Raw genomic sequence first — 72,089 nt, forward strand, 5'->3', positions numbered from 1 at the left:
CGTTTTCAAACCCATTTGAGCTTCATACATATGGCTCTATAGGTTTCTACATGCTAGAAAGTGCTAAATCTTTGAAAATTCATATCTCCATTTCCCTACATTGGATTTTTATCATTTTGGTGTCATTTAAAGATACAAATATTTCCTATTTTATAACTTGCTGTTGGATTTTTGTTCTGTATTGTGTTTTAATTATCTACTGAAATTGTGTTTTAAATGCTTTACCTACCTGTCTTTGAAGTTAAGCCTTGTTGCTCGCAGCCAAGCTACCAAGGGTTGAGCATAGGAATAATTTTCTAAGACCTATTCTGAGCCCCATGCTGTGTTAGTGACCTTATTGCCAGTGGCAGACCTACATTGGCCCCTACAAATAATCAACTTTCCAACAGTGACAAAGAGACAATGTGATGGGATCTGGTAGAAGTTGAGAAGTGCAGAACATGGAACCTGCTAGCAGCATGTGTGAGAGAGAGCTACGCTGAAAGGGTCTATAACAAAACCAGGAAGGGATAATGATGGGCTGTGGGAAGAAAGTCTGCAATAGTGGGAGTGCTCCTACGGTGCTAGGGGCTTTCTGATAATTTATTTCTCCACAACTCAGTGAAAGTTGCTGTTTTCCTTATCCGAAAAACATTTCTGCCTAGATGTCATGTGGGTTGACTACCAATTTTAATTTCTTTCCAGATCTCGGTCTCTGATTTGTAAATATTGAACAAGAACAGAATGAAAACCACTGCCAAAATGCAAGGTGCTGCAGAAAGGAGGAAGAAAATGGTCATGTCTCCATACATATTGCTAGTTGAAGAAGGTGAAGGCCAAATGTATAGCTCTGTAGGATTTGAAGAAAGCGATGACTCAGCATTCTTGGCTCCATGGTATAGGGGAAGAAGGGCTTTGTCTCTTCCCCTCAACTCGTGATTAAATAGTACAGAGTAACAGTGCAACAATGTCCAATCTCCCTAAGCTGATGGGAGTATGTAATGGGTCTAGCCCAAAACACATAGTATTAAGAAAGAGATTACGGGTCAGAAGGCTCTATCCACAAACACATGAATGGATAGATGAATGAAAGTATGTGTTACTATGATCATCAAATACATGGTTTATATGGCAGGGAAAGAAAATTAAATGTCTGTCTCCAAACCCAAACTTGCATAGGATGGTAGCAGAAGAGAAAGGCCATGTTCCAAATGCAATCTGCATAGGAGAAGCAACCCCAGTCACCAAACACAGGGACCAGATTCTAGTGAAATCATTTTATGCTCTTGCCCAGCAACTATATCTTCTCAACATAGTAATAAAAGTTCAAGTTGTGTCCCTAACCAATTTATCTACAAGATGAAATACCTCATAGTCACCACCCTGTATGATGACAAAAACAAGCTGTAGCGCTATTCCTCTAGATCCCCAATGGTTCTTAACCCTGTATCCACACCAATCCTAACAGTGATTCCAGAATCTTGAATTCATGCTGACAAAGCAATGCATCTAAATCTCCTTCTCCTTCACATGTTCAGTGAGACCAGAAATTCAGGGGAACTGGTCCTGGATTTGCGTCATTCAGTCATAGCTTTGATCTACAAAAAGGGGAAACCTAAAAAAGATTGTGCTTCATACAGGCCAGTTTTTCTGCTGAACACCGAGGTCAAATTTCTGGGCCAAAACACTGGCACAGAGGATGATCAAGGTCATTGCTCAGGTGGTTCACAATGACCAGATGGACTTCCTTCCCAGTAGTTTGGTCGGTCTAAATATCAGAAGACTGAACATATCCTTAGACAGGATTAGAGGCATCAGATACCCACTCGAGTAGTCGCACTAGACAGAGGAAAACTGTTTGATTCACTTGATTGGCTTATCTATCCCAAGACCGTCAATGGTTCAGACTTGGCCAGGGGTTCTGTAAATGGGTCCAACAGCTGCAGTGAAAGTCAAAATATTTCCACTGGAGAGGGGCAGTCATCAGGGCTGCCCCCTCTCTCTTCTACTTGCTGACCTGTGTATGAAGCCACTAACATGTTGGGTTAGAATGTGGTTTTGCTAGAACCCAAGCATAATCTTTATATGCAGGTGACATCTTGCTCTACTTTTCAGACCCTGCATCCTTGATTACCAGGTACTCTCCATTTTTCCTAAATTTGAGAAGTACTTGGGGTACACAATAAATTGGATAAGTCAGTTCTGTACCAGTTAGGAGACTGGGCCATATTAGGAGACATTGCCTATACAGACAAATTTCAGATACTTGGACAGTGAGATCACGCAGGACAAGGCGAACTTAATGGAGAGGAATTTAGAGAAGGTCCTTAGAGACTTACAAATTAATACGGAGATATCGAGGAAGCTTGTCTTTTCTTTGATGGTATTGGGTTTCAATATTTAAAATGATGACACTAACCCAATCCCTCTATGCCCATCAGAACACCCCTTAGGCTGTCCCAGCAACATTTTTAAACAGACTAGACTAATTACTCCAAACGTTGCTCTGGGATGGTGGAGTGCCCACAGTGGCTTTACACGTTTGCAAAGGTTGGTATATAATTAGGGATTATCACTCGCAGATATCCGAGCCTATTATTGAGCGACACAGATTCAGTTCATTAAAAAATGGGGGTTCACTAGGAGCGAGGATCTGCCGACTATGGTGGAGAAGACCATTATTGGAAAACAGAGGCATGTTCACTGTATCTGGTGGGGGGGCATCCAGTAGAAGAGGACTACTCTCCCACTCATGGCACACTGTCAGCTTGGAAGGAGGGGCTGAGATATGTGGAATGGAAGGGTAGGCTGTCTGAGGCATCCAATCTCTGGAAAGCGAGCCAACTGAGGTCAGTAAAAGAAGCTGGAGGGTTTCCGGTGATGAAAATTCAGAAGGACCTTCATGCTAGGAGATGTGAGACAAGAGAGAGACATTAAATTGCTTCAAAACTTACAAACAGAATACAATTTGGCACCCACCTAAAATTACAAATTTATCCAACTGAAAAATGCGTTTTGAGGCAGACCAGATAGACTGGAAGGACTTGTCTGACAATAGCCCATTGGAGGGCAGAGTCTTACCTTGAATAACAACAGGTGGGATAATTTTCAGAAATTTAGAGAGTGATGGGAGGTGGAGCTGGGTAAATTGGCCTATGTTGGCTGGAAAGCGGCACTGATGCACCCTTGGGAGTTGGCCATAAGAGCCAAATTAATCACCGCAAGCTAAAGATACTCTACAGTCTTATAATTATAGTGGGCTATATGAAAATGGGTAGGGCCCAATCAGTGAAGTATTGGAAACACAACAGAGGGAACTTTCTTTCAAACTATTTGGGAATGCCCAATTATAAAAGGGTACTGGTAGGCGATAGCCATGGAACTAGCACCAGCCCTCGGCATGGGTGATGGAGGCATTCAGGATGGGGGTGAGCTCCTTGCTGATGGAGCTGGTTCCTTTGTTAAACATGTGGTGAGGACAGGGGTCTCTTGGATTTCTAGAGTGGATGGAGCTCATGAGGGTGGCGGGTGGCGGAGTTATGAGGGGTTCTCGAGATTGAGATGGTGGCTGTGGTACTGTCTTTGTCGATGTATAGAGTGCTGAAGGGGTGAAGAGAGGGTTGGGGGTCGAAGTGTTCAATATTGTTGCAATTTTGGTGTGGAAGATATCTGAAAGGGAGTCACAGAGGTCTTGGGAGGGGGTGATGGCATTTTCTGTTGCTGTTGGAATGGTGAACTCCCTGACGATGCCAAAGAGTTCCCTGCTGTGATTGGAGATGGCTTGTAGGATGTTATTGGGGGCCCTTTTCTTGGTGCTCTTTAGTTGGGAGAGGTATTTGTTGAGTGCTCTTTTGAGATTGCGGGGAATGAGATTTTGATACCTTTTCTGATTACTTAGATACCTATCTCATTCATCCAATTTTGGATCGATTATTGACTGTCATTGAGTAAAAGGCAAACCCACATAGGTTAGATAAACCCCATAAACTGACGCAACTCTGAAGAACCACTTACGACTGATAAAGTTTAAAAAGTTTAATATAAAATTAATGTCAATTGCATATACAATCCTCTCAGGATAAGATTCAACAAGTATACAGGAACTAAAAGGAACATAAATTCCCTAAAGAATCTTAGTCTACAAAAGAAAACGATTAAAACCAATTCCAGAATCAACAAATTGAATAGCATAGACACAAAGTGGATCTGTTGCGTCATCTAAAAGAAGAAAAAAAAAAGTTAAATCTGTCCCTACTCTATGCTAAGTGACATCCCTACTTCGCAAGTTCTTTACCTAAAAAGGTGTCAGCAGTTTGACTTCCAAAGAAGTTCAAACTCTCTTAGTCTCTGATGGAATTCTATGTCGAGAAACAGTACCCTTTCTGCCTACCCATCCGCTCTCTAAGGGTCCTCGGCCTACTGCTCTCTTGCGCTCTGCTCTTTCTCTCTGACTCCTCAGGCCATCTGCGCTAACTTCTCCCCGGGGTGCTGTCCCTAAATACAAAATCACAGTATGGGTGAAACGCCCCTTTGACGCCCACCACGTACACATTTCACGTGATCTCATTCTGGGTTTTTCCATAGCTTCATCTCTTCGCGTCGTCCGTTAAGTTGACCTTGCTTCTTAGGCGCCATCTTCGTCATCTTGCTGGCAACCTCATGACATTCCAGTTGACACTTTCAGAGCAAAGTCTATCACCTCAACAGAGTTCCATTCATTACCGTTGTGATTGTAACCTCGTTTGGTCCTGTGAACAGTCACTTCGTAACAGGACCCCAAATTCCAAGCGTCACTTATCTCACTTAAGCCATAAACTTCGTCCAGCATTGTCACTTTAAATTTAACAAGACCTTTGACTCTCGTCTCGCACGTACAGATCAAAGCTATCCCCCTCTTCCTGTGAGACCACTAAATTATATGTAGTGGACTACACTCTTGCGAACCCTGGGTCCGTTAGGTTAAAATCACATATGACCACACTATTCTAAAATTCCTACAAACTCTTTTACACAGTATGACTTTTAACACTCTTATATATATATAATCGAATTAGCAAATCATTCATTATAAGCAAATCCTTGTTACATAAAATACAACGTTATACTCTCGTTTCTTACACAGTGCTATATAGTCTGCACATTTCTTCACTTTACATTTCACCGCTTTCTCCGTCTAATAATTAGATACGTATATTCAGTTTAGCACGTTTAAGCATTTTCACATTTCTATTTTAGCCCAACCTATGTGTACTGGCCTTTCTAATTCTAATGCACATTCTAGAATACATACGAATACATTTCTTATTACGTAAGTTACATCGGCTAACTTTACGCTACAAGTGCTACTTCACGTTACAACTTCTAACTTTATGCGATATGCTTGTAAATATGGTACGGACATATGTTTCATTCAATTGCGCTCTCTCAAGATTCTCCCTGTTGGAGGGGATCTTGTTGGTGCACCAGGTACTTTCCAGTTTCTTGAAGTTTTTTTGCAGTGTTGACAATTTCATCTGTGTACCAATTGGCTCGGTGGGGGGATTTGCGGGGTCCGGTGAGTTTAAGCGGGATGACTTTTTAGGAGCAGTGGGTGTTCTAGGTAATTACTTTTTTGACGGCTTCATCAGGGTTGTGGGAGGGGGATAAAGTGATGCAGGGTGTGTGTCCGGAGGTCCCCTGATACTTTGCCCCAGCTCCTCTGGAGAAGTGCTGGAGAGGTTGGTCAGGGGCTTGGTGGTGGAGTAGATGAGGAAGTGTACTATAGAGTGGTCGGACCAGGTGTTTTCGCTTGTGTGGCTGGAGGTGATTTTGTTGCTGATGGAGAAAATGGGGTCCAGTGTGTGTCTGGGGGTATGTGTGGTTTTGGTTACTAGCTGGGAGAGTCTGAGGTGGTGTTGGGATCGGAGGGATCTTCCAGGTGGAAGTTATGGCCTTTGGGAAGAGGAAGTCTTTGGAGTGGATAGCTAGTGGGGAGATAAAATATGTGATGTCCTTCTAGAAGGTGGTGTTAGGTCTGGGAGTTGGTAAGCGAGAATGCCTCTTAGTGTAGTTTTGCTGTTAGCGTTGATCTGAAAATTGAGGTGTTCCATGATGGGAGTGGGGGGTATCCGTGGTGGATGTGTAGTTGATGTCCTCTATTTGGATGATGGTTATTCCGCTACTATGTTTTTTGGTGCAGCCATGGGGTATTATTCTTCATCCGCTGGGAAAAGCTGCAACAATGACGGGTGCTGATGCCAGGTTTAGCCATGTCTTGGTGAGAAATACTAGGACTGGCATGAGAGAGGTTTTGGTGTTCCAGATTTCGCTGGTGTGTTTGTCGAGAGATTGAGTGTTGATGAGTAGGCGGTGGAGTTGTTCTACGTTGGCGGTGGTGGGGGAAGTTTTGGTGCTGCAGATTTGATGTTGCTGTGCAGAGGGCAGTGCCGGCAGGTGAAGGGTACAGCCATATGGTATGGGGATGCACGTTAGCAATTGATGTTGCAAGGCCATGGATTGAGGGCTTGGAGTATATTTCCTAAGTATCTGTGGTGGGGTGAAGGGCGCTGTCCAGATGCGGGAGGGCTCACTGGTGGCGGGGTGCAGGGTGTGAGTGGTGTGAGGGCGGTTGGAGAGGAAAGAACATCTGAACGGGTGAGCATGGATGAGCATGGATGCCTGGGGGAGCTAGTGGCTTAAAAAACAAGAGGGAATTTATTGAAAGAAGAAAGAAACAAAGTTAGGGAATCTGAAAGAGAACGACAAATTTAGGGAATCTAAAAAAAAACAACAACGTTTAGGGAATCTGTTTGGGGAAAAACAAGTTTATGGAAGGGCGGAGGACAGAAAGACTGCTGGGAATGAGGGAAAAGAAGTGAGAAAGAGGCAAACTGACGCGCGGTTAGACAGGAGAGAATTGTGAGAAAGAAGCAGAGAGACAGAGATGGCAAACTGTGGAGAACAAGCTGAGGGACAGAAAGTGCAGAGGAGTGCAGCTGTTAAGTTGAGTGAGAAAGAGCCTGTTGGTGCGAGCGGCAGTGGAGAGCTAACCCAGGGACCTGGCCACTATCAAGGATGCCTTTTTGGCCCATAAATAATAACGTCTGACTTTCATGGAACAAAGTTTAAACTCTGATACCACAACAGCCTCACCAGAAAGGCCTGCGCTTGTCACAAAAAGTGACTTCCATGATTTTATGCAAGCATTGGGTAAAGGAATGTCCTCTCTGTGCCAATCACTGACCTGATGTTCCATCTCCTGGTATTGGAAGGATGCATGGAACACCTCAAGGTCCTGGCAAATGAAAGTGAACATGAGCAGGATACCCTTTTTGAAAGAGTCATACATTTGGACCGATTTCAACAATCCCTGATCAGGTAAATCGCTGATGAGGAAAATGAAAGCTGCCACAATAATCCATGCAGAAGAGGAATAAATACAACCATCCCGGACTCAGTTTCCTGCCTACGTGCATCAGCTATTTTGGGATTTATTACAATCCTCTGATGATACAGACATGATCCTGGACCATAAACATAGGGAGAACTAAGAATTCCTAAGAAGAAAACCCTTACCCTGATGAGAGTCCACTTCTACCAACAGAAAGAAGAAATCTTTCAAGCCTCATGTTTCCTGGGGTAAATCCAGCTTGATGGAGATGAACTGTTAATCTTCCAAGATATCTCAGCATACACATTAACCAAATGTAACAAGTTTTAAACTGTGACTGATTATATGAGAGGGGTGAATATTAGCCATATCAAGGGGGATTTTTCCAATTTAAACTATTCTGTTGAGGGTGTTGGACACTAAAGGGGTTAAATTTACTATTCCATCTCCAATCTAAACCATTTTGTGGAAGGTGCTAGACACTAAAGGGATCAAATATGCTAATCCCACTCCATTGTAAACCAGTTTGGGTAAGATGTTAGACACTAAACGGGGTACACTTGCAATTCCCCTTTCAATCTAAACTGTTTTGTTAAAGGTGTTGGCACTAAAAGTATCAAATATACTATTTTCGTTTCATTCTAAACCATTTTGGGGAAGATGTTGGACACTAAATGGGTTAAATTTACTATTTTCACTACAATTCATACAATTTCAGGGAAGGTTTTGGACACTAAAGTGACATATTATGCTATATCCCACTCCAATGTTACCCATTTTGGGGAAAGTGTTAGACACCAAAAGGGTTACATTTGCAATTCCCATTCCAATCCAACCCATTGCGTGGAATGTGTCAGACACTAAAGAGATGAACTATACCATTCGGACTACAATGTAAACCATTTCGGGGAAGGTTCTGGACACTAAAGGTGTTTGATTTATTATTCCCACTTCAATCTAAACCATTTATGCAAGGAGTTGGACATAAAGTGATCAGATATAGTATTCCTGCTCCAATTAAAACCATTTTGAAGAAGGTGTTGGGCACTAAACGGGTAAACCACCATGAGGTGGGCGTTTACAATACTGGCTACTGACAACATTTGACCTCTGATCTTCTCTTTTCTTGATACAATGCCTTGATGTAAAACAATAAATAGAGTTATTCCATAAAGGGGTTAGATTTACTATTCTCTCTCCAAACTAATTTTTTGTGTAGAAGCTGTTGATACTAAAGGGGTTAGGTTTACGATTCCCACTCCAATTTAAACCATCTTGGGAAAAGTGTTGGATTGCTAAGGGCCTGATTATGAGTTCAGAGGTCCAGGAACCATCATGCCTGTGGTTGCTGTCTGACCGCCGCCAGCTTGGGGGTCCGACCATCGTATTACGAGATTGTCGGATTGCTTTTGCATAGACTACCGGCGAACCACAAACACTGCCAGCCATCCACAGACCACCACAGCTGCGGTTGGGTAAATCATATGACATAGGGCAGCACTAAGAAATTGCACTGCCGTCCGTATTATGAGTTTGCTATCTGAGAGCCAACCATGGCGGTGTTATTAACTAAACAAAGCTAAATATATTTTAAGATTTTTTATTACAAACTATTTTATATTAATGTATATTTTAAAATAAAACGTTACCTAATAATAAAATAATACATTAAAAAATATGGTTTTGAAATGTTCCTTTTAATTTCACAAACATATATATACATAAAATAACATAACATAAACCAATTAAATAAATAATATTTACATTTATACATTTTTAGAAATAAGAACATTTACAACATAAATATATAACTTGCACTAAATACATGTTTTAAATTAAAACATTACTTTAAAAAATGTATCTTTATATACATACTAGCAGCCCGTCCCGACCTTGTCCGGGAGCAATCAGGCTTCCCCGACCCCCGCCCGCCCGACATTGTCCAGAAGCCCGGGACCCCGCCCGGCTCATCCCCCGCCTGCCCCGACCCCCGCCTGCCCCGACATTGTCCGTGGGTCCCCTTACCTCAGCCACTGCTCCTCCCCCGCCCTCCTCAGCTTCTCGCTCCTCACCGCCGCTGGTCACCGCTCCTCCCGCCTGTCCGCTGCTCGTCACCTCACCACTCCTCTTGCCTGTCCGCTGCTTGTCACCTCACCGCTGTTCACCGCTCCTCCGGCCTGTCCGCTGCTCCTCACGTCACCGCTCCTTCCCCACGCCATGTCCGCCGATCCTCTTTCGCGCTCCTGGACGCCACTCCTCCCCGCGTTCCTGACGTGAGCACGCACGTCGCGGCCGGCGCTACTTCGGAGGGACTACTTTTTTTTTAATGTACATTTTTTAAATACCATTTTTGTTTTAAAATTTATATAGCCTATAACCATCTGCACACCCTGATGATTACAACGGTGTATCGGGTGTGTGGATTGGTGCTGTGGTTCCCGAGTTTACCCGCCTCAAAGCCTCAAAGTTCTTCCTTTATTATAGTAGTATAGATTTACATTGTAAAATTTCCAAGAACTTGTTCAGGTATTCTGTATTTGTCTTGAAACATTTTATGCTGCAGTGATGACTAATGATGCAGAGCAAGATGCATGCCTGCGGTAGGTAAAGTTACTAGGTATCCCTGCAACCCTCAGGGACCCATTAACAGAGCTAATAACCCAGCTAAAAAATGAGGGAGGTGATTCGGGTCGGATTCCGACTTTGGCTGTGTGGGAGCGGGTCCGCCCTGCCGCCAACCCATTCCCACCCCACCAAAGCTGTGTGAGCACCGCCTGCCAGATTATGAGTTTTCTTGTGTCTTGCAGACGTTTCTTTAGCGGCCCCACATTGGTGCCTCCGAAAATGATCACCGCAATGGGAGCGCAAAAGGCAGTTCCTGTACGCATGGACTCTGCAGTCCATGCTGTGCAGGAACTGGGGTGAATGCACACATGGGGACACAGCATGTGCTCCCCTGCATGCACCCCATGGCCCTGAAGTCACAGGGTCCCCTTTGTTTCCTCTCTGCCATAGTTTTCATGCTGGGCTCACTGCCATGAAAACCATGGTGGAGAGGAAACTCGTAATATGCTTGGTGTTGCCACAGCGGCACCAACAAGCATATTACGGCCTCAAGACTGCCGCAACAACGCCAGGGATCTCTAATCCCAGGCAGTTGGGTCAGTCCTATGACAGCCCAACTTTTAATAGGGCAAGCAGGCCGCGGTGCCCGCACCGCCACCATGGCCATTTAGATTGACAGTTTCATGCTATAAAGAATTCAGGAAAATACTGCTCGCACCCTTGTCTCAAACATTTTAATCCATTTCTCGAATTGGTAGTAATAACTGAAACCATGAAGGACTCAGAAACAATTTTAATGTACAAACCAAAAAACATTTTAGAATTATGAGAGGAATATAGGAGGATAGCCTTACGCTATACTGATTTGTAGAGTTTTACGAAAATTCTGTATAAATGCTTGAAAAAAATGTGACCCTTAATTATCCAGTCCATACAATCAAGTTTTATTCATGGAAGGCAGATTAGGGATAATATATGCCTGGAAGTTGATATCTGTCAGATAGCCAGGCTTAGTGTTAAATGTTTGATGTTTTGGATAAAACAGCCATGGCCCCCAGATTTAAAAATCTCATCAGAACCAACTGGGTTTCCCCATCAACACAATTCAAAATCAATAGTTACCGGCAGTAATAAGATCAGTTTAAGAAGATGCACGTGCCAAGGATGCGCCTCTCCAATAGAATGGTTTTGCTGTGGCTGATACCCCGAGCTTAACCTTCCCACCTTAAATGCAAATTTAAAAATAGGACAACTTACCTACACAAGATGGTATTGTTCGCTGATATATATTATGCTTTATCTTCAAACCAGAGTGCTTGATCCACAGCGCTATCAATGAACTCAATAACTTCTCCAGAATATATGGTTTTAAAATAAATAATTATTCGAAACCATTAGCAATGAATCCCTGCACAGATCTGTATCAGGGACACTAGTCAGGACAAAATGTGCATGTTCTATGACTATTTAGAATACCTGGGAGGTCTTTTTCAGCATGTAAGGAGGACTTATATTCAGACAATGTCCCTCTACCGGACACCCCCTTCAAAGACCTTACAGGTAGGGGAGGATAGACATTTCATGTTTAGCTAGATAGCCTATATAAAGATACGCTTTCTCCCCAGACTGCTGTACATGATATAAACTTTACAGTTGTGTTGCAATCCCAGACCCTGTGTATGTGCTGGGGTGAAGTGTTGCTACTCCAATGATCACTTGGGCCCCAAAACCCCTATGGACAGTAGGGGTAGTTCTTGCACTGTAAACACAATCACAGGAACACAAGACCCACACACTGGGAATTATTCTCAGCAGAAGTCCCATGAAACTTCACGCCCCTTTATTTTTGATTCTTGCCCACGCCTGGTCAAGAGGTGCGTGCTTACGTACCACCCTGCCAGTAGAGGCCGGGTGGTTTTCTACATTCCTTCCCACGTTAATGGGCAGGCATGACTACCAATAGTAGTAATCATAACCATAAATCAAACTCACAAGGGAGGGTCACTCCATGTTAGGGTATTTGTGGAACAAAATCATGGAGGTGGGTGTTTGGCCGTGGATGTCACAGGTTGTAGCGGTGAGTGGTTGAACAGCTGCCCAAGTTCTTTATCGCAATCCCATGCACAGGCAATGGAGCAGTGAGATGGATGGTCTGACGGGCAATACCTAGTGAGAGGGTGTCTCTTTCACACTGGGAGGACGCTGCTGCAGTTGCTGGTGGCTTGGGTGAGCTGCCCTCTGCCATTCAGTCACTTGTGTCCCCTACTTCCTCAGTCATCTCATAAGGGGTTGGCAGCTCATTATAAGTGGGTATCACCTTAAATCAAGAGGCATTGCGGGTGACCACCTCTTGCGGCAGTGATCATGGTGCCCTTCTGCACTGTGACCTGCCACTGACCCTTCTCAAAGGGAGTCCGGTACTTCCATCTGGGGCACCAGTCTTGTATCAATAAACTCTCGCCCACTTGCAGCTTGGGACTTGAGGCCTTTCTAGCCCTCATTACTCTGTCATTGGTGGCTTTCCTTTTAGCTTGCACTGCGGGTTCATCCAGAGGTACAGGCCTCCATTTTGGCCTGAACAAAATACTGTCCCTCCCTGGTCTCCCAACCAGAAGGGCCATAGGCGAGCAGGACATCGTGCTGTGAGGTATGTTGTGGCAGGTGCACAAAAACTGATGCAGACACCACTCAAGATCATCATTCTGGGACACCCCGATTAGTAAGGTCTTGTTCAGAGTTTGCATAAATCGCCCAGCCTCCTTATTTGCTTGAGGCCACTGGAGCATTAATCTCCGGTGAGTCACCCCAAGGGACTGAAGGTATTCCTTGAGCTCCTGACTTATAAATGGGTGTCTATAATCACTACCATCTGATGCCCATCTGGGGAGCTACCCAAGACAATGCTGAACATGCTCCACAGCTCCATGCTGTCTGATTCTGTCTGTATCATACCTGGAGCCGATAGGGTGCCACTGATTAGCATGGGTGACACGCCCTGATCCTTTCATCTTCCATTGTGTCCATACCGGGAAACCACACCTTCTCACTAAACCTCGCTTTTTTTTCACACCCTCTAACATGGTGCTGAGAGCAATGAGGTCGTCCTCTAGAGCTGAGTCATAATAAACATACATCCTTTAGGGTCCAATATCTTGATCCTTCAAGCAATATTTTCCATTGATGGTTTTGCAGAGCCACCTTCTGTAGATAGCTGTCTTCTGCTGTGGCTTCCTTGATCTCCTCAACAGAGAGAGTCTTGGGTCTGGCCGCTCATGAAGCTATGTTCACAAAACCCTCAGCAGCTTTGACTTCCTGACTCCCGTCCACTTGGTCGGGTTGAGGGTGCCTGGAGAGATAGTTCACTGGGTTTCCAGCTTCAGGTCTGTAGACTACAGTGAAGTTGTGGAGCTGTAGCTGTACCACCCAGTGCTCAATGTGGGGCAAGGGTTTCTGGACATGCCTGAAAACAGGGTCACTGGTGGCTTGTGATCGGTCACCACCATGAATTCCTGCCCACACAGATATGAGTGAAAGTGCTTGAATTCCCACAGGATGTCCAGTCAATATGAAGAAATATCGCACTCCTGGTACAAATAATGTAGATAGGGTATTAAAGGTGAGTAGGTGCAATTTGGTTATCCCTCCTGAGTGCGAGGAAATCAAATGCAGTAGAAAGCGCTATCCCAAAACAGTGGAAAACATCACCAAATGCACTCAAAAATTAAAAAAATTATGTTAGTCAAACGTTTCTTTATATTTTCATATGAGATTTATTCAAATGTCTTTCTTTTCCAAATATTTTTCATTCTTTTCAAACAAAAATCATGTTCATCAATTGTTTTGAAACAGACGCCCAATGCATTTCGGGCCTAGCCCTTCTTCAGGGGAATATTTTTCTGTGAACAATAAAATACACAGCATTATAGAAAAATAAATCCAGAACATATAATCCGTTGTCAAATGGTACTTATGCAAAAGTATTTCAGTGGTGATGAACTTTATATCCCAAGGTGCACATCTCATTTGAAAGTGAACGACTGTGTCTCTCAATAAAGTTATCATTGAAAAACGAAACATTTTATCATAATGGAATGTTCAATGTTCAAAGTGGACCGTTAGTCAACCATGTCAATTAACTCACTTGCTCTTGTGCAGGCCAGTCTGTGGACTGTTGGTCGGATCCAACTGTGATGCTCCGCCGAGGTCATGCAGTGGATAGGAATGTAATTGCTTATGTTGAGGACGCCCTCAAGTTCAGTCAGTGCATTGCAGATAGCATTCTGGAACACCTCCGCTGATGAGATGGCAACACTGAGGTGGCGATACCTCCACAGTCGAAAATGTTGCAATGCATCTGGTCTTCAGGTCCAACTCCAGCTAGTGGTACCCTGCATTCAAATCCAACCTAGAGAGTCAATGGGAGCTGTTAAGGACAGCATTATTGACTTCCATAGTGGGTGTTATATGACACTCCAGCTGGATCGCCTTGTTGTGCAAACTCATGTCCATTCACAGTCTGATGGCCTAGGTTGTTTTGACTCGGGAGCAACCTCCAATGTCGAGACCCACAGCATTGGCCCTGAGACTTTCTCAATGACTTCAAGTTGTTCCAGCTTGGTTAGCTCCTCTTCCACCAATGGAAGGCGACCTCCATTTGGAAGAATGGCACCCTCCTATGGCGTAGGGCTGTTAGCTGTATGGCCTGATCAATGTGGAGTGTCACCTTGGTGCCCCTGTGATACCCTAGTCCTTGAAACAGCTATGAAATGTCTTTCAGGATTTCAAGGGCATGCATTTCATTGATGCCTCTGGCAAAGAATACCAACTCCAGTTCTTCCTCTCTCTGGAATCCTAGCAGGGTGCCAGTACCCTCTAACATAATGAGGAACTTGGTTAGCCTTCAGACTTTACCACCAGCCAGCATTAAAGTTCTCTGCCCTCTGCAGGCATAGATCTTCACTGTTCTGGGCAATAGCTGTGGTGTTGGGATCAACAAGATATATTGATGCTAGCCCATTACATTTACAGATGCCCCAGTATTGACGAGATCATTGACTGTGCACTCCGCAGTGAGGACTTCACTCATCTATGGGGGGCGTGCAGACTTCTGTGCCGCTCCGGAGTATGAAATCCTGAATCCCTCTTCGTCTTTACTAGCAAAGTCATCCTCCGGAGAAGGTGCCATTGACTGACGGGGATCACAAGTTTCTCCTTCAGCAACAAGTGTCTCAGGACAGACATGGCCTTTGATCATGTGGTGTTCCTCCTCTCTTTATCACAACTGTGGCAGACCCTCAAACAGTAATTAGGCTTTCCACATCTGGAGCACGTACGGTCTTGCACTGGGCATATATTGGTCATGGCCACAGTTGTTGCACTTGGACAGCAGCATCACAAATCCCTTCTGAACCAGGCGCCACAGTTGTCTTTGAGAGATCGCATACACGCTCTCCTCCTTGACCTTCATGGCTTTATGTGGTTGCTGGTGGTCGGGATTGTAATGCAGTGCTCGGGACATTGACTCCACCCAACTGTTCAACAACTCATGTGAGCATGAGAGGATCTTTTTGTCCTCCAACTTGATCCCCAGACGGCGGACGATGAGGTGGTGTTGGACATCGGAAAGGCAGCCTTGGACAAGCTGTGCTCTGACCTCCTTGGTCATCATCTATGCAGGTACTTGCCAAGGCCCTGAGACATGTGAAAAGCATCAATAGTTTCACCCTGCCACTGGCGACCTGTTACAGTTTAAAGCATTCATAGTCTGTAATAAGATGGGGTCATAGTGAACATTCAAGGCCAGCATTTGCACCTCACAGTCCTAATTGTCTTCCGTGTTGGGAAGATTCTGAAACAGTAAGTACATTTCCTCACCCCTGAAGGGGGGCAATAGGGACCTCTTCACTGCGCCATCCGTCTAGCGTGTGTTGAGAAAATAGTTGTTGAGCATGCCAATCGACAACTTCCAGCATGGATGCGCCGTAGCCCATTCCATCAGGTTACTGAAGGACTGCGGGAATGGCAACCCAGCTTGGACTGGAGGGTCAGGAGGTGGTGGGCTTTGGGGCACGGGAGACAGCTGCTGCCCATCAACCATGTTGGTGCCCCTGCTGTTACACTTCTTGGAAGTGAGCGAAGACCTGTGCAGGTCAGGTGTGCACGGATGATGGCAGGTGCCCATGAAGGAGTTGAATAAAAGGAGTTCTTACTCTGTCCTCTGCTTCTCTGGACTGAAGATGCATTGCGCATGTTAGGGCACTTTTCACCTGTTGCCTCTTCCCTGGTGCTAAGCACACAGAAGGGGATGATGTACGGAGCTCTGAAACTTTTCAGACACTCACCCCCAGTCACAGATAAGGGTTGAATCCACTTCCTGGAAGTGAGCTAGGGCCCTTGCAGGTCAGGTGTGCATGGATGATGACAGGTACCCGCGAATGAGTGAAATGAATGGCGTTCTTACTCTGTCCTTGTCGCTGCTGCTCTGGACTGAAGATGCAGAGCACGGGGTAAGGCACTACCACGCTTGCTACATCCTTACTGGTGCTGGAACTCTGGCTGGTGAAGAGGAGTCTGACTAACTGGCCCAGCGCCTCAGGTTCCCAAACTAGCGGCCTGGCCAGGCAAAACTGCTGAAAACTGCAGGAATGGGAGTCACCCAGCAGGTGGTGCCAATCTTGACATGCAAATGGTGGTGGCCGCTGGCACTGCACGTCATACATCACACCCACGGACACAACTGGGTGACTGGAAGGCCCCCTCAGGCGCAGTCGATTGAGGGCATCGCCTCCCTCACAGCACTGGGGTGCTGCAGGCCAGGCACACGGCGTGAGGTGAGGCACACATCAGGTACTCAGATCAGCAAGGCGGATGGGCTCCCCCTCGTCACCAGTTGTTGCGACCCCTGACCCTGTGTATGTAATGAGGGGATGAGGTGAAGTGTCACTATTCCAATAACCACTTGGGCTCAAGACCTCTATGGACAGGAGGGGTAGGCCACAAACTGAGAATTATTTTCGTCAGAAGTCCTGTGGACTTCACACCCCTTTATTCTCTTAGCGCTGCGTGGGCGACAGGTACGTGCTTATGTAACCACCCTACCAGTAGAAGGCGGGTAGTCTTAGACAGTGAGGATGAGGGATCAAAATTCCCTATGGGAATCCATTCAAATTACTCTAGTCCACTGGAAGGCTAGTGTTAGACGACTGCAGGTGACATCATTTCCTTCCACAATGTCTCCCATAGGTAATAATCCAAACTTTCTATCAGACTTTGGGGATAGAGACTTTTGCAAATGATTCCACTCTGACACAAATGACCTGTTTCAGAAAGGCAAGCCCCTTACATGGACAGAGATTACTCAGCATTGGATTTTGGAAGACAGCCATTCCTTTCGCTTGATGCAACTCTTGCACGTACTCATTTTAGAACCCCAAAGGACACTTTCACAAGAGATCTTACTCCAACAGAAGTGGTTATGAAAGACCATGAGACAAGAAAATACACCACCCAGTATATCAATTACTAGATAAATGCTGCTGTACTCCAAACAAATGCTGTCATATTCTGCAATGCCAGCAGTAAGGGAGATTAGCACTCGATCAGAGTGCTTCACGAAAACGGACCAACTTGTCAGCTGTGTCGCGCTTCTTGTTTGTACATGCTAAATTGCACTCAATTTGGAAAAGCAAAACCTTTGGCAGGCACAATTGCTAGTTGATCTGAATATGTATTGAATAGTGCTTAAACTCTGATGGAGACACGTCATCGACAGGTCTGATGTGCGAGCTGCCCACAGTCTAGGATGCAGATTTCTGTCACCAGTTGTGCTAGGTACACTGTGACTCTGAACAGGATTTCCTGCTCGCCCAGCACGTCGAGATTGAATCAACCACAAAGAGCTTATGATGAGAAATTCCCAAAATGCAAGTCGTGGCACATTTGAAACATTGTCCTTTCGTCATGCCTGTTGGATGTGAAGGGTGCAGGGGGCATTACAACCAAAAGCAGACATTTTCTTTTTCAGTAAGAAATACTCCGAGCTGAAATTAAAACTTTCTCATAGAGAGTGAAGTTTGCTTTGTGGGAAAAGAGGTTGTGTTCAGAAGTACAGCAATAATTCTCTGTGAGTGAACCAGCAAATTGGGTTGCTTCATTTGTGTGTCAAGTGTGTTTCCTAAAGCAAATGTTTTGTTATTTGTTGGGTGATTGATCGAAAGGTCTAAGGCTCTAGTTAAAGAGAAATTAACTACTTTACCTCAATAATGATCAAACCCTACAACAGAGCACTTTGTGAATTGTTTTTCTCCGACCACGGAATAGTTCTCTAAGACCACGAGTTGGCAGCCTGTACCTTAAAGCTCTTGAACTCACAAGGCCTCCTGATCTAGGAAAGAACCTAGAATTTTAAACCAAAGTCCTTTGGATTTCCTAAACTAGTATTTTATTGGCCTAAATTCTGTTCTTCGTTTTTGTGAACGTTTTCAATACAAGAAGCTTCCTTGATATTTTGGCCAAGCTGGTGCATCTCTTTGGTCTCCAAAATTCCCCTGTGACTTGCACAGAGATGGTGAAAACAGAGTGCTGTAGTCCAACAGTATTATTTTTGGCACCCACTCTTTTTCTTCTGAGAAGGCAGACTCTGCAGCCTAAGGGGCAACCCTGTGATAGGACAATTACTCCGATTTAATCTGCTTTTCTCACTTTTTGCTGGTTTTGTGAGTAGACTTAGCTACTGTGAAGATGGTTGGCCTATTTAGTGAGGAGTAAACAGATTGTTCTCAGGCTAGATTAGAAGCAAATTTGCAATGAGTGGCTCAGGTGAATGTATGTTTTGCATCTCAGTATCATTCTGTACATCTGCGCATCAATTGAATCTCAGTCAAATTAAATGTGTGTCTCTGGCCGGGTCCCTTAGCATTGCCAGTAGTCCCGCCACCATAGCCCCGCCCTAAACCTCACCCCCTAGTCCACATCTCAATTTGGTGATTACCTGCACGTGCAGTGTCTACAGCCCCCCCCCCCCCCCCTGCTCCGGTATGGCATGGACATAATCGCCCGTAGGATTTACATCTCTCCACAGGCATTGCCAGGCTGCGAATTAGCTCTTCGTCCCATACACATACCAGCACACTTGTTAGTCGAACCACTGCAGTACAATGAAACAAGCAGGTAAGAGCAAAATACATAAGGAAGTCCAGTCTCATCAATTTCTAGGGCATTCACTGTTAATAAAGTTGTTTATATTTTGTAGTATTTGAATCGAGTAATAGAAGTTCAGCATTTTCATATTATGTTTTCAAATACTTGCATGGACCTCACGGATATATAACTTTGATATTCAGTACCCTATACCATGTCATATCTTACTGCATGTATATCCTTAAACTGCTGTTAACCAGATGTGTTGACTTGAAAACCAATAAATATTATTTACAAAAAAACCTTGTTATACCTTGACTACTGTGGATCAGGTATCCACAGCAGTGAGACAATTATTAATTATTACAGAAACTGTCAGTGTAGGTGGCCCAGTGCTTAATTAGATCCTGTGGTTTCCGGGCTTGGTATCGCACTTAATTGTCAACATCAGTGCTTGTGACAGTCTGCCACAATGTGGCTTACCTTGGAGATGACGTCAACAACAGTTGATCAAAAATTCAATATACATTAAAAATGACTATTTCTTGCTACTCAAGCGGCGGCCAGTCTTATAACTTTCAGTGCCTGGAATAGTCTGAATTCTCAAACTTGTAGGAGTGTGATGGTTAGTAGTTGAGTTCTTACCATCATTGGATGTATGGCAAGGGCAATGTGGGGTGCAAACTGTAGGCGCCTCCTAGTGAGACCCCTGGCATTTTTTATTTTTTATTTTTTTTACAAATGAAGCAAATATGTGTTTCATTTTTTTCACGGATTGCAAATGCTCCTTTCATAAACTGACCCAGTTCAGGATGTGGGAGGGGCTGGAGGGCCAGGCTCCCCCAAGAGAGCCTCCTAGTGCACTCAATGTCCTTTCAGTAGTGGAATTGCATCTGTTTGTTTGTTTCTAAATCCTTCAAATGGGCCTGCAGCCCCTCTCTTCACTTAACTTTCATGATAACAAGAAGGCTTTGTGTGACTTTGAGATCCTGAGGACAGCTTTGAACTCAGCAGGAATGGAAGGCGATGTTAGCAGATTGCTGCTCAGTGCACGAATGAACAGCAGGGAACCCTCAGCCTGCCTGTTCCCTTCACAATGAACTTGTGTGAAAAGACAGAAAGAATCTGAAAAGGGTGATGATTCCTTACCAAGGAAAGTACATGAAAATGTTTGTGGATTTATTTCTAACTTGTGGTGGTATATGAAAAATAAAAGTGAAAAAATCAAATATTGCATTCAGCTGTCAGGTTAACTAAAAAACTTTCTATTTTTGAAGCCAGGAATGAGGCAAAAGAAGTGTGAATGATTCTATTTATCACAAAATAGCCCTCTGTTCTTGTCTGATAATCAGTGAAGGATCGTTAGCATGTGAATTTTAGGGATGGCACTAGTCAGTAGTCGGGCCCTGGAATTTTGCACAAGCTCAATCCTTCTAAAAAGCTTCTCCTAGTCCTAGAAAGATGGCATTTCCATAGCCCAGCCGTGATTGGACTAAGGCTGTAACTACAGGGGTGTGGTATTGTGGAGCTGTTTAGAAGAGGAGTATGCACAGGAGTTGGCCATCTGGATATCTGAATTTCTAGGAAATGCCTGAATTTAAGTGAATGCCCATTATTCCAAATCGCTTTAGCTGCGTGCCAGCATGGCGAGATCCATTGGTCGAGGGTATTTTTGTGATCAGAAGATCTGTTTTTAATGGATTTAATTTGAGAACTTTAGAGTCTATCCATTGGCAAACACTGATTATTACATCATTTAACCCCTTCTGGATAAGTATCAACAATAGTTAATTATCCTCAGCATATAAATAAAACTGTACTGTCTCAGCGCATAGCAGTATAGCAAGAATTCTAAGAGTAAAATGAAAATATTAGAAAGCTCGTGGAAAATTACAAAACCCTGAGGCACTCTGCAGTTACCCTGATTTAGCACTGACTTGAAAGGTGGTTGAAAAACTGTCTTGGAGCAATCTGTCAAAAACAAGTTGGGACATTTTAGTGCAAGATTATCTCTAGGCCAATATTCTTCAATATGAAAAGCAACTGTCATTGGTAAATGGTATACTAGGCTGCAGAAAGGTTCAAAGTACCACAGCCTATGAAACAACCATGGTCCACTAGTCTCCAGAGATAATCCTGGGCAGGAGTCAATCCCATCTCTGTACTTTGACCAGATATGAAGCCTGCTTGATGGAGATGTCAAATATTTTTGGTCTCAATAAAGGTGTGTACCTGCGTGAATGCCATCTTTCCAAAAAAAGTTATCCAAGAGATAATAGTGATAATAGACAGATGTGCTCTACTGAAGAGAGACCTTTTAATCGAGGGTTGACCATTGCTGCCTTCCACTCTAACTGAATTATACCTTGATTTACGGAAAGATTAAACAGACTGATTAAACTTGAGTGGAGCTGTGAAACCAGTTAATCCACTATGGAATCTGGGCAGACATCAGCTGGGGAGCTGGAGGGACTTGTACTAAAGAGAATCTTAACTACATGCACGGCTGAAGTCTCAACTCTAACACAAAACAAAGTGAAGGAGTGATATTAAGGGAGGCTTCCTGCTGAGTCTAGGTTAGGATGTCATTGATCTTGGTGGCATAGAACTGTGCTCGTTTGTTATACTGTATTTTATCAACAACACTACCTCTGACACCATAGATGACACTCTTTCTTTTCGCCACAATAGTCCCTTTTATTGACTTTGGGCTTTTAAACAAATAATTTTTCCATTATTCTATCTTTTTTTGCATTGGTATACACCTTCATTTCAAAAACATTTCTGTTCAGCTCTCCTTGATTTGTATCATACATCACATTTAAGGCATATCAATTTACATACGACATCTATATACACAAAACAATGACTTAACCTCATAGATGCTATTAAACATTCCTCCCCAGTGCTGCGCTGTCCATTGGAACTAGTGCTGAATGGACATCCAATGGTCGTGCGCAGCACTGGGGAGGTAGTGCTGCCGTCGGCCAATGCACCGAGGCAGCACTTAAGGGGTTAAAATCATCATACACATAATCAATACTTGTTCTTAATAGAAAAGGTAATTTTTCCTCTCTGTCCTACTTTGAATGTCCAGACTGTCTGACTGGGGTCAAATCCTTCTTTTTCACTCAATCACATCTATTTTTAAAGTCCTATATAGGGTCTTGAGTCTATTTTTACAGTTATGCTCCGCGGGGGAAGTTAATCTTTTCCACTGTGCGTTCCCATGAGAGGGAATCTGAATTGCATAAAGTCCTCCGAACCGGTGTCAGATGTAGTGTTGTTGATAAAATATTGTGTTACAGATTCCAGCTTCCGATTCCCTTAACTGGATCATTCCCCTTTGTTATATGCCCTAAGTTTGTTATACTGAGCTTGGATTAGATGTGCAGATCACTTTGAGATGGTGAGGAAGAGGACGGCAGCCCGGTGACGCCGCAGTGAAGGTAAATTTTCTTTAATCTTTAATGTATTTTTAATTAATTCTAAATAGGGGAGGTGGAGGCGTGGGCTGGTCAACTCCGCTCCACGGCGGAGTGTGCAGAGATTTGCCTACTCCGCGTTTTCCGCGGTACGCGGAGTAGACAAGTCTCTGCACACTTCGCCCACGATTATATAAGACAGACCGCCTTCTCCTTTAATTAGTTTGATGTTAGATCTAGCCTTCTGGTCGGCGATCTGAATAGTCAACAAGCGACCTACCCTCTCTCATTATTCATACTGCAGGGTTTTATGCTTGTGATATTTGGTGGCAGCTTTTTTATAGCCCTCTATTAAGCTTAGATCGGACTTCTAGGAGCCGGAGGTATATTGACATCTCCGCTGGATCCCTTGCCACAATTGCCTTTGCATGCTGGAGTTCCAGATCTAAGTAGTCAAGGTGATCCTGTTCTGCCTCCTTAGTTACCAGCCGATACTGTGCTAGAATGAACTGGAGAGTAACCCCTCTGAAAAAGGCTTTCATACAATTCCATACCGTTGAGATAGGAGCAGTGCCCATATTGTTTCTTAAGTACTCCCTCAATGCTCTTCTAATGTGTGACTGATATTCTGGATTGCTAAGTAAATGTCTAGGAAATTAAAAGACCCGAAGAGCCTCTCTGGTCTCCAACTGTTTCTTAAAGGTTAGCATCACTGGATTATGGTCAGATGTGATTTTAGGGCAGACGTCTATACGTGTGTTTTTCAATAGTGACCTCTTAATAAGAATCATGTCAATACAAGAGTACTGTTTATGTGGATGTGAGTAAAATGTATACCATGGCAATGTTGGAAACAGTGTCCTCCAAGCATCGTCTAGCTGATGTATACACAATAGATCAAACAGCTGCCCTGGTCCTAAACATTCTGGCCTGTATTTTACTATTAGTCGTATCTATTTTGTTATCCATTATGCAGTTAAGTCCCCCGTGATTATCAAATCCCCAGCCCACCCCAACGGTTCATAGCTTAAGTGGTAGAAGACATCAGGACAATCCGTGTTAGGGCCATACACTACACAAATTGTAGCCTTACACCCTGTTATCAGAAGCTGGACTAGCACCCATCTTCCCTTAGGATTGGCTAGTGTGCGCAATACTGTAACTACTAAATTCCTAGATTTTAATATAGCAACCCCACAAATAGAGACAGCCTGAGAGGTACATATTAGTGTGCCAAACCCAAGTTGTCTCAGCAGAGATCTATCCTTATAGGCAAGGTGAGTCTCGGTTAGGCCGAGTAAGTGTGGCTTGAATACACAAAGTTTCTCCCCAATAAATTGTCACTTTCTAGCTTGATCCAACCCCGCCACGTTCAAACACATTAGTTTTAGATCAGATATTGCATAGTTTTAATTCAGCCACCTCCCACCTGATTCCGTCCTCTTGCACCTTTTGTTCTTCAATAACATTTCTAGTTGTTGATTGGTTAATTAACAACCTCCCCTCCCAACCTCCCACCCCAACCCTCTGACAGCATGATAAAAAGCCGCTATCCAGTGATACCACCCCCCAACCTACCCCTTCTAGACTACTGGACCCACCCCTGGTACCTGCAGAAAGGAATCATCCTCTTCCCTGCTGTCTCTGACTGAAAGCTTGAAGCGAGCATCCTCCCCGCCTACCCGGGACTCAAAGCCCCCACCTTACCCACGCACCTCCCACCAGTGTGCAAAAAGAAAAAAGAGAGTGTCTCAAGTAAAATAAAAAATATTTGAGAGAGTGGGTTCTAAAAAAAAAAAAAGAGAACAACTCCGTGCCCTCTTTACATGCCTGCCCTTCTCTTTAGCATTAATCCAGCAGATTCAGACTGCCATTTTGAAAGCGCTTGTTCAGTGTGAAAGAAGTGCGAGTGTCCATTTTTAATGATCTTTAGTCGCGCTGGTTCCTGCAAGAAGTCTTGTGAGCAGACTGGCTGGAAGGGATCCATTAGCTGACAAAGCTTCCACTGCTTGTCCATTGTAGATTTGCACAGATATGCCCTATTTATAAAAAAGGAAATTGGCCCCAACTCAAAAATTACCGACTAATAACTCTTCAAGATATAGATGCCACGTTGTTTGCGAGGATTTTACTTTCAAATCTTTCTGAATTGGCAACAGATTATAAGATACTTCCACCTTACCAAACAGGATTTTTTTAAAGGACTTGGAACCACTACAAATAAATTAGCCTTGTCGGTATTAATGGACAGAACTATTTTAATGAAACAACCCTTGTATTTGTGCTTTTTTGATTTTAGATAGGCTTTCGATTGCGTGCATAGACAACTTCTGTGGAGAAAACTGCAGGAGAAAGATATCCCAGTACAACTGTTAAAACAAATTCAACTTTTGCATACTGACAAGTAGGTTAGAGTGCAGATGGGGATGGCCAGACATTAACAAAGAAAATATTAACAACAGCAGGACTAAAGCAAGGGTGCGCATTGGCGCCTTTACTTTTTCTAAATATCTAATCTGCTATACTCAGATGATGTCATCCTCCAAAGCCAAATAAAAATGGGGTTGCAACGCCTAATAGATCGAATATCTTTGTATTCAAAAGAAAATGGGATGGTGATAAGCTAAACAAAGACTAAAGTTATGGTGATTACTAAAAACTCAAGAATAAAAAATAAATCCAAATGGTTTCTGGAGAAACCCAATTAGAACAAGTAGAATCATACAGATACTTGGGAGTTCTATTTGACGATAATGGAAACTATCGCCCGCAAAAATTGGATATTCAAAGGAAAGCAAATGCCCTGACAGCAGCATTTAGGATCCTAAAGAAATCATTAGGTAATCTAACTAATCGTCCTTTTTTAAAATGTTATATCAGCAAAACTACTGCCTACCCTAACTCATGGTAGTGACGCTCTAACTGGAAAAGACGCTGTGATTATAAATAAAGCGGTCTCCAAAACTTTGAGAACCCTTTTCCACCTACCGAATAATGCATCACTAGCACAAATAAGGCTGGAGTTTGGTCTAAATACCCAGTTGTACACCAGAAAAGGTCAATTTATTAAAATATGCAATAGAATAAAAAACGACCATGAAAATCAGCTGTCCCAGTTATTATGACATTGTTCTACATTCTGTCCATCAACTGTGTTTTTTGCAATTTTCACCCCGAGTGTGCTGGGTATACTCAGACGTGAGTCCCAGGCTCTCCACACCACTGGAGTCAAGCTATCCAGGCTGATGAAGGCTGATAGCCAGAAACCGGTCCTTGGATGCTTGATTCCGGTCTGGGAAAGATATGGCTTGGTAGCTCAGACTGGACTGTTCCCATGAGACACAGGGTCAGAGCTGATTTGCATATAGCCAGTGTCTAACCCAGGGTGGTGTGGAGTGCAAGCAAACTATGAATTTAGGCCCAGATCCTTGTACTGGGGTGAATGTATGACATTGTTTTACATTCTGTCCATCAACTGTGTTTTTTGTTTTTTACCAGTTATTATGGCAGGAAATAAATGAAAACAGAAAATTACAGGCTTGGAAATACTTAAATACAGAGCTTGAACATTTTTTATGTAATTCCAATATGGAGAACTACAATAACCCTGGAATCATTTAAGAAAGCAATCAATAAAATAACAAATCACCTATCGATTGTAAGAGATAAAGATATACTAGCTTCTCCCTTTCGAAGCCCGCAGAATGATGGTTCAAGCCATCATTCTGTCCCGCCTAGACTACGGGAATTCCCTATACTTAGGTGCTCCTGCTTTTACAATCAAAAAGCTACAGGTAACCCAAAACGCTGCAGCCCGTCTTCTGTTAGACCTCAATAAACGAGACTCAGCCAGCACTGCCCTTAGGAAACTGCACTGGCTTCCGGTCAGGGCCAGAGTGTTGTTTAAGTCTCTCTGCTTTATGCACAAAGCTATGTGGAAAAATGCCCCTACTATGATCTGCTCCCTGGCAAAACCCTACCTTCCTCACAGGTCCTTAAGATCTAGCACTGCCTTCCTGGCTACTGTCAATAAAATCAGACGGACCAGATGGGGCGGGCGCTCCTTCTCCTGGAACGCTGCAAAAGAATGGAATTCTTTGCCCACCTCCCTTCGCAGTGAACCTAGCCTCCTAAAATTCCGGAAGGATTTAAAAACCTACCTGTTCATCTGATCCCTTCTTTTCTTTTAGTATGACGGTACTTAGCGCTACGAGGCCTTCGGGTTGTTTGCGCTCTACAAAACCCGATTAATAATAATAATAATAATAGCAAAAAGAAAACATGCAGGGCCAAGAATGAGTGGGTTTTCAAAAAAGAAGATACAAGCATGCTTAGAAACACTATGGTCATTGAAAAATAAACAAATCTTTATAAAAGCACAATTTTGTATATTACCGGGACTATGCCCTCTGCCACCATGGATAAAGTCCGAAGAGGACACATTATGTAGATTATGTAAAACAGGAGATGAGAACATTATTCCCCAACTATGTCTCTGCCCTGAACTGAAAATTGAAAGATAAACCATACTCAAGACTCTTCTCAATGTTCGAGGAGTAAGGACATGTAGGCAAGCTTTGATAACATGTCTGCAATCCGATGATATATTTATGAATTCTGCTTTTGTAAACTTTTTAGTAAGAATAGGAGCCAAATTAGAAGAACACAATCAAAAACCTATCAGTACTGTTTGAAATATTTTTATTATGAAATAGATTTTATCAAATGCAACTGGGTTAAAAACAATTATATATCACACATTTATTCTTATTTTAATTGTTTTATACTGGATTATTACATGTATATTATCTCATTGTAAGATTTCAATTAATCAAACAATAAAGAATAAAATAAACAGATATAAGAGCACAAACATAGAGATTGTATCCAGTTTGACAGGAGTGGAAGACGGTATTTAACATAAATTGCCTGGTGGAGTAAAAAATTGCCTAGAAATATCAGTATTGGCGTGGTAAGATGACTTGGCTTGATTCCCTTGTGGGATAGTAAGAGGTAGTCGATGCACCCTCTGGACTTGTGAGTCCATATCCCAGTCCACCAGGTCTGGGAACGCTTGCTGGAATAGACTAGCATTGTAACCCCGAGGGTTAGAGCGTTCCCTCCCTTCCGGTATGCCGAAGACCCTTAGATTATGCCGATGTTGGCAATTTTCAAGAATCTCGACTTTTGGCTGTAGAAATGCCAACTCAGTCTCACAGGGTTTAGCCACTCTTGAGATGACGGTGTTGACTTCTTCAATTGCTGTGACCCGCTCTTGCAGATCTATAACTTCCGAGGACAGTGAGGCGACCTTAGTAGTGTCATCAGTCAGTGCCTGTTTAAGCTCCCTGCTATCGGCTTTTGCATGAAAGTAGTATTCTTGAGCCTCAGCTATCTGGATAGATTGTGCCTGCAAGATTGTAGACAAGGAGGGCTCATCACGATAGAAAGATTGTAGAACAGCAGAAGATGGCCCTTCTGCAGGATCGGCATGCTCTGAACTGAGGTGGTGAAGTGAGCTAAAGAATGATGATGGATTCAACCCAGATCTGTGACTGGGGGTGAGTGTCTGAAAAGTTTCAGCATTCCATCCATCATCCACATGTGTTTGCTTTTTTCACCCCGCTGATGTGAGAGGCGCGGATGCAGAGCCAAGAGCTTCAGGAGCTCTGCCCTAGTTCTCTTCAGAACTGCCCAGTTGAGCCGATAGCAAAGCTGCAGCGTTAGGGCAAGAGTGAGAGAATGATAATAGGTCTCCCCCCTCAGCAGTCACAGAAGCGGCAGCCTCCATACTGCCAGGGCTAGACAGTCGAGAGATAATAGCTTTGACCTCTCCCTTTGAAGCCACCCATTTATGTACAGGACTAAAGCCTGGATCAGCCTTTGTCCCACACAGGGCAGAGTCCTTGAGTTGCCCCACTGTGGCAGTAGGTGGAGGTTTAGTGCTGCAGCGGCCTTTGCCTCCTTTAGCCTCTCTGGAACTTTTGGGACTTTCCGCCTTTACGCATTTCTCCCCCACTGGGGCACATACTTTTAAAGTATTAGATTCTCAGACCTCGTCAGTCTCATCAGCCTTGTCAGTTGCGTCCATCTGCTGAGCAAGGTGCTCTAGCTAGGTGCAGGCTCAAGTGTATAAAAGAGGATTAGCAAGATGGATATACTCAATTCCTGCAGATGCCTCAGGCCCAAGATTGCTGGCTACTATACTTTTTTGTAGATGGCACTCCGAACCAGAAATGATGTCAGTTTGAGGGCTAGAGTCCGCAGTGTCGGGCATTGGCGAGATTAGGTGCCTGGAAACCTCTTGGGGTAGCTGTGCGGCTTATAAATTCAGTTTAATAATATTAATAAGACTGCTTGTACAAAGCTGTGATTGAGACTGCGATTGTGTAGGCAGACCAGATTGAATAGTGGATGGTAAAGAAGAGCTATGACAGACTGATTCTGAGCCAACAGATTGTATTTGTTCTGAGTAGTTCTCTCTTTCTCCTTCAATAAACATATTTTTATCCATAGTGTTCAAGTATGCTGAGAGGACACCATTTACCCTGCCAGTCCTCTGCTGTCCGAGAGCTAAAGATGCTGTGCCTACAGCAGAACAAGACAGGGGGTTACCCTTATACCCCCAACGTTCCTGCAATGCCGAGATCAAGACATCCGCCATCTTGTTTCCCGGAGGTCTCTGAGCCGCAGGACGGGAGCAAGCCGCCGGCCCAGCCTGAACGCAGCAGACAAAGAATCAGCTTTCTGCACTGGGAGCAGGAAGGCGCATCTAAAGCTACAGCTGTAAATGTAAATTGATACTTGTATAGCGCATTACTCACCCGCAAGTGTCTCAAGGCGCTTGTACGAATACCGCTGTGGAACCCATCCTGGCTTTCCCTGTGAGGCGTCCACTTCTGGGCACCCCCAAGGTGGAGGCCAGGCATCCTTAGCGTTGTGGGGGCCATTGTGGAGATTAAGCAAGCCAGAGTTGCAGAGTGGGACTCCATGATTGGAATAGGCACTGAGGCGAGAATTATCAGGTCCGTGAAATTTTGAGCCCAAGACCCTCTGAGGCAGGGAATTGAACCCTGGTCCCGGGCTAGACCTCTGCATCAGGGTCTGCCGCTCCAATCATTGAGCCACACTTCTCCACAGTCCTTAGATGTCCTGAGTCCTTTAATGTTTCACTGCTGATTTCAACACATCCTTTGCCCAGAGCAGTAGCTGAGGTCTGCCTAGAGTTGGGGACCCGGTAAGTGGACCTCGAAGCAAGAGAAGAAAAAGAGCCCGTCTGAATCAACCGCGCTGATCTGTTCAAAAAGATAAAGTTGCGGATGACTATTGGGTCAAGTAGGCACATCAAGATTCAACACACCAGCAGTAGCTGCCATTAAATATCGCTCCGTGGTTTATCCGTACACTGGGGCCACATTTATTAACGAGGTTCACCTCCCCCTTGCTATATGCAGTAGTTTCATGTTCTAATTTGTCGTGGGGGAAGGGGGAGCCCCAGGGGCAGCGAAGTCAACAGGAGAGGTCAGCAGGAGGCACTCTCTCGATCAGACTCAATCCGCCATCTTCCTTTCCTGGATTAATTCATATTTTCACAAAGGTAAATTGTAAGAATGAATGGCAAAAACTAGAAGTAACGTAACCGTAAATCACTTTTGTGGACTTGCCACCCACCTAATTAGCTTGATCCTATACCAATCTGATTTCAAAACATCCAGGTGTCTAAACAGACTGTGGCACTGCGGTTGTGGCTCAGTAGTCGACACTGGCTTGACACATTGCGGGCTAGAGTGTGACACAAAGATGCGGAAGCAATGCATACCACTATATGGCCAGCACAGAGAGAACAGGAAGATTCAGCTTGGCTCGGAGAAATGAACGCCCAATTGACCAGTATTATAGATGAGAGGGGTTTGCATTGATCGAGATGTTTACAAAAATAAACTGTACGAACAAATGGGAAAAAATTATGAATTAGCCGCAAGTCCCTTTTAGACCCACAAGCCCGGTTACTCTTTAGCCACCAAATTCAATCCAACATTTGCCGAGCTGATTTCACAACAGTGCTATCTGCTGCACCACAGTGTTGACTAAACAGTTGCTTCTGGTTCAACACATTGAAGACTAGAGCGTAATACAATGAATGAATGTGCAATCATGCACCCAATATGGTAGATCAGAGGGAACTGGAAGATGCTGTGCGCCTCAAGGAAATGAACAGGAAACATAAAAATAGGGTGCCTTTCGCCGACTGCTCCGTGCTTCTTCATGGCGTTCTTAGACCTGAATCTTAGAGGTAGGCCTGTTCATAAGGGAAGGCATAACGGAAGCAATGATGAACAAAATATTGTGAAATACAACTTGTTTCAAGATGTAGCCAAACTCCTCCACCTTACTCCATTTTTTGGTGGAAGGAGATGGAAAGATCGAGGATGTATTAAAGCTGAAGATTAATTAAGTACTGGCAGAGAAGAGAAAAGAAACCTGTGTGTTGTTGACGAGTAGAGAAAGGGGCACCGACTAGAGAAAGCAAGGGTGTAGCTCTCAATAGAACAGCAGATGCAGTGGCGCTGGAGACAAGAGTTTGAAGAGCCCTCAGCATGCCATAAATAGCAGCTTTTCACTTCAATAACAGTGGAAGGGGCTCCTTTTTAGGTCGAGCCTGGGCAGCGCATGTGCTGCTCTACAATGCTTGCTGAATTAAAGTATGGGCTTGAAGCCCGCCCACTCTCTGCCTGAATTTGTCATTGGCTTGCATCATTGTCCTTCGTAAATGCTGGCTTCTGATTCGTTTATAGGCTAGTTAGTCCCTTTTTAGTGCCGCCTTGTCTTCATTTACAACCTGCAATGTAAGTGTCTAGCCTGCACTCCTGTTTATTTTTTCAAATGTTTAATCTTTTTGTTGGAAAATAAACTTTATGTTTTGGGAGCTACCCAGTGGGTCAGTTGAGCCCACAACTGAAGTTAAACTGCTTTGAGAAGGCCTAGTGCAAACCAGGTCTGAACCGGGAGCTCTCGCTAGCTTGTCCCTAAGGTTTCAGTGTATATAAGTCATTTAATGAGGTTTAAATCAATATTTGTTCAATAATTCATACAACATGTTTTCATGAAGTTCAAAAGCTTATTTAGTAAGCATTATTTCAATGCATATGCTACAAAAAATACTTGCAAACAATAATTACAAAAATGATAACATAGAATCAGATCAGTAATCAAGCCTGTTGTTCACCAAATAATACAATATACAAAATTAAACGTTTCCCAATGCATTTCGGGTCTTACTCGACCCTTCTTCAGGGAAATTTTCAAATGTAGCAATTATTATTTTGTTCACAGTGTCAAGCACCTCAGTCCGTTTTCAGGCACTGCAAAGTTAATAAAAAACATATGTTTTTCATTTCTAATAAGAGACCATAATTTACAAGATAAAAACTAGAATTAACACTACTTGTGATGTGCATACTGACATGCATGTGTGAAAGCACGCTGTGACTATGTAAAACCGTAAATCAAGCCAAAAAGAAAGGGGTGATTAGTTGATGTACAAAATGCCCATCTGTATTGCTATTGTAAGTGGTATGTTTATTGCAGACACCCTTGTGACCTGAGTGATTGGTGTTCTCGGAAAAAGTGAGGTAAAAGAAGAATCTTAATGCTCATTAGGTGAAAAGAAAAAGCTACCTGTGTTATACTCCTACTCAGTTCCTGAATCTGATGAACTGATACTACAGGGTCCAGTTCTAAATCTGCGGGGCTAACATTCAAAAATGCATAACAGGAGGGTTAAGCTATCCACGAGGATGATAAGTGCTGGGAAGGGATCAAAAAGTCTTACCTAGAACCTCGCTCGTTATGCTGAGGATTGTATTTTTACGCATTCAGTTTCTTGTTCTAGGCTCCAAGTTTCTAAAAGAAATGTAATTACGCTCATTATGTCTACCCTGACTCAGTTATTAGCTGCTGTAACGCCGTTCACAATAAATTCTTACCGAAATCGCGTGTTCATGGGCTTTTCTCTCCCCGTGGTTCAACCCGTCTCTCTAGGCAACCTAATGTGAGGTAAATGAAGGAAAACATCATTCCTTCGCTAATTCCTTCTTTATCTATTCTCACCTAGCGAGCGCCATCGCGGCGCGATGCTCTTACCTTCTACCGCTAGCGTCCTCTGACCTCTGACTCCTCTAGCACTTCCGGCATAAACATCCGGTTAACGGATGTTTCCTTAAATACTGATGCATTAACCTAAGGCATGTGAACGAAAACAGACGATAGTTCTGTTTCTTAAACTGGATTAAGGGTCCTGCTTCTTGGAATATAAAATGAAGAATAAAAAACTGAAATAATAAGAAAATAAAAAAATAATAAAGAAAATACGAGTGTTACAGAACATGTGCCGGAAAATTATTAGGAAACCGGGGCATGTGAAAAATACAGCGCCTTCCATAATGGTGAAGAGAATGATTTAAGATGGAGAATAAAAGGCATGCGAGAAGAAAAGTGTGATGGTTCCACTGTAAGTGTTTACACAAAAAGATGTAGATGGAGCGTTGCTTGTGTGGAACACAATCGGTCATAGTGTCAATTCTGTACAAAAAAGTTAATCACAATATGAGATGCTAATGACTCTCGTATTTGCTAGTAACAGTACATGATATTATGTGTTACTGTACATGTGATTTATAGGAAGCATACCATTTCGCATTGATCATTGAGCCCACCTGGTGTCATTGTACCGAGCATTTTTATCCAAAATGTCTCTCTACGTGCCAAGGCTACATTATAGTCTACTCCCTTGTGTTTTTCTACCACTTCTTAGATGGTGAATCGCAATTGAGGTATAGAATGACTGGACGTAGTCCAGTGCGTTGCAAGGCTAGATGTTGTGGACTTGTTCCGTATGGTGCTTTTATGCTCGATGATTCGAGTTTTGATTTTTCTAGAAGTTCTTCCCACGTAGGTTAATCCACAAGGGCATCTTATCGCGTAGATTACCCCCACTGTGTTACAATCTCCACTATGTTTCAGTCGTATGGCTTTGCCACTGTGGGGATGCTTGAATTCTTTTCCAGTGATGACATTGTTGCATTGTCCGCAATTGTAACACTTTCTCATTCCTTTCTGATTGTCTTTCGGATGATTTGCTGGAGATTTTAGTATTTCTCTCATGTTTTTTGCTCTTGTGTGTGCTATTATTGGGAATGTATTGAATAAGTTGGCAAAATCAGGTTCATTGGCTATGATTTCCCATCGTTTCCTTAGTATCTGTTTGATCCGTTGTGACTGTGTGGAATGTTTCATCACAAAAACTATTCGGTCATTGGTAGATTTTTCTTTTTTTCTCAGTAAGTCATTTCGGTCCATCGTGGAAACCTTTTGTACTGAGGTTTCTAGTACTTCATTTGGGTAACCTCTGGCAGTGTATCTCTCAACTTGCTCTTCAATCATGCTATTACTGTTGGTTAAATCTGAAGATATCCTTTTAATCCTTATAAATTGAGAGGTGGGTAGGTGATCTTTCAAGTTTTTCGGATGAGCACTTGTGTAGTGTAATGCGTTGTTTACATCGGTGGGTTTACGGTAGATGTTGGTTGAAATACTGTCATGTTTTAGAAATTTCAATGTCCAAAAACTGTATTTTTTGTTCTTGAATGTTATGTGTGAATTGTATTCTGGGGTTACACTGATTCAATTCTCTGATGAGTTCTTCCAACTCCGACTTGGTCCCTCGCCAAATTATCAAAATGTCATCAATGAATCGTAGAAGCAATATGAGATTCCCCGTCCATCTGGTGTTCGACAAAATGAATCGTTGCTCAAAGTAAGCCATAAAAGTATTGGCGTATGCAGGCGCCCCTGAAAATCCCATGGATGTGCCTGTCTTCTAGAAAAATCAAAACTCGAATCATCGAGCATAAAAGCACCATACGGAACAAGTCCACAACATCTAGCCTTGCAACGCACTGGACTACGTCCAGTCATTCTATACCTCAATTGCGATTCACCATCTTAGAAGTGGTCGAAAAGCACAAGGGAGTAGACTATAATGTAGCCTTGGCACGTAGAGAGACATTTTGGATAAAAATGCTCGGTACAATGACACCAGGTGGGCTCAATGATCAATGCGAAATGGTATGCTTCCTATAAATCACATGTACAGTAACACATAATATCATGTACTGTTACTAGCAAATACGAGAGTCATTAGCATCTCATATTGTGATTAACTTTTTTGTACAGAATTGACACTATGACCGATTGTGTTCCACACAAGCAACGCTCCATCTACATCTTTTTGTGTAAACACTTACAGTGGAACCATCACACTTTTCTTCTCGCATGCCTTTTATTCTCCATCTTAAATCATTCTCTTCACCATTATGGAAGGCGCGGTATTTTTCACATGCCCCGGTTTCGTAATAATTTTCCGGCACATGTTCTGTAACACTCGTATTTTCTTTATTATTTTTTCATTTTCTTATTATTTCAGTTTTTTATTCTTCATTTTATATTCCAAGAAGCAGGACCCTTAATCCAGTTTAAGAAACAGAACTATCGTCTGTTTTCGTTCACATGCCTTAGGTTAATGCATCAGTATTTAAGGAAACATCCGTTAACCGGATGTTTATGCCGGAAGTGCTAGAGGAGTCAGAGGTCAGAGGACGCTAGTGGTAGAAGGTAAGAGCATCGCGCCGCGATGGCGCTCGCTAGGTGAGAATAGATAAAGAAGGAATTAGCGAAGGAATGATGTTTTCCTTCATTTACCTCACATTAGGTTGCCTAGAGAGACGGGTTGAACCACGGGGAGAGAAAAGCCCATGAACACGCGATTTCGGTAAGAATTTATTGTGAACGGCGTTACAGCAGCTAATAACTGAGTCAGGGTAGACATAATGAGCGTAATTACATTTCTTTTAGAAACTTGGAGCCTAGAACAAGAAACTGAATGCGTAAAAATACAATCCTCAGCATAACGAGCGAGGTTCTAGGTAAGACTTTTTGATCCCTTCCCAGCACTTATCATCCTCGTGGATAGCTTAACCCTCCTGTTAAGCATTTTTGAATGTTATCCCCGCAGATTTAGAACTGGACCCTGTAGTATCAGTTCATCAGATTCAGGAACTGAGTAGGAGTATAACACAGGTAGCTTTTTCTTTTCACCTAATGAGCATTAAGATTCTTCTTTTACCTCACTTTTTCCGAGAACACCAATCACTCAGGTCACAAGGGTGTCTGCAATAAACATACCACTTGCAATAGCAATACAGATGGGCATTTTGTACATCAACTAATCACCCCTTTCTTTTTGGCTTGATTTACGGTTTTACATAGTCACAGCGTGCTTTCACACATGCATGTCAGTATGCACATCACAAGTAGTGTTAATTCTAGTTTTTATCTTGTACATGATGGTCTCTTATTAGAAATGAAAAACATATGTTTTTTATTAACTTTGCAGTGCCTGAAAACGGACTGAGGTGCTTGACACTGTGAACAAAATAATAATTGCTACATTTGAAAACTCCCCTGAAGAAGGGTCGAGTAAGACCCGAAATGCATTGGGAAACGTTTAATTTTGTATATTGTATTATTTGGTGAACAACAGGCTTGATTACTGATCTAATTCTATGTTATCATTTTTGTAATTATTGTTTGCAAGTATTTTTTGTAGCATATGCATTGAAATAATGCTTACTAAATAAGCTTTTGAACTTCATGAAAACATGTTGTATGAATTATTGAACAAATATTGATTTAAACCTCATTAAATGACTTATATACACTGAAACCTTAGGGACAAGCTAGCGAGAGCTCCCGGTTCAGACCTGGTTTGCACTAGGCCTTCTCAATTCATTTACAACCTCCCATAATAACTGGCCCATTTACTTCGGTTGTTCCACAGTAAGTCATATTTAGTCTGTAAATACTATTTTCTTTAATGAGTTTCTCCTACTGCAGACACTACATGCTTTCCTGCAACATTCAGCGCATTATGGTGCGCTTTCACAGGTGCTTTTACAAAAAAAAGCATTTGTTTTTCAACTTGACGAGCAAATGCTTTTTTTGGTAAAAGCGCCCCATACCACGTTTTCACTTTCATAGCGGCCGCCGACCTTTCTTTAGACACTGCTCATCTAAAGAAAGGAGCGTGGCCTCTATTAACGGTTATAGTGCAGCATGGGGCACTTGTAAACAACAAGCATTTGCAATGCAATAGGTCTCGCATTTTAGAAACTTTGACCTATTTGTATTGTAAATGACAAAGCCTTTAATTATTGCAGGTTTTTTAAACACATAAAATAAAAGGCATTAATAACCTTGGGCCATGTGAACCTCGGGTGAGGCGACTCATCTATATTGTACGGGAGAGTGTTCTTGATCTCCCTCCAGCTCGTACAACATTACAACATGCAGTACCCTTCTCCATCTATCTCTGCCCAACTACAAATCAAATTGTTTGTGAAATGAATGTAAATTGGCTCAAAATGAATAATACCTTAAGAAATTTAAGAAGGTACTTGGGGGTCAAGAAGTAGCTGCACTCACCTGAAGCTCCGCTATGTGGTCTGTGGAAACTATGTGCGTCTTCCAATGTCTCAAACAAGAGGGAGTACAGATGAGAAGCAGCCTGGCCTGTACCTCTCCCCGACACAGGTTACACCTACAAAATCACAGGCAAAGTCATCTTAAGAATTTTTGTGACCCTGGATAAGGAATATTTGGGGGCCCTTTGTTTGGAACAAAGTTGGATTTTATTATTTATTATCTGATAATTTGAGCGTACATGATGCCAAATAAAATGTAATTATACTTTAACACAAAAACAGCTGAAAATCCTTCTTGAGACCCTAACTTCCTAGCATGCTTTGGCAGTATTTGTGTGGAAGTGAAGAAATGTAGAATTATATTAGTGTAGGTTAAAAGGCCAGGTGACAGTTGCACTGCTTAGCAAGATCTAGAAAACCAATTTAGGTTAATGACTGCCCTCCTCCCATCAGTGCTGCTGCCAGATAAAAACAACACAAATTATCTAGTTATCTAAGACACTTTAACAACAGTCCAATTTAATGTATGTGCCCCTGAAAGTTCAAGCTTATGTAGCTGAATAAATAAAACGATCACAGCTAAGTGGAGGTCAAGCGCTTTTGTTTGTCGAAGCACACAACGTCTGCCCAATCAAAATATGCACTCCTGGCTCCCAACATGTGGGCAGAGTCAAAGCGCCTCACTAGGAATGCTCACAGAGGTTTCTGGAGGCAGCTGAGATGTCAAGCTAGACCATAAAATGTCATTCAATAGTGAAAATCAGAGATGGAGATAGGCAGAGAAAGGTTCTGATAGAGCTGGAGAGAGATAATTTTACCGAGGTTGTGGGCTTTGCGGCTCTGGGCAATTGCACACTTATCCCATGCCTTACAATGTCTCTGATCACGGGCAGAACATATGGGCTGGGTTTCAAAACACTTATACTTGTTGTGAAACATACTAAATAGCTTATTCCAGAACCTAATGCAGTACCACATCTATCAGCATGGCACCAATTTTTTTTTACATGCATACCATTTATTTCTTATGAGTTGCTCTTTTCTTTGTGTTTCTGGTTAGTTTCTTTTTAATGTATTTTCCATAGCTCATGCTTGAACCCCCACCCAGGCACTATAATTGAATATTTTATTACAGCAGGAACATCTTATATATGTGAAGTGCTGTAAACCTAGCAGCAAGCTGCATGGGGTCCATTTGTCACTAGGTAACAGAGAAATGCAGATTTTCCACAGTTTTAATGTAAAGAAAATCATGATTTTATTAAAAAAGGCACGGAGGCTAATATTATGCATATCCCTTTTATTCCTGCCCAAACACAGCAGCAACAACACTATAGAACTTAGAATATTACCATAACATTCTAGAACTAGAACATGTATAATAGTCCAAGCAAAGCAGCCATCTTCCTCTTTTGTGACTGCGAATGTGTAAAAAACAATAAATAACAAGTCCAAAAATAAATTCCACCGACTTCAAACTTCCTTAAACTCTTCTTCGACTTCTTCTTCCCATCCTTGAACATCCTCTCCATCCACTTCTTCAGCTTCATCCTTCAAAATAAATCAAACAAAATTAATTACAGGGCGGGCACAGCGGAGGGATAATATTAGCCTCCGTGCCTTTTTTAATAAAATCATGATTTTCTTTACATTAAAACTGTGGAAAATCTGCATTTTATGTCAAAGGCCCGGAGGCCAACATTATGCATGTTCAAAGTTCTTCCAAAACCTTACTTAAAACATTTTCCACAGGCTTAAAGTAAAACTTACGAAAAGTCGAATCATTAGACCAATCAGCCGCCTTCAAAATTCCGCCCAAACTAAATCCTTTAACAAAGGCCTTACTAGCCATAGCCCCTCTCACCGAATGGGACCCGAAAACACCAGTATCCACCCCTGCCTTGACCATCACATTTCTTACCCATCTTGCCAAAGTAGGAGTAGACACAGCCTTATACGGATTAACATAAGAAATCAATAACTGCTTACAATCTGCTTTTCTCAAAGCAGAAGTCCTCTTTTCATACTCCTTCAGACACTTAACCACACACAAAACACTCTCTCCCTCTAAAAGAGGATAAAAAATTGTTCTTGACATAGTTTTCGTCCTTCTCTTAACCTCAAAACACACTCCCTCTGGTTGATAAAACCTAGAATTGACATCCAAAGCTCTAACATCTGACACCCTTCTAAACGAGACCAGGCACAACAGCATAGTCATCTTCCAAGTCAAGAATTTCAAATCCAATCCTGAATTTGACCCCCAACTCTCAAGCTCCCTCAAAACCAAAGTGACGTCCCAAAGCGAATCATACTTAGCCTTCGGTGGAATAACCACCCTAACACTTTTAACCAATCTCCTGACCAGAACATGCTGACCAACCGGAACTCCATCCACCAGACCATGCCCTGCAGAAATAGCAGATCTACTTAGATTAACTGAATTATACGCTAAACCACTACAAAAAAGACCTGACAAATAATTTGCTACCTCCACCACAGGAGCTGAAATGGGATCCAAATCCCTCTCAACACACCAACCATTCCACTTTCTCCACGCTGACTCATACACCCTAGATGTCCCTCTAGACCATGACTTTGAGACAAGCTCCTCAGCCTCTTTTGATAAACCCTGCACTTGCCAAACTCTCCTGAAATCAACCAAGCCATCAACTTCAGTTGTCCTGTGACCACCAGGTCGTGAAAGTTCCCCTGAACATCCAACAATATGTCCCTGCAATCTGGCAGAATTATCGGGTCCTCCACCAACAAATCCATCACATCCGGGAACCACACCTGAGCTTTCCAGAAAGGAGTTACCAGAACCAACTCTGACTCCTCCCTTCTGACCTTGTTCAATACCCTCTGAATCATAGAAAAAGGGGGGAACGCATAACACCTTCCCTCCTTCCAAGTCTGCAGAAAAGCATCCACTCCCTTTGCTTCCGGATCCGGCCTCCAACTGTAAAACTCCTTCAACTGAGTGTTCAACCTGTCTGCAAACAGGTCCACACTCAAAGGTCCCCACATTCTCTCCAGACTCAAAAACACTTCTCTCTTCAACCTCCAAGAGCTCGCATCCTTCAGGTATCTTGAATACCAATCCGCTTCTACGTTGCTCAACCCGGGTATGTACTGAGCCTGAACCACAATCTCCCTCTCCAGACAAAATTTCCAAAAATCCTTTGCAAGTTCCGCCAATCCTTTTGACCGAGGACCACCCATCTTGTTTACATACTGGACTGCCGACAAATTGTCCATTTTCAGAAGAACACAACATTTCACTCTGTTCTTCACAAAACTTTTTATAGCGAAGGAACCTGCCAGCAACTCCAAACAATTTATGTGCATTAGTCCTTCCTCTTTCGACCATTGCCCCCCTGTTGACGTCTCTCCACATCTCGCTCCCCATCCGCTCAAACTCGCATCCGACTCTATCTCCACCTCTGGCATTGACCCAAATATCGCTCGACCGTTCCAAGCATCCAGACTCATCAACCACCACTCCAACTCCTCCTGAGACTCCTGATCTATCACAAGTTTCTGAGAATACCTCACATCCTTCCTTAAATATCTTGCCTTCAACCTCTGTAACGCACGATAATGCAGGGGAGCAGGGAATATCGCCTGAATTGAAGAGGACAGAAGACCCAACAGGCGCGCTAACTGTCTCAAAGTAATCCAGTCTGCCAACTTCACTCTCCTCACTTCTTTCCTGATCTTCCTCACCTTCTCCATTGGCAACCTCAACACACAATCCAACGTCTGTATCTGAAAACCTAAAAAGGTCATCACCTGTTTTGGATCCACACACGACTTCTCCTTGTTCACTACAAACCCCAGATCCTCTATTACTCTCACTGCAAATTCCGTATGTTCCTTTGCCAACTTCCTCTCTTCTGCCATTATCAAGATATCGTCCAAATAGACTATCAGGCGAACTCCTCTGGACCTCAACCAAGCCGCAATCGGCCTCATCACCTTGGTGAAGCACCACGGAGCTGATGTCAAACCGAAAGGGAGACTCTTGAACCTCCAACGCCTTCCCAACCACCTGAACTGAAGGAAATCCCTTTGATCCTGACACATAGGAATTGTTAAGTAAGCATCCTTTAAATCCAGTCTCGTTAACCAATCCCCCTTTCTCAACAAATCCCTTAGCATATGAATCCCCTCCATTTTGAAATGGTTGTAAACAACCCAATCGTTCAATTCTTTCAAATTGATTACCGGTCTCATCCTCTTGTCCTTTTTCTCTACAAGAAATAAGTTGCTTATAAAGCAACCTGGAACTTCTTTTGCAAGTTCTATTGCACCCTTTTTTTCCAACTCTAATACTTCTTTTGTTACCAACCTTTCCATTTCTACTGAAAACCTTAATATCTTTGGAACCCTTGTTTGAACCGGGATACTGATAAAGTCTATCCTGTAACCAGACACAGTTTCCAAAACCCATGGATCCTGTGTTATTTCCTGACATCTGGAAACAAACTGGGCTAGTCTGCCGCCCAATTTTACTTCCGTAAATAAATGGTCTTGTAAGAGACTTACCTGAAAGTCCTCTTTGTCTCCTATCCGACCTTGGACCTCTTCCTCTCCCCCTCTGTCTTTGTGGGAAGAAACTTCCTTGATCGGATCTTGTATATCCTCCTCCACTTCCATAGCCAAATCCATATCCGTAACCTGAACCAAAGGGCCTGTTTCCTCTACCATAAAATCCTCTGGTAAATCCAAAACTTCGGCCGGGGAACCGACCCCTTGTCCTCCCGGCCGAACCAAAAACACGTCTCATATCCTTCTGAGCCTTCTGCAAAGAATTAAATGTTCCTACGTACTTTGCCATATCTTTGACAAAGTCGTCACCGAACAGCAGCCCATCGCTCTGTTCCCCCAACTCCTTGCCAGCCAAGTCTGCAAGTTTCGGGTCGATCTTGAATAAGATACTTTTCCTCCTTTCCTGACAGAGAGCTGCATTGGCATTTCCTAACAAACAAATTGAACGTTGCACCCACTGACGCATTTCACTTACGTCAACACCAGTATTGTTACTATGTGCTTCTTCGCACAAATCAAAAATCTTTGTTAATGGACCCAGAATATCCAGCATTCGATCCTGACAACTTTTCAGGCCTTTGTCCAAGCCTCTTCTAGGGTCTCTTCCCCCTTTGTTATTAATAAATGACAGCATCTTTTGGTCCAATTCCGGTGTGAATGCCACTTTACTATTAAGGGATGGCCTCGGGCACTCAGACCTCAGTCGAGTCCTTATCTCCTTTGGCATCTCCTTTCTTATCCAATAACGAATATATTTAGCAACATGCTCTACTGGGGACCACTGAGGTGACAATGGGTGCTGAATCAGCAATGGATCAAACATTTGATCCCCTTGAGGGTCAACAAAATCCTCATACTCCAACTTAATCTCATCTAACTTCCTCCTTTTAACCTTCACTTCCTCTACATCTGAATCCTCCAAACTTGAGCTACAAGTAAGCTCCACATCCCCACTAGTAGAGCTACTATCGCACGCCACAGAACTGTGGCCTTTTCTTTGTGCCTTTATAGCACTCACTTTGGCCTTTATAGCCTTTTCCTTTTGCTCTCTATTATCCTTCTCCTTAGAAGCCTTTCCTTTAATCACATTCTTTCTCTTCTCCTTTCTCTTAGATGCACCACCAGAAGTACCTGCCACAACCTGCACTTCTTCAGATGTATAAAAACCATCCTCTTCTCCTGACCTTTGGTTTTTCTCTCCCTCTTTACATCTTTTCCCAATAGTGCTTTCTATCTTCTTTTCCATGGAAGCACTAAACTCGCCAAACATCTTTTCCATGTATTCTTTCATTTTCTCCACGAAACCTGACTCCTCATTCTCCATTTTAAACTATTCCTCCCTAAAGGAATACTATCCAATACTCAAAAAATTCACAAATCTAAACTCCAATATACCTCCACCTCAAAGCGACACACTCTACTTGAACCGATGAACTTCGTCTGACTGAAACCGACAGTAACCAGTCAGACGATTAAAACATCCCAAAACATGGCCGAACGTTTTCCTTTCCAGAAACCCGGACGTTTCCCAAACACACAAAATGGCCGCCGCACGTAACGTCAGTACGGCGGCCCCCACAGTACACACTTCTCAAGCCTCTGCGCGAGCTCAGCGCGAGCCTCCAAACGCGTCAGAACCCCTGCCGGTCATCATTTCTGATGCGCTCGAGCGCGTCTCTCGTCACGCGACGTGCCTCACATAAGCAAGGAGCTCAAGGACTCACGCGCTCACCAACCGTCAACAGCTGAACCGAATAAACGGTAAATTCACTCCCCTTCGGCTAATAAATACACGTTTAAGCTCCAATTAAACCACGGGCTGCCCCTTAGCGCTGCAGCGCGAAGCGGTGGGGAAAGACTTACACCCGTTTTAATCACATTTTAAATACTCATTAATAATACATTTCGCCTTAAACTTGACTCAATCATCTTAACCAAACAAAACCTTATTTATCTCTGGGTATAAATATTAATCATTTTCTACTAAATCGAATTTAAATAACAGCACTTAAAAGGTGTACTTATCTTATGTTCGAGCAGCAACAAAAGAGGAAGATGGCTGCTTTGCTTGGACTATTATACATGTTCTAGTTCTAGAATGTTATGGTAATATTCTAAGTTCTATAGTGTTGTTGCTGCTGTGTTTGGGCAGGAATAAAAGGGATATGCATAATGTTGGCCTCCGGGCCTTTGACATAAAATTAATGTGGTATATGAGCCCACTTAATGGAAAAGTGCGAGACAGTAACTTTTCTTTAACATTTTGCATTACATGTGTGTGGGTTGCACATGTAGAATTTAAAAAACATTTATACATCTGTATAAAAAAACACATGAGTCTCAAAGTGTATAGAACTGTGTATGCAAACTCCCACATGATTATTAGTAATCATAGGCTGTGTTGAGTAGTCCAAGAAAAAGCCAACATATAACATGCCCGCAGCTATTCCAGAGAACCCTCCTATTTCCGCCACAGATTCCATAGTCATATCAATGTGTGCTGCTGAAACATACCACTGCACCCCTAACCTGTATTCTGGCAGTCTAAGAGAGCTGTGGAATAGACTTAAGGAACGTCAAATCTCAAATGGTCAAAAAAGGGAACACTCTTTCTACATCAATGTTTGTTGGACAAGACATCCCTCAAGGCTCTATCCTGGCACCCGCTGTGTTCAATCTCTACATGAAACCATTGGGAAATCTCCTTAGGAAAGCTGGGATCTACTATCACCGCTATGCAGATGACACCCAAATCTACGTTAAGGTGTCTTCCCCACACAACATCCTAATCCTTAACACCACTTTCAACTCCATCTAAAATTGGATGTCAATTCATCAACTTATTCTGAAACCTTCCAAAACAGAATTTCTTCTCGCTACCTCTCTTTTTCCACCTCCTATTCAAGGATGGACAATCTGAACTTACTTATCGTTGTCAACAGCGCTAAATCCCTGGGTGTCATACTTGTCAAAAGGCTCAATCTACACTCTTATATCAATACCATCCCCAAGAATGCATGTTACCAAATGCGCCTTCTCTGGAGGGTTAGGCGTTTCTTTCATGTGCAAGACCGAAAAACCTTGGTCCTATCACTGGTTCTCTTCAGATTGGACTAATGCAACTCTCTCCTTGCTGTCCTCCCCAAAGCCCACCTTTCCCCTTTTAAATATGTCTTCCATTCAGCGCTACGCTTGTTTATGGGGCCAAAAGATATGATCACATCACTCCCATACTGTCTTCTCTAGCTGGCTTTCCTTCGAAGCATGGTCAATTTACAAGACAGCCTGTATCACCCACAAAGCCTTGCACACTTACACCCCTCGCTACCTAGTGAATAAACTCAAAATCTCACGCAGACCTTAACGCAATGCTGAAAAGTACTGCTCGAGACCCCTACTTTAAAAAAGGAAGGAAGTATGGCTCAATCCTTTTCAGGCAATGCGGCTAGAATCTGGAACTCGCTTCCACCAACCACAGCCTCTATCCGGACCTTCAAAACAGATCTTAAATCTCTTCTCATCATAAGACACTTCCAGGCTTAATTCAACTCTCTCTCATGTCCCTCAAGACTGCTTAGCATTCATGTGAATGCAACACTGTAAATATGTCTCCTATACCCGTATTAACCTATTTCTTGCAACTCTTATTTTATCCTTACCTTTTTAATTAGCCTGATTGTATCTGTTACTTGTTAGTGTGTAATTTCCCTTATGTAACGTACTCGCTTCTATTTCAAAGCGCTCTGACACCTTTGAGTAAAGTCTGGGCTGTATAAAACTGCATTAAATAAAATAAATTAAACCCACCACACAACGAATTTGGTAGAGAGAGTCAAAGAATAGAAGACTTACAGGGGGCACCCCGAGACAAAATTGGGTGCCTAACCTCATCCCAGCCACTGTCTTGAAAAACCTAAAACCTATCACGAGGAAGGATGCCAGAGAAGGTTTAGTAGTGGCCAACCTCTCCACAGAACACTTTCAGGCCAGGCCTCAGCTGTATTATTTACAAGTCAAGTAAGTGTCAGGGGTACTGGAGATACTGGAGCAAAAAGGATTAAGAGCTAACATGGCAGAGAAAGAAGAGGAGCCTGGTCAGTGGCTGCTGTGGCACAAGGGAAAAAAGATGAGCCTTCCTCGCCAGGTTCACTAAAGGACCAATCAAAGTGAAGCCCTAAGGGAAGTCGATGCTTATAGGTGAATTTAGATTTTTCAGTAACAGTGGTCAGTTGCCTGGCAACAGCTTAGTTGGACGACTCTCTGCTTCATAGTTTCACCCAATGTTTGCTGCTTGCATGCATCTTTGTTGTTTTTCCCCTTACCATCCTTGTTTTATTGACCTTGCAACATGAACCCCCTGCTTTAGCAGCTAAAGCAGGGTGGTCTTCCTTATGGGTGTCTTGGGTCTGAAACTCGGAAGACAAAAGCTCATCGTTAACGATGGAATACAGCATTATTAGAAGAGCAGGCAGGCGCAAGTAAAAAAGACAGCTGGGTAAATAGAACAGGGAAGGAAAGAAGGAACATTGGAAGGAAGGGTGAAAAAAAGAAAGTATGAATGAATGACTGGGTGGATGAATGAATGACTGGGTGAAAGGAAGAGTGAATGATAGGTGGATGGACAGGTGAAAGGATGGCAAGTAAAGAGATGGGTGGATGGATAAGTGAGTGAATGGATAGGTGGGTAAACAGTTGAAAGGATTGTAGAGTAAAGGAATGGATAGATAGGTCGATTGGTGGGTGAAAGAATTGCAGATTGGATGGCAGGGTGGATAGATAGGAGGTAAAAGGATGCCAGAGTAAAGGGATGGATGGATGAGTTGAGGAAAAGATGAGTTTATGGATGGCAGAGTGTATAGATGGAAGGCAGAGTGGATGATGGATGCACGGCAGAGTGGATGATAGATGGCAGAGTGGATGGGTAGATGGCAGAGTGGATGAATGGATGGATGGCAGAATGAATGAATGGATGGGAGGCAGAATTGGTTGATGCATGGCACCATGGATGAATTGATCGATAGATGGCAGAGTTGATTGAATGATGGATGAATGACAGAGTAGATGGATGCTAGAGTGGCTGGATGGCAGAATGGATGGGTAGAATGCAGAATGGATGGATACAGTGAATGGATAAATGGCATAGTGGATGGATAGATGACAGAGCATGGATACATAGAGTAGATGGTTTGCTGGTTGGATGGATGGATGGATGGATGGCAGAGTGGATTTATGGACGGCAGAGTGGATGAATGGATGGATGGCAGAGTGGATTGGTGGGTTGATGTCAGAGTGAATTGATGAATGGATGGCAGAGAGGATAGATAGATGGATGATGGCAGAATGGGTGGATGGATGGATGGCAGAGTACAGGGATAGATGGATGACAGAGTGTCTATATGGATGGATCCCAAGGTGGATGGATAGGTGGATAGCTGAGTGGGAGGATGGATGGGCGGATGGATCGATGAGTGGCAGAGTGGATGAAAGAATGACAGACTGTATGGATGTGTGGATGGATGGATGGATGGATGGGATGGATGGATGGATGGATGGAGAGGACCAAATGATGGATAAAAGAATGAATGGATGACAGAATACAAAGCTGAAATAGTGGACATCAGCAGGTGGGTGGAATGGTGAACGAATGAATGCACAGATGCAAGGATTGGAAGCTGCTTTATGTAGTGTCCAGCTCACTTGTTTTGGTTGTTTTATGCCATCCCCCCTTTAGTTTAAAGTGTGGGCAATTTTAATTTTCAGGCTGCTCCCTTGCATGAAGTCTCATCTACCTTGTCGGTTTCCCCTCTCCTGCTTTTGATGTCTAGCACACCTCACTTTGCATTAAGTCTACCTGGATGGTTTATTCAACTGGTGGCTCCTCACCTAGTGGTTCCATACCCACCACCTCTTATCTAGTAGGCTCTTTAACCCGTTCCGTGCTAGTGACAGAACCAACCCGTCACGAGCCACGGGCGCGTTGTGCTAGTGACGGAGTGGTTCCGTCATGCCACGGCCGCTATGGCCACGCGGCATTGATTCCCTGCCTGGGCGGCTGAATTAGTGAGCGGGCGGGACCGTGGTGGAACCACTCCGTCATGACCACTTACCGCCCGTGGCTCGTGACAGAGTAGTTCCGTCACCAGCATGGCGGTGCCGCGTGCTCCCCCCTCTCTTCCCCCCAGCACCGTGGCAGAATTACCGGCGCGGCCAAGGGGTTAAGTAGCCAGAGGTTTAGCAATACTCCTTGGCCTGTTTATGGCAGCTTCGTATTGGAAACCTGGTAAATCCTGGACTTGAAATGGGTTCAGATGGTATTGCGCACTGCCTTGTATTAACTATCTCATTTATCCTCTCACTAGTCAGTACAGAGTTGATGTGTGCAAGTGTTATTCATGTCTGAAGAGCTGTCAATGCCTGTGAAGCTGGTATTGATCCACTGAAGACAGCTGCAGTGTTTCTCTTAAACGTTTTCCTCCAATTTCCCCAACAGAGAGAATGGGCTCGGAATTGCTTTTACTCTCAGTAACATCATTCTCCAGGGTTGGAGTCTTGGGGATTAGCATCAGAATCAAACAAATGTATCCTTTAATGCTCAAACTTCACAGTAAGTAACAATAGCCCATGGTCAAGATGTACAAGACAGTTAGTTATTTTTTAAAACATTATCCCATGCCTAGAATACACGCAAAGGAATGCTATGTAAGAAGGCATCATTTTTTTTATCATGCAGCGTTATTTTGTGTAATGTCCTTCATTTCACAATACACTTGCGATATGTATCTCCCGTAATTTCGCCAGTGTGCCGCGCCGCATAAAAGAGATTTTAGTCATCATCATCAAAATAACTTTATTCGGTTTCAAAAAGAGAACCATAAAAGTGCATAAAAATTACTTTACAGATTATAATTCCGTTGACCTATTTACAAAGCAGCGTGAAGGGTCATTCATACAATTCAGATATTAAAAGGAAGTGAAACCGTTTGCCTTGCGAGGCACTTAGTACCCCGTCAAGGCGCTTCCCTCCCCCATAAAAATACATCATAGCTTAAAGTATATAACAAAAATTTGAACGGTTCAAATTAAACTACAGTCACTAATACCGTTTCCTAATAGCCATTGAAAATTCAATATAGTTTGAGACCTTTATGCATATATCATATGTGGCCAAAGAGTGCAAGTAATTAAAACCTTCAATATAAGAACATGGCCTAGTTTCTTTTAAAATCAGGATGAAAAATGTTCCTCTTGGCTCTTTATAAAGAGTGCAAAAAAGCATAAAGTGCAATGTGCTCTGGACTGCCAGATTATCACAAAGGGCAGGGCACCAGATTGTCTCCCCACCCAGTTTGTTTCCGATATGCCATTAAAAAATGCATAGTAAGTGGATGAAATCTTGTTCAATAGAATCTTGTCTGTGTGTTTATAGTGAATGTTAAGTTAAATTGCTGCTGGGCGGGGAATAAACAGGGGGGGCCTGCTACTTCTGGTTGAGAGTGGCGCGTATTTGCCCTTACAGAGTGTGCCTCTTTTATGATATTTTTCGCATTCTCATGAATGCCGGCTGGGCACTCAAAATATTATCCAAAGCCTATCAAAACCATCCCTGACAAATCAGAACCAAGGAATAGTTAGTGCTCCATCAAGATTAAGGCAATCTTTTATAATCTCTCTGGAGAACACCAACTCCTCCGATAATCTGATTTGAACCCATAAAAGCAGGGGGGCAATATCTATGCAATACTCTATAAAGCCTAGCTCCAACAAAAAATTGTAGGGGCACTATTTGGAATCATCAGTACCTGTTTTAAGAATTTGTAACTGGTGGCTGTTATGGTAACCCCATACTCCTGCTCCGTATGTTGCCACAGGGACACATTTGGCTTTATAAAGTGTAACTAGCTCAGTCACAATTTATGGCCCAGTTTACAGGCAAAACGAAAAAGCCCGTCAACATTCCTCCCTGCATGTTACCCCCTTGCAGTAACAAGCGAATCCCAGTTCAACCTATTATTAAAAAGGTTCCCTAGATAATTTAAATTGTAAATTTTTTCAATTCTCCATTCTCCAGCCATTTGCTGTCAGGACCATTAATACAGTATCATCCGCATAAGAGAGAAACGGGACCCGGGTGACCCCAATACGTGGACAGTCAATTTCTTTGTCACACAAAAAAGCATCTAGACCATTGGTGTAAATTTTAAAAAAAGAAGCTAAAATACATCCCTGCCGGACACCTTCTGTGAAGGCAATAGGCCTAGTTTTTTCCCCATGTAGACCGTATCTTATAGTTACAGATGTGGAAGCATGGAGCCTACGAAGAAGAGAAATTAGAGCTTCTTCGACTCCTATTTTCCCCATTAATGCCCACAGCTTATCTCAATTTACGTTATCAAAAGCACTGGACAAGTCCATGAAGGTCAGTTGAAAGGACCCTTCCTGGCCTTTATGAACTTGCCCATAATCAGGGACAAGTTGAGACACTTTTCATTGGTGCCAATTCCCCTCCTAAAGCCATACTGTGTTCTTGCTTTCGCCCCTGTGTCTAATGCCCAGGTTTCAAGTCTGGCTAGAACGACCCTTCCCAATAGCTTTGCTGTGGCATCAATAAGGGAGATCGGCCTATAACAGGCAGGGTCACTTCTATTACCTTTTTTAACACGGGGACCACAATGGCCTCCTTCCAGGTTGTTGGGATAGGGCCGGTCACCACTGCTTTAAACACATTGGTCAATAATGGGCCCCACAGCTTTGGATTACTTTTAAAAAGGTCTAATGGCACTCCATCCGGACATGGAGCTTTCATGCTAATTCCTTTTGCTATAGCTTCCTCAACCTTATAAATAAAAGGCTAAGGTTAGATCTCGGGCAAATCCTCACTGGGTACCTCGAGCTAGCGGCCATTGGGGTTGAATACAGCCACAAAGTGAGCTTCCCTGGCATCCCCAGGATCAGGGAATCCATTTTGATCACCTCTTCACTAAACAGTGGGCAATTTATGATTTCCCAAAAGCTTTGCCATTCCTTAAGGGAAATAGCTCTCTCCAAGTCGTCCCAAGCTAGGCAGCTCAGTTCTTCTTTCCTATGCTTTACTATACTTTTATAAGCCTTCCGAGCATATTTGACTTGAGCCCTAACTCGAGGAATTGCGTGCAATGCCAGATTTAAGAGTTTATGGGCTCTTGAGAATTCCATATTAAACCACCTTTTCTCCTGGAAGTCCTTAACCTTAATTGATTTGGTCAAGTTTTTAGCTACATCAGAGCAAATCTATTCAAATTCCCGAATAATCTCGGCTGGGGGCAACTCATGGGATAAACACCTCATAATCAAGTCTAATTAGTTATGAAGGTTTCTGCCTAAAATTCAGAGGGGTTTACTCTATTCCAGTTGAGTCTTACCCCTTTATTGGGATTACAATGACTTGATAGCCATTCATGGTCCCTATCTGGGCTAGTATACTAAGGGACGCTATGAGGGGATTATGATCACTCGCCCTGTTTGGCTCCACCTCAAAGTCTCTGATAAGTGGCAAGAATTTACGTGAAATAAACATAAAATCAATAAAACTTCCCCTACCTCCACCAACATAAGTTGGGCACTGCATTGAGGAATTACTAGCTAAGTCATTAATGAGGACCAAATCATTCTCCAAAATAATAGAATTCAGGGCCTCACCCTGAGGGGGAGTGAGTGAAGTGCTTCAGAGGCTGTCCTATAATTAACATCCCGCAGGCATGGCCAATGCTATGGGGCCAAAAGAACAATTCAAATCACCCACTCAGAGATTACATAATGGTTGCCATTTCTCAGGAATGTTATTAATTTCTGCCTGTAAAGCCTCAATAACCTGGCAATTGTTATGGTTAAGAATATAATACCAGTTCACCACTAGTAGCTTAACCTGTAACATGTTAGAGATCATAATTAAATGGAACAAGGGAGATGTGCCAACAACAATAATTTTTGTGGACTTATATTTGACCGAAATTAACAGAACCAACTCTCCTTTTGCTCTCCCTGCTGGCGAGGGTATTGCGTGGACTGTGTAAGAACAGTAACCATTCAGCACAATATCTTTTTTATACCACGTCTCTTGATGTCAAAACCTCTGATATATTTTAACCATACCTCGTCAATCAGTTTGGGACGAATACCTGCTATATTTCATGAAATAAGTTTAAGTAGAGGCTTATTGTGACCCTGTTTTCCAACCTCGTAGTTTTGTTATTTATGACTTGATCAGTTATAGTGGGAGGGAGGCCCTGATTCTCCCTAGCTGAGGTGCCATTTAAAATTTGGTTGTGGCAGGGGGAACAATTTTCAAATGTATCTTGACTCTTCCTATTAATATTTATTTTAAGGGAGAAAGTTTAGGAAAGGTACACAGAATCTCTATTAGTCAGTTCATCTATATTAGCACCTCTCCCTTGAGCATTATATAACAGTCCCATTCTCGCCATGGCAACTGGTTGTCTGAAATACCCAGTTAGTCAGTCTATTTCTAAGAGCCCAGAAAGCACATCAAAACGGTTGGGGTGACTAAATGGAGGAGGCTGAGTAAGCAGATGTTGGCTTAAATCCGGCCACAAGGACTGTTCTCTCCCCATGTGTTTAGGTTGTGGAGGATAGAAAAAATCCAAATAAAACGTACACACCATGCCTTGTTAAAATTAAGGACAACACAAACCCCTCCCCCACATTTAGTCGTGTGACCCAACCAGCTCACTCGCCTAGCCATAATAATTTTTTCCAACTAATTTATTTTAAGCAAGATTTTCTTAAACCACCAATGAGCTAATTTGTTGACAATCCTTTGACATGTTTCTTGCTGACCAAAGGCCAAACAAGGGACCCCCTTCAGGATAAAGGGATACGGTGTGCATTCCGGTGGTAAATTTAACACGTCTTTTGCACCCTGCCCACTCCTTTGGTCGTAAACTCTGTAATTTGTATTTATATTTCCTTGTGATATTCTACCTCTGACTGTCATAGGTAAACTTGGTTGGTCTGTTGTCCCCTGACCAGGCCTTGTGTTGATCCTAGCATGGTTCCTAGCCATGTTGGGGTCTTGAGTTACTAAAACCACAGGGTTGTGACTAACATTATTAGGAAGGGGCTCTGTGCGAGGAGCCTGGGTGTTTACTGCAGATATTGTGCTTTGGAAAGTCAAGCGGCTCAACAGGGCACTAGGAGTAATATCAATGAAGACAGAACTTCTTAGGCAGGTGACATTATCAATCTGTTTTTTAGAAACCGAAATATTAACTAGACCCGTCAGGACTTGGGCAAGCTGCTCTTCGATACTGGCTACTCTAGCTAGGATGGATGTCAGAGCCTCATGAACAATTCTACTCAATTTATCAACATTACTATCACCATTAATATCCAAATCTTTTGATGCACTAATTTTACCTCCTCCCAGCTGGGTCCTAGGGATATTTACAATTAGATGAGTTTGCTTAGTTCTTTTGACCCTTGGAGAATGACCTTTTAATTTACAGTCAACCCCTGCCATGTCTATACGTTTTTGCGGTACAGTAGGTTTCTCCACTGGACGAGTGAGAGAGTCAATTCCTTCAGTGGGAACATGTAAAACTCGCTGGTGCGAGATGATTACAGTAGGGGATAAAGGAGGTTGCATCCTCTGTTTAGCAACTTGTTCCGAAATGGTTATTTGACAGTCACTTGGGACAGATGTAATTGAGCAAGGAGCTAATGAGAGTCTATGTTCAGCAGTTTCTATCTCCTTAGTTAGCGCTCCAACCGCTTTTTGTAAGTAGTCATCCAATGTTGTATCCATTGTCTTTGGTGTGGGGGTAGGCTTCCATTTCTCCATAATACATAATACTAGTCTTAGAAAAATAACAACTGGGGAAAAAATATAAAGTGTAAAAATTATTTACCTTCACAAGACTACGCCTTAGACCAGGAGTTCCCAAGTCCAGATGGTGAGAGACCAAGAGGAGTGGCCCAGCCTCCTCCGGGCTCTGATGGGCGCAGATGGGCCCACCCTTTGCCCGGACTTTGCCCAGGCACGTCCTGCACCGCGGGAGTCCGAGGTTGCTTTTATGCACCTCCGTAGGGTGACCAACCGTCCGTAAATTTCACGGACCCTCCGTCATTTTAGTATGATGTCCACAAGGCGTCCGTATTTTGGGGATCCCAAATTACGGACGCCTTACAGACATCATACTAAAATCGAAATGGGAAATCTCAGTAAGGAATGCTGTTTCCCATGCGGGAGGCCCCGTGAGTTAAAAAGATTTCACTCGGGCCTCTCGCTCTCATCTTTTAAAATGAAGAGACTGCCTGCAGAGGCCCTCCCAGACCTCCCTCGTGCAGATTGTGGAGCGGCCCATTGTCAGTCTGAGACTGCAGCTGATTGTCATTCTATAAGTGCTAATGGGCCCAATTGTAGTGACAGCATGTGGTGTGCCTTCTCCTGCATGGGACTAGGGCAAAGCATTCTGCTCTTGTCTTGGCGCCATGCTGGACAAAATACAAATAAAATAACTAACACCGTTTTCACTGTACATTTAAAAGACAGATTTCAACATACAAATAAAAAAATACTATTTATTAATGTTTATTGTTACTAGCACAAATCTTGATTGCAGAAAGGGCCCGATGTCTCTTTGGAAAGCTGTGCGCATATTGAAAAACTCATTGATTGGCTCAACCGTATATAAGCTTATTTTGACTTGTATTTATTTTGGTTGTCAATTTACTTATATATAATTGTGCCACCTCCTCTGATATGTCTGTAAACATTTTTGTCCTGAATTTTGACCTTCTGTCCTGAATTTTTGTCCTGAATTTTGACCCTTTGTCCTGAATTTTTACACTGACCGTCCTGAATTTGCACCCTGCCAGTTGGTAACCCTACACCTCCGGCGTGTTGGAAATGTCACGGGTGCCTCCTGGCGCTAGGGATGTTGGGGATGCAGTCCCTGGCTGCCCCCGTCCACACTAAAGTGCTTGGTGCTGTGTTGGCTGCTGCAGGTCCGAAAAGACGGGTTCCCGGGGATCAAATGGGCGTTTACAGTGGCTGGGTTTTGGTTTTCTTCGAATAAACGGAGTAGATCAAAAAAACAAAAATGTGTCTGCGAAAGGAAAGTCTATCCCTTCAATATGTTGAACCTTGGAACACAAGCAGTTGTCCATAAATTGACTTCCGGTGGCAATATAAATCCATGTGTGACACCAGACCCAGTGATTGACATTATTAACTCAGCATCTTTTTTTCCCTTCTATTTGTTCTTTAACTAGGAGAAGAAGAAAGGGAAACCCAGAGCGTATGGTACAATGCAATAGGGAAACGAGCCGTACACACGCACGTACAATTGGGGTACAGTGCGTTTGACATGCTCAAGTGAATGCATGTGTAGGCTGCGTTCATAAGCTCATTCATGGCACCATTGGGAGAGTGTCACCAGGAAATCACATGGCAGGGATATAGGTGTAGGCTCGTGTTGAGGATGTGGATGTATACATTTGCATGGCATCCTTCAATCAGCAGGCCCTAGGTGTGGCAGACAGTAAAATAGCACAGGAAATGTGATCTTGTGGCACAGTTCATGTGTGAAGAGCTGTTGAGACATGTCATTAATCATGGTGTACATGTGTTTGACATACATTCAACACTTCTCACCTGAGTTACGTCTTGAACATATTGTGATGCACATCAACACTGGTATGGCACGCCATTCAGTACAGGCAACTGTCACATGATGACAGCAACATGCCCACTATCACAGATGTCAAATTTACGCCCAGCAGGACCCTGTGTGACCACGTCATGTGTGTGCCATGTGCGAGATTGTGCATGCTGTTTGTATACTGTCAAGTTTATCTGCTGTAGGAGCATCTATGATGGGTCTTTGACCTGATGACAGGGTTTCACATGTACGCACACCATGCCACTTGTGCAAATGAACCGCTCATATGTGTGATGGTATCATAGACCATTTTACCGCAAAAATACATTTCTGCAGTCTGATGATGTCCATGTAGTAGTTTTAGAAAATGCACACCTCAATCACAATATGTCTGATATGTGCAAATGATGGCACATGTGATGTGGGTGTGTGCATTGCTGTTAGCTATCTGGATGTGCAGACAACCTCCTCATGCAGTTCACGTGACGTGTGTCACTGACGTGATACTTTGTCCTGCACACTCAGACCAGCCCAGCAGATCATTTGTATGCATGTCATGTCCATTCCACAGACAACAGGTCGATCAGTTATCATGGAGGAGTGGCAGCCAGCTGGCACATGGGTCCTCAATGTGTAGCCCCCGCCAGACTCAAAATTGATTATATTTGTTGAAGTAGTGTTGCTTGTGCCATGTACATTGTAATTGTCTTTGTCTGACAGTTGTACACATTTTCTCCAAAATATGTTGTGCAGGGCACCCCCTCTGCCAAGGCCGTTGCCAGACTTGGATGCCATGAGGGAACGTGATTGCATACGGCGTTACCGCTTCACTTAACAGTTGATTCAGGACCTGACGGACAGGCTGGAACCACATCTCCAACCACGACACAGGTATCCAACTGCACTGACACCCAAGGTAAACGTGATGGCAGCCCTACATTTTTTTGCCACAGGTACGTTCCAATTTACCATAGGTGATGTTGGGGGGATGTCCCAAACCATGTTCAGCCGGGTTTTACGTGATGTATTGGCTGCTATGTTGCTGCACATAGATGAATTCATAACATTCCCTACTCCTGAACAGTTGACAGATGTCAAGGGGGAATTCTATGCCCTGGGACACATGCCACATGTAATTGGTGCGATTGATGGAACACCTGTTTCTCTGGTGCCACCACAGGCTCAGGAGCAAGCGTACCGCAACAGGAAACATTACCACTCGATAAATGCCCTGGTGGTGTGTATTGCCAACATGCTGATCTCCCATGTTTGTGCACGGTTTCCAGGATCGTGCCACAATGCATTTGTCATGAGGCGTAGCAGGGTACAACAGATGATGCTGCAGCTGCACAACCATCGGGCATGTCTTGTTGGTGGGTAAACTCTGTTACTCATGTATGTGTGTATGTCATTATTTCCTTAACTGCATCATATTACACACTCATTTCCATGATGTCAATTTGCAGGAGACGCAGGATATCCAAACATGTCGTGGCTCATGACTCCGCTACGCAACCCCAGGACAGCTGCAGACCAGCGGTACAACAATGCTCATGGGCAGACCAGGCGGGTGATAGAGCGAACATTTGGCCTCCTGAAGAGCCGGTTCAGGTGCCTCGACAAGACTGGCAGAGCCCTCCAATACACCCCACTCAAGGTGTGTAACATCTTCATGGTGTGCTGCATGCTACACAACATGGCAGTGGACGAGGCCGTGCCACTCATCCTAGATTCTGATGAGCTGGAACATCCGCCCGTTGTGGATGAAGGCCTTAGCCAGGATGCCAGTGACGAGGAGATTGAAGATGATATCCAGAGTCACCTCATTCGCAACTTCTTTTTATAATGGTGAGTCCTAGATGCATTTTGTTCAAGCATGTACCATAGAGTTGCATGGGTAGCATGCTGTGTGTCCAGCTGACTGTATGCAATGTCACTTTGATGCTTGTTGTGCAGTGTCGCACAGGTGCAGATGTAATGCCACACACATACATGCTATGTGTGAACTTGGAATGTACAAGTGTAGTACAACCTCAGTCTATTCAGCATGACCATGTCTGAATAACATTTTTCTGAACTTAACCCCTTGTGTGCCTCTCATTCCCAGGTCGCCCTGCCTGTTGTCCGTTGGTGTCATCTTGGTCAGCCTGCTATTGCTCATGATGATAGCAACGTCAGCCGAATCAACGGAGCGTGCACTGACATGTGGAAATGTCAGTTTGGGTAAGGACTCATATAAGGCTGTTTTGCGTTGGTATCGTTTCAATTGTGTGGTACATGTTCATGCGCATGTTGTTGGACCATGCATACATGCAACAGCATCATGTTTCCGATTCCATGTAGCCCCACTCCCATGACAGGATAGTCACCCTATCTGACAGTCATCTGTCGTTGAGTTTTGACTCTGGTGAATACATCAATGTGCCAAAACATTGACACTGAAACAATGAATATACCATGGTTTGACATTGTGTGGGAGATCACAACCACGGACTCTGTGGGGGATTGCACTGTGTGCAACAGGATGTGTCTGGATCATCCCCTCAACCTTGTGGGCCAGGACAGTTTGGTTTCCCAAAAACCATGTTGTGTAGGTGTGGGCCGGTGTATGTCCCACATGTTAAGACAACTGTCCTGTGAGTCTGTTTGCATGGATGCATTGCCCCTTGTGCCAGTATGTCATGTCACTGTCATGTCGTTACCTCAGCGCAGGTTGAGAATACTGCTACGCCAGCCTTCACAGTGATTTGAAGTTCAGTTTCCATTCACATGATGCCAGGTATGTTGCGCTGATGGCATCACAATGGTGGGCTGAAGCACATGTAAATTATTCCGTGGCACCAGTGGAGTGAGGTTATTCACATGATTTTCTTGTCCCGTGCAGCATTTCATGGTGACGGTAGGGTTCTTTATGTGGCTTGGCTCCTCATTACTTGCTGTTGACGTAATTTCCACCTGCTTGTCATGTTTAGCATAGTGAGGCTCAGTTGCAAGAGCAAAAGACTGGCTACAGAGGGGCTTCATTCCATTTAGGTCATTAGCTTCCTCATCATATGTGATGCTTACATCTGTTGTGGGTGATGTCAAGTTTGCCTTCATGGCCCTTACGGATACACAGGGCCAAATACAGATATTACAGTTTTCGTAAGTAGCACTGCCATACATTTTGATTTCTTGGTTTGGGACACATAATCATACACTGTGACTTAGTTTTTGTCCACATGGATCTCTTTGCATAGTAGCAGACTTGTGAGCGTTACACAAGAATCAAATAGGTGACAGACTGTCCTAGGTTTTATGTGTCTGTGTTCAAGCATCTGATCTCATGTCATTGCATTATCTGTGATCTCAAATTGGGTACAGTGGTTACACTTCACAGGTGTGACTGCTACAGTGTATCTCATGAGGTATTTTTTGAATCAGTGACATAAGAATGTAATCCTAATGCTTGTTTGCCTCAGTTTCAGATCTCCCTCCCTGCAGTTCCCATCCTCTCCTTCCCTCGCCTGATCACCCTTTTGTGTCTGTCATTTGTACTTGGACCAAGGGGCTGTTATGGCTGGATTTTTTGATTAGATGGGATCAGCCCCTAGGGGCCCCTCCAACCCAGCCAGAACGTAATCACATCCCTCCTCAGGACCAACTATCCAGGCACCTGGGTACCTACCTGAGGATGGGGAACTCGCAATATACAAGCTCATATTATTAAAAACACCACTAAATCTATAGGGATACTAAGAATACTCACTGATTACTAGGGATATCCATACCCTACACCACACTCATACATCAGTTAGTCTCGCGGCCACTCAGACCCAGACTGATCTACCCTAGGGCAGATATGACACACAATCCGGTGCGTCTACACATGGGCCTGCAGAACCCAATGCTCCCTTTTCCAAACGGTTCGCAATCCTGCAAACCTACACGCCAGTCTCCCACCTGACGCTCTCACTTATTCAAGCCACAATCCTGTGGGTATCCACGCTGGTCTCCTACCCAACGTTCTCACTAACGCCGCATATCAACGACGACCACATTCCTATGAACACCTTTATATATATATATATTGGGAAGTCTCTTCACTAAGGGTCTGCTACTACAATAATATTATGGGATGGTGTACTAACTTAGTCCCTTAGTTGCAAGTCTCCTCTCTCCCTCACTATTACTTACCTGATCAGGGGTAGCATCTGTTCAAACAGTAATACCTACCAGGAAAGATTACCCTCACTGTATGGGGACAAAGATATACACACTATGTGATTGAGTTATTTCTTGATTTAAGCGCTCCTACTCCCTTCTGATCCATCAGTGGCTCAACAGCCACTGGCTAGAAGCCAAGATAGCTTTATCATAAAAAAACTCATGCACACTAATTCACTAATTAATGGGGTCATTTATTGCAACAATAATAAAGTATACATATACAAAACTATGGGGTCTCTATAACTAGCAGTAACTTTAACACACCGCTGAAAGAGAAGGATTAAACATAACAGGAACACTCCGCTGAAAGGGAAAGGATTAGTTAGACATACAATAGCCTAGGGAATAAGAACAAGATTAAGGTGTAAGTGTAAGTGTAACTAATTCAGACTACCTCACCTATTAGAAGGAAGATTTCTCTCTCTGCCTCTGGTGGGATTAGGGCTCTCTCTGCCTCTGGTGGGATTAGGGCTCTCTCTGTCTCTCCCTCCTTCACCACATCACCACGCCTCTGGTTCAGTTGCTCCAGCTGACAGCCTTCTTTGATGCTCTCTGCACTGCTTTCTCTCTCCTCATCTTCAGCAATTGTCTGCCTTCTTTCTCCATTCAAGAACTGCACTCTATTCTGCAGCTCCAGCAGACATCCTCTCTCTCTCTCCAAGCTGTTCTGAGCTCCAAGCTGAACTGAGCTCCCAGCTGTTCCGAGCTCCAAGCTGTTCTGAGCTCCAGGCTGAACTGCACACCACGCTGAACTGAACTCCAAACTGAACTGACCACTCCTCCTCTCCTGTAGCTCACTAATATGGATTCCTCTCCCCTCATGGAAATTTCCAACAGAGGGCTGTCTCCTACCGAATTCCTGTGCCAGCTCCCAGGCTTCCACGCAACCGCAGTGCGCCTCTGCATGTTACGTCTGGGCCCAAGAGAAAAACACATTTCTCGGATAAGAAGCAGTCCTAACTGGATTTTCCTCTAGCACACAACAGCCTTAACTATGAACATTGCCTTTACCCTGAAAAGCCTCTCAGCTTCATCAACATGGAGTCCCTCTAGCTCTAGGCCTGTAGGCCTGAAAGGGATGAAATGCCCCTTAGCTCTGCCAGAATACCTACATAAACCATACCAATGTGTCTAGTATGTCAAAGCCAATAGGCAATAGACAGGTCAAAGTCAAGAATAAAGGATCTATAATCATATTAAGCAGCTATCCTCTTCTAGGTCTGGAAGAAAGGGCTTAAAAGGGCCAACACAGGCTAAGAATACCTATCCTAGATGTGAGCAGGACTAATGATCTATATCACTGCTAAATAAAGCCAAAAACTCTGCCATTACATTGGCTATTTGGAGGTGGAACCATTTGTGCATTGCACCACTCTGATGATGAAAGATACAGCCAGTCCATGGCAGTCGTGTGGAGAATCTTTCTGCTGCATTACAGGTGACATCATTGCATGACTGTTTTTGCCTTCAGGGCAATGCCACTGACCATGTACATTGGATAATGCTGCATGGCCTCCCAAGGTAATTCGTCATGTTGTGTATGACGTGTGATTCCCACAAAACATTGTGCCTCCTTGCTGTCAATGCACATGTCTTTCTGATGTGCATGTATTCATTATGGCCTAATGTAAGTTCATTGTTCATATGTGGTTACGTGTACAGTGACAACATGCATGGTGTTGGTAAAGACAAACGTACTATGTTGTGTGTGAGGTAGATGGCTGTGTAGGTGCTGTTTAGCTTGCTTCCCACTACGTGCAGACTACACCTGCTAACGCTGTGTGTCCTGTGCCCCACTTGGCACTAAGGGGCCTGATCCTGTGACCGTGATCTTTGGTGGTTACTCTGCCATTTTGCTTGCAGTGACCCTGAGTCAACCAGACTCTCCTGCATTCACATACGCATGTCACTTTGTGGCTTGCAAATACCCTTGTGGTATGTTCTTGTTTTGCATGTTGTCTCACCCCTTCTGCCGTCATGTGTTCACTCATTCCTGCTGCTGCATCCACAGCCACAATGCAGTACAGAGTGGCCAGATCCTGGACCACACACGCCTAAGGATACTCCTCCTTCCATCCATTTGTAGAGCATACTGCAGCCACCCTACACACAGAGAACACCAGACAATCATTCACCAGGTTTCACAATACCTCAAACTCACCCATAACAGCTTCTCTGCCTGTGTGTGCAACACATACTGGCAAGACTATGCTTCCCCACATGTCAGAGTGTCTACGTACCACCAGGTCATGTGCCTCGTACAGCACACACACACACCTTCCAGCAGCACAATATTGTACTGTGTTAGCTTGTCAACACCACAGCAGCACACCTCGCCTTCCTTACAGTAACGTGGCAGTACGCAACCTCGGCACACCACTTTAACATAGCCGTCACAGACGGTCAAAAAGCCACCTGGAACACACACCAAAACCACATCTCTTTGGTGTGGTGTGATGTGGCCTTTCTGGTGAAGAGAATTATCAGATGTGGCAAGGTGTTCTGGATGCGTTGCACCAGTCACAGGAGTTATGTTGTTGTGGCTGCATAGGGGGCGGTCACGTAATCAGGTGAGCTTGTAGAGAGTGCTACAGCCCATTGCCCACAGTCTGTCCTGACACCCTTGGCCTGTGCGCCTTTCATCACATCCACAGTACAGCAGCATGCTGATGATAGTTCTCATACCTCAGGACACAGATGTAGGTACTCCCTACGTGGACAACTACCTTTTTGAACCCTGATCCATACACCTCCAAGTGACTCTCCTGTCTGTAAGGGTAAAACACTGTGCCATTATATATTATATGCTTTTACCACGAATGCTTTTATAACGAAATTCGTTGTAAAAGCATGATTGGTAAAAGCACATGTTTTTTATATTTAAGTGTATGGTAAGTATATGGTTTTAGTTGGGGGGTGTTGGAGTATATGTTTTTGGGGTTCAGGGGTATTTTAAGGGTGGGTTTGGGTTATGGGGTGCAGGGGTATTTAAGGGTTAAGGGATAGGTATGGGTATTGGGGTATAGGGGTATTTTTAGGGTTCAGGGGTATGTTTGGGTTTTGGGGTACAGGGGTATATTTAGGGTTCAGGGGTATGTTTGGGTTTTGGGGTACAGGGGTATTTTTAGGGTTCAGGGTTAGGTTTGTGTTTTGGGGTACAGGGGTATTTTTTGGGTTAAGGGTATGTTTGGGTTTTGTGGTAGAGGGGTATTTTTAGGGTTCAGGGGTAGGTTTGGGTTTTGGGGTACAGGGGTATTTTTAGGGTTCAGGGGTAGGTTTGGGTTTTGGGGTACAGGGGTATTTTTAGGGTTCAGGGGTATGCTTGGGTTTTGGGGTACAGGGGTATTTTTAGGGTTCAGGGGTAGGTTTGGGTTTTGGGGTACAGAGGTATTTTTAGGGTTCAGGGGTAGGTTTGGGTTTTGGGGTACAGGGTATATTTATAGGGTTAAGATGGGTTAGTGTTTAAGGGTGTTGGGGTATTTTAAGAAGTAAGGGTGGGTTTGGATTTTGGGGTGCTGGGGTATTTTAAGGGAGCAGGGTGGTATTGGTTTTTAGTGTGTTAAGTGTATTTTTTGAAATTGTATATATATATATATTTTTTTTTTAATTATTTTAAAACAAATATAAATGTAAAATATTTATTTACTTATATACATATGCTTTATTTGGTTTATTTTTATATATTTATTTTTATTTATATGTGTATATATATATATATATATATATATATATATATATATATATTCTTTCACTCCTTCTCCACACCATATAAAGTAGGCACCGACTCCGTGAGGTAAATTTTCAAGGATTATTCTTTATTCCATACCATAGACGCGTTTCGACTGACCCAGCCGCCTTGGTCACTACATCTGATATTTGTGTGTGTGTATATATATATTTATATATATATATATATATATATATATATATATATATATATATATATATATATATATAAAATCTCAGCTTTCTCTCACCAGGAGCCCAGTTTCTGGATACCAGCGGCGCAGAAGAAGAGAGGGAGACCCAAGTACAGGTGAGCAGTGATTTTATTCAATTTCGTGGAAGGCACACTTCGGCATAACGTTTCAGGCCTACACAGAGGCCTTGGTCACATGACGCATGGAGAGGGAAGACATGATTTAAAGTGCCAGTGCAAGTTAATTAAGTTTGTGATTGGTTGCAAGAAGTCACATGCTATTTACAATATATAATAGACATAGACAACAAATCGCGCAGCTACTTCGAAAATCGCGGGGTAATCGCCATTTAAATAGCTGTACATGTGCAAGAAACAGGGTGTAAACAATTCCATACAGACATAACATTGTATTTACATTAAATAATAATATATATCTTCATCAACTTAGAATCTAAATTTCATTGTAAAAATACATAATACTACCAATAGTAAATATATCTACAGTTGATTTACTATCAATATATACAGACTGGATAAAAAGCATCATGGAAGGTAAAAATGCATGAATGTAATTAATCTAACAGAAAAAGCACACCCTGTTATACCAATAAATATATTGCACCTTGATAAAATTCTATTGTTGCTAATATTGACAAATGCAGGGAGGAGATAATATCTGTTTGAATACATTATCGCAGCCTCCCACGTCAATGCTATGGTAGAATATATCATGTTGAACTATTCCAACCCTAGAGCTTGTGATATTGCAACCACAGTGACAGTGAAAAAGTGATAAGTGAACCACATATATTTTTTTCTTTTTTTATATGACAGTTATTCATTCATATATGCAACATAGCCTAAGCCTAGGCTATGAAAAACAACTGTATTTATCCTCAATGTTCATCAGAACTAGGGTCTATGGTCTTAGGACAGAATATAACCCCAAAGGTACATAGATTTCCTTACTTCTTTTTAAATCAGACATGAAGTGAGCCGCGGCAACCTAGCATAGATGTAAAAACTAGTCTAATGACCCACTGGATAGAGAGGTGTCTAGGGGCAGGTGTAAAAATCCTCTGTGGAGTTGAGACCTCCTGGAGATCTGCTGTCCATCTCCAAGATATATCTTGTCTCTAGCTTTCTCAATGTACCCTCCCTATCACCTCCCCTTCTCAGGGGACCCACTGAATCTATGGCATAATATTTCAGTAGTGCACTATTGTTGTTATGGCACTCTCTGAAGTGGCGTGCTACCGATACGCGGAGTCATTGGTGTTGATGTCCCGTATGTGCTGGAGTATCCTTTTATGAACCTGCAACTTGGTACTGCCAATATACCGCAGGTTACAAGTACACTCCAGCACATATACCACATATTCAATTTTGCAAGTTAGTTGTTTATTAATCTTGCGTGCGGTAGCAGCAAAGGGAACTGTGTATTCTGATTTGTTGATCCCATGGAGACAGGCTTTGCAGCTGGCACATTTCCAAAAAGCCCTTACTTTTATCCAACCAGTTTTTGTGTGTAATCACCTCAGGACTGGACTTAACCAGGGCATCCTGCATAGAGTAAGCTTTCCTAAAGGTGATTAGCGGTTTGGCCGGAATTGTTTCTCCTATGATGGGGTCACATTTGATTAGGTCCCAATGCTTGGTTATGATCTTTCTAAGTGCGCCATGTTGCCTATTGTAGGCCCAAATCAGTCTACCTGATTGTTATTGAGTACCTAAGGGGTGTGGGTTAAGCCTTACGTTCCAGGGTTTGGTTGCGGGGTAGAGCATTTGCTTTATGCATAGCCTTTTCAATTTGACCCATCTTGTACCCTCTAGCCAGAAATCTAATTTTACTGGCCTCCTGAGCTAGGTTGCACTGGAAGTCTGTGCTACTGAGCCGTCTTATACGCAGCATCTCCCCATAGGGGATGCTGCGTATAAGATGGGCAGGATGGTGGCTGCTGGCATGGAGCACCGTGTTCCCTGCCGTGGGCTTCCTGTACAATTTAGTCTGTAGTTTCCCCTGGCAAATCTCAACAGTCATATCAAGGAAATGTACCTGCTCCTGGCTAATGTCTGATGTGAACGCTAGATTGTAATTGTTGCAATTGAGAGTATCAATAAAATGCTCAGCTTCTGTGCGTGTACCTCTCCAGATTAAAAACACATCGTCAATATAACGATACCAACGAACTATCGACCGTGTCGCAATGTCAGAGTGCTCACCATAGAGGACCTGCCTCTCCCAATAGCCCATATGCAGACAGGCATAACTGGGAGAGAAACAGGCCCCCATGGCTACCCCTCTGACCTGCTGGTAATATCGATTGTTAAACATGAAAAAGTTGTGATTCAAACAAAAAGTAATCATAGAGAGGATCATGCGATTATGTTCTACCATAATGATTGGTCTATGTCCCAAATAAAATTCAATAGCTCTTATGCCATCTTGGTGGACAATGCTGGTGTACAAAGATGTTACGTCTAGCGTTATCAACCACCAGCTGGGATCCCAATCGATGTCTTTGATTTTACGGAGGAAATCACTGGAATCCTGGACAAACAATGGTAAACTTTGTACATGTTCTTGTAAGAATGAGTCCACATAGACAGTTGTTTTTTCCAGTAGTCCCCCACATGCTGCAATAATGGGTCTACCTGGGGGTTTAGCTGGGTTCTTATGAATTTTTGGGATCAGGTATAAAACCGGCATGATACGATAATCATTTTTCAAAAACTTTAGTTCATCCATGCTAATAAGTCCATAAGATCTCCACCCCATCAACAATGAGTAGAAATCTGTCTGGGCTTTTCTAACTGAACTAACATCACAATGTCTATAGCAGTCAGAGTTGTTTAGTTGAGAGAGGGCTTCCTCCAAATATAGTTGTCTCGGCCACAATACTATGTTGCCCCCTTTATCTGACTGCCTGACAATGATGTTGTCATTTTGCTGAATCTTCTTTATCAGTTTTTGGTACTGGTCTTTTTGTTGGTATTTGTGTTGTTTAGTTCTGAGCATTTTATAGCATAGCACCTTGATTTCTTTGATTGCCGCCTCATGGAAAATGTCTATATTGTCATATAGCATCACAGGAGTATATGTGGAACGTGGTTTGAAGCAGGTTAGGCCCCCTAAGTTAGTACTTGATTGTACAGGCATACTTTGTGATACTGATTGTTCCAATCTGAGTGACTCCATATCATGTGGAAGCGGAGCATCACGCGCCAAGAGCCCTTGGTTATCTATTTCTGCTCGTGCTATTGTTGTTCGAGTTTTGCTCCCTGCGAAATGTTTCTGTAGTTTCAACTTACGGACAAATTTGTATAAATCTATCCTAGTGTTGGCATAGTTGAAATCACTGGGAGGACAAAAGGTTAGTCCCATCGATAAGATACGTAATTCAGACTCAGAAAAAACAGTATCAGTGAGATTTAACAAAAAGAGGGCAGTACCTGACATGGCCAACGGATCACTCACTTCTTGTTCCACCTCCTGTTGTATTTCTTCTTTTTGGCAGATTTGTTCCTTGAGTTGGCCCTTCGGCGTTGGTAACGTTTGGCGTTGCGGATTTTGTTTTTGCGGGCACCGGAATCCTGGGGCGTAGAGTCTCGCGTCTATTTTTCCGTAGACACTCCAACTCCTGGGCCAGTGTAAGCTTGGTAAACCCCAACTGTGATTCCGCCTGTGAGGTATTGGAGTCCAAGTCACTATTAACACTGGAGCTCAAATTGGATTCAGTGGTATTGTCAAGTTGTGCTGAACCCCGCATAGATTTAGACATTGATGGTCCAGAAGTAAAGGCAGGCTTGAAAGTTCTGCTGGTTTTAATGGCGTCATATTTTTTAGCAAATGTAAAAATTCGCCCCTCAGCATAGTCTGCCTTGTCTCGTTGGAACTTAAAGGTTTTTCTTTTCCTGATTGTTTCTTCCTCTTTATGTAGTCTTGCCATCATTCGCCCCTCAACATGGTGCATTCAGCTATTTCTTCACTGCATGTAGCCTCTATCTCCATGTTTAGTTCCTCGATTTTTGCTTGAGTTTTTACTCGGTCACTCTCCGCATAGCGCACTAAAATTTGCACTAATCGACGTGAGGAGTCAAGATTACAGTCCGCCCACTCCCTGAGCATATCTGGGTCAGGGTCTTCATAGCTGGGGGCTAACATCACTCGCAGCCCCCTTGGTATCCTGTTGACCTCCAGATAGCGGCTCAGGGAGCGGTGCTCCCACCACTTCGATTGTTCGCGCCTCATTAGTTTTTCAAGTCTTTTAAATTTGTCGCGGGTGCTAGCGTTTTCATTTGCAGGCGTTTCTTGCATTGCGGACACAGTTGTCTCCCCAGCCGGGGAATCATCAAATGCATTAAGGGTTGCCAATTCCCTCACGCGTATCGCGTCTGCCGACATGATTCCTTCCCAGATGTCAACACGCAAAATGCGTTCTCACAGTCACGGAAGCGGTTTTGATAAAATACTCTCCGCTTACAGACTCGGCACACACTTCCTTACCGGCTCTTTCTTCAGTTATGAAAGCTACTTGAAACCAGACTTCAGGTGCAGCTGGAGACCGCCGTCCCCGCGCTCCTCGCCTGGCTCGCGTTGCCGTTACAGTTAACAGCGTCCGGGTGCTGGAGCAGTTTCTCCCCAACGGGAGGCACTAATCGACTTCCGGGTCACCAGAGGTCTTGGCTTCCTGCTGCTCTGCCGCTTGAGAAGGAAGGGGTCACCCAAAACCGGAGAAGCATGAAACCGGTTGTAGAGATAGAGACAATCTCAGCTTTCTCTCACCAGGAGCCCAGTTTCTGGATACCAGCGGCGCAGAAGAAGAGAGGGAGACCCAAGTACAGGTGAGCAGTGATTTTATTCAATTTCGTGGAAGGCACACTTCGGCATAACGTTTCGGCCTACACAGAGGCCTTGGTCACATGACGCATGGAGAGGGAAGGCAGGATTTAAAGTGCCAGTGCAAGTTAATTAAGTTTGTGATTGGTTGCAAGAAGTCACATGCTATTTACAATATATAATAGACATAGACAACAAATCGCGCAGCTACTTCGAAAATCGCGGGGTAATCCCCATTTAAATAGCTGTACATGTGCAAGAAACAGGGTGTAAACAATTCCATACAGACATAACATTGTATTTACATTAAATAATAATATATATCTTCATCAACTTCGAATCTAAATTTCATTGTAAAAATACATAATACTACCAATAGTAAATATATCTACAGTTGATTTTCTATCAATATATACAGACTGGATAAAAAGCATCATGGAAGGTAAAAATGCATGAATGCAATCAATCTAACAGTAGAAACCACACCCTGTTATACCAATAAATATATTGCACCTTGATAAAATTCTATTGTTGCTAATATTGACAAATGCAGGGAGGAGATAATATCTGTTTGAATACATTATCGCAGCCTCCCACGTCAATGCAATGGTAGAATATATCATGTTGAACTATTCCAACCCTAGAGCTTGTGATATTGCAACCACAGTGACAGTGAAAAAGTGATAAGTGAACCACATATATTTTTTTCTTTTTTTATATGACAGTTATTCATTCATATATACAACATAGCCTAAGCCTAGGCTATGAAAAACAACTGTATTTATCCTCAATGCACATCAGAACTAGGGCCTATGGTCTTAGGACAGAATATAACCCCACAGGTACATAGATTTCCTTACTTCTTTTTAAATCAGACATGAAGTGAGCCGCTGCAACCTAGCATAGATGTAAAAACTAGTCTAACGACCCACTGGATAGAGAGGTGTCTAGAGGCAGGTGTAAAAATCCTCTGTGGAATATATATATATATAGTGTAAGTACATTTTCTAACTTTTCCCCACATATAACTTCACCACACATGCCTTTGCATTGTAAAGGCATGCGTTGTTAAGTTATATGCGGGGTTAAATTTTGCGGAGTGATTGTACTGTGGAGTAATGGCTCTGCGTTATAAATAATGCGGAGTTATGGTATGCGGCATTTTTTAATGCGGAATGGGATCATATATTCGTCTGTAAGTGCAGTATTGTGAGCCAAACCCCCTCCAGCATTTAGTAACCATCAGAGGTGTGTATTGCCATCCATGTATCTAGTTGTTTGAATATTGTGACCTATGTGTGTCCTCACCCGGACTCAGATGCAAGTATGTGGATGGCTGCAGTTTGTTAAATACTCTGGCATGTCATACATTTACACACACATATGTTTTAGACTCTGGGTACAAGATTACTACACCAATGCCTATGATGTTTCTTATATTTATTTGGTGATCTTGTGCAGGAAACGTGAGTAGGTGCTGTACAGAAAGAGGGGGAATCCAAAGTTCACTGCTGGAGATGAGATGCCTTACAGTTTCAGTCAACAGAGTCCAGGCCACAGTGCTTGGCATCATTGGGCAGACTGTGACCAGCAAGTCCATGTGGGAGAGTCTAATAGGCGCTGCTGTTGCACCCAAGGGCAATATGCCAGGTCAGGTGTCCTGGGAGTTGTGCATGCCCCACTACCTCTCAACGTCTTAGCCGTGGACGACCCTTCTTCCTTGGGGGACCCTCACGTACAGGCCTGGATGATGCATGGGACGCTCCGTCAGACAGTTCCTCCTCCTCCTCCTCCCTCCCTGTGGCTGGTGTCGAACTTTGCCTTGACGTTTGTGGCCTGGTGACACAGGGAGGGTGCTGCATGCTGCCAGCAATCTGACGGAGTGATTGGCTCATATACCGATGCACCGTCAAGAGCACAGCCAGTGTTGTCGCCACCCGTCCATGATGTCGTACTTGCCTGGCATGTTGCTCGGCCTGCTGTTGTTTCAGTTTGTTGAGGGCCTCCACTACCTGGCTGACCTCCCTGGTGTCCTGCCGGTATGCCTCCAGGATGGTACTCAGTTCAGTCATACCGGGACCTGCAGCTGACTGGCCAGAATCTCGCCTCCGCCTTGCACCACTCCCACCAGCCTGACCCACACGAGCACGGCCTGCGCTTGTGGGCACATCAGATCGACGGGACCCCAGAGTGTTGGCAGGGTGGATGTTGTCTGCCACCTCCAGGGTGCCCGCCAAAGGGTGTCCCTCATTTTCAGACTGGCTCTCTGGTGGATCATGGGCAGGGCTCTGACCTGTCTGCTGGGATGTGGTGGGAATGGGTCTGGTGGTTGGCACAGATGTATCTGATCCAGTTGCTGCAGGGGTTTGGGATACAGAGGGGCCAGGTTGGTTGGGGTCATCCACAGTGTGTTGAGTGGCGTCGCTGACTTTGGGGTCAGGGTCTTGCTGAGGCTGGGACTGGGATCCTTCTCCCCCGTGGTTGGGGGTACTTTCCACACGTTGCCCTGTGGGTGTGAGAGACAGACACTGTTAATGCACTATCATGAAGCATCTTTATTTGTTATCCATTGTCAGCATCACAGTTCCACCAGCATTACATTGTTGTCATTGTTCCCTTGTGTATGTGTATGTAGTGGCAGCAAATTAACATGTACTCGGGGGTATTTTCCATGTTCCATTCTCTTGACAATGACTGACACAGCTATTGCTGTGTCTTGTGTTGCCTGCACAACTCAGATACAGCAGTGCTCTGTTTGACGCAATATTCAGGATACAGTGTCAATCCTTATGCCTGCGTCAAGCATGCACAGGGTTTAGATGCAGCATGTTCATGTAAGAGACAGAGCGGAATTTTTAAGATTCAATTCACTTACTTTTGATAGGTGTTGCTGTTCCATGATGGCCAACCGATGCAAACCCCCCTGGACCTGTACACCCACTTCTAGCTCATGGCTTTAGAACGTGGCACTTCTCCAAGAGGCATCACCTTGTCACCTTGTCAATACCCATGTCCATGGTGCTACTTAAGTGCATCCACAACGTTCATAAGATGGGTCAAGTGCATTGTGTGAGAGGCACAATGGACTTGAGAATCAGCACTGTGCATGTTAAAGTTGGATGCGTAATCATATGAGTGATTGTTTTGTCGTGCTACATGACAATTGTGACAGTGTTGTACTCCATTGCCTGTCCCCAGGGGATAAGTTTATGTAAGGGGTGTGTGTGACAGGCCATGCTAGTAGTTTGAGTGTGATTTGCAGGCGTCCATCCTTCGTGGTTTGGCTGTGCCCCCATGAAGCATGCTGCCATGATCGTGGTTGTGGGTTCCTGCACAGAATGTCTGACCTTGTCCTGGTGTTTGTGTTTGCAATGATCACAGGAGGACCTTGTGCTGCCTACACCAGGACCCATTGTCTACTATCTTGTCCGTAATTTCACACTCCCTGTGCATTGAGCATGGTGCTTGGGTGTGTACCTGGGACATATGGGATGAGAGCAGCCTCCTACCCTACAGCTTCTACCCTTTCAGCCTCCCCCTTGCAACTACCCCCATACTGTTGGGCACTGCTGGGACACATGGCCACCCATACTGTTGGGCACTGCTGGGACTCATGGCCACTCACACCCATACTGTTGGGCATTGCTGGGACTCATGGCCACCCACACCCATACTGTTGGGCACTGCTGGGAATCATGGCCACCCATCCTCATACTGTTGGGTGGGAGACCCCCATATTACATGAGTTGTTTGTATACACACCAGGCTCAAAGGCTCCTTGTATTCCGTGAACTTCCACCGGTGGTAGCAGGTTCATGACTTTCTCCTCCCAGGGTTGGTATTGTGGAGGTCTGCGGGGACCACCACCTCCAGTGTGTTGTGCACAGACA

Source organism: Lissotriton vulgaris, chromosome 5, assembly GCF_964263255.1.
Source record: "Lissotriton vulgaris chromosome 5, aLisVul1.2, whole genome shotgun sequence".
NCBI lineage: Eukaryota > Metazoa > Chordata > Amphibia > Caudata > Salamandridae > Lissotriton > Lissotriton vulgaris.